This window comes from Thunnus albacares, chromosome 19 (genome assembly GCF_914725855.1).
Source record: "Thunnus albacares chromosome 19, fThuAlb1.1, whole genome shotgun sequence".
In the NCBI taxonomy this organism is placed as follows: domain Eukaryota; kingdom Metazoa; phylum Chordata; class Actinopteri; order Scombriformes; family Scombridae; genus Thunnus; species Thunnus albacares.
The window spans coordinates 2,599,748-2,659,005 of record NC_058124.1 but is presented as its reverse complement, the minus strand read 5'-3'; the positions used below and the strand labels follow the sequence as shown (position 1 = coordinate 2,659,005).

The following is a 59,258-nucleotide window of genomic DNA, read 5'->3' as shown; positions in this document are numbered from 1 at the left end:
ATAACCTGTAAAGGCAGCAAAAACTGTGTTTTTTCAGTTATTTAGTTAGTTACTGAAATTAATTCCTCCAAAAGAAAACTCAGAAACTGACCTTTAAATTTCAGAGTCAAATAAATGAATAAAGAACTAGTATTTACAAATGTAATAATAAACCTAACAGAAAACATTTTACGTGGGGCAAGTAAGAAGATATTTCAATCTACACAAATCCACCATTCTGATGTCAGTAGTAGAAAGTAACTAACTGTATTTACTTGTAATGTAAAATGTAATGTAATTGTAATGTAAAGAAAATATAAAACAGATTACACAGAAGAATACAAATGAAAGTGTGCTTGCAGTGCAGTGCGAGATGGGAATAAATATTCCCTAATTTGATTTAATTAAAAGGTAGCAGAAAACAAACATTTTCAGCCTTCATTTAGAAAAGACTAAGAGTTGCAGCAGATCTGCAGTTTTCTGGGAGTTTGTGGAGATATGTGGAGCATAAAAACTGAACGCTGCTTCTTCGTGTTTAGTTTTGACTCTGGGGACAGAAAGTAGACCTGTCCCAGACCACCTGAGAGGTCTGGATTGTTCAACACGTAGCAGCAGATCAGAAACATATTTTGCCTTTTTATAAAATGTATATAAATGTATATAACTGTATAATTATGGTAAGATATTTAGCTGTTTCTCACAATCTGAGCTAGTGGGAGCATGTAGATGTTGAACGTGAGAGGCCCGAGAATGGAGCCTGGGGGCACTCCTCATGTCATTTTGTACACTCAGATGTGTCATATACTGATCGACACACGGTAGTCTATTATTCAAATAGGATTCCAACAAGTTTAACACTGTGTCAATCTGACAGCACTTTTTCAACTTGACTACACTTCTAACACAAATATTGTACTATGTCCTCCACTACATTTGTCTGACAACAGTAGTTACTCTGCTTTGTTATACTGTATGTAATTGTACTTTACCAATGCCATGATGGAAGAAGTACTCAGATCAGTTACTTAAGTAAAAGTAGCAATACCACAATGTAAAATAACCCATTACAAGTAAACGTCCTGCATTTATAATTCTACTTAAGTAAAAGTGCAGAGGTATTATCAGCTAAATTTACTTAAAAGTAGTAAGTTAAGTTTAACAAAGTAAATAGTTAATACTGATGAATCATTGTGTAAGCAGCATACTGTTGTAGCTGGTTGAGGTTGAGGTAGTTTGAACTATTTTGATCACCAGATAAATCTGAGGGGTCATGAGATGAAATTTCAGGTGTTGGAAAGAAGAAAACAACACAGTATTGCTACATAAATTTTGATTTAATTTCAGACTTTTCTCTAATCTTTGCTTTCTTGTGAAATATTGGAGTGTTTCACTTTGGTTATTTATTTGAAATCATCTAAGAAGTTTAGAGGGGAAATGTCTCTTTGGTGGAACTGCTAACAAATCATTGGCATCTGAAATGTGACAAGGAGCCACAACCACATGCTGATATTTTTTGTAAGGAGTCACAAGCCAAAAAGTTTGGGGAACACTGCTTTAAAAAGTGTAATCTAGAAGCTTATCATGTGTTCTTTCATGTAAATTTTGAATTGTTGAAAAGTAACTGAAGCTGTCAAATAAATGTAGTGGAGTAAAATGTACGGTATTTCCTTCTGATTTGTAGTGGAGTATCAAGAAGGATAAAATGGAAATACTCTAGTAAAGTACATGTACACTTAAGTACAGTGCTTGAGTAAATGTGCTTAGTTACTTCCCACCGCTGTACAAATGACACTTAAAGTACATGTTGCTGATAATACTTCTGTAATTGTACTTCAGTTAAATTGTGAATGCAAGACTTGTATTTGTAACTGAGTATTTTTACGGATTTGCTATTTCTAGTGAATAATTCTTCCACTACTTTGTTCTTACTACAGTGGAAACATGTTGGGAGCCCATTATTCTATGATTTCAAATTACTATCTAATGCAGTGGTTTTCGGCTTGTAGACCATCAAAGCAATGCCCTTATTGAGATAAATATCCAGTCTTTCACAATAAAGAACAGACAAGATAAGAGAAAAGTCATTTTAAAAAATGTAATTTGTGTAGCAGATACATTATTTTCTCATCTTTTTTTTTTTTTTTTGGAATCTCATGACACCTCAGATTTATTTTGTGCCCCCTTGTGGGTTCCTGACCCATGAACCACTGTTCTAAAGGATTTACATTATGAAGGGCACAGTAGATGATAGTATAGTTGACAAATATTTGTTGCATTATGGGAAATGTAGGAGCCAGCTGTTTGCTTGCCACATACAAGGGACTAAAAGTCAGGATAGCTCTTACTTAGCCAAAAAGTGTGTGTCCATTTTTTCTCTCTTTTTAAAAAAATATTATTATAAATTTTAATAATAATTTTGGGGGCATTTTACAACTTCATTTAATAGCAACAGTGGTAAGATGATAAAAAAATGGAGAATGATGTACAACAAAGGTCCCAGTCAGACATCAGCCAGCGTTGTTAACTCACTGGTGTGTCTTTTTAATGGCTGATTTTAAAGACCTCCAGAGGCTGCAGGTCCAGTTTGTTTAGATCATTTAAAACCAGCAGAGTGTGCTATAACCAAAGTGATGATGCTGTGATGCTGAGATCCTGCAGCTCATTCAGCTTGGCAGAGCATCATTAGTGAGGAGCTGCACACTGGGGAAAACATAGATACTCTTTACAATAAAACATGCTCTCTAATGGTACAAATAACACATGTCTATCTGAAGACATGTGATCTGTTGGGTTGTCAGTAGATATTAACTACATCTGTAGAGACACAGTGCCAGGTCTGTTTATACTGTTATGTATTGATCAAAGAGAATTCTACAGTTTTTTCATTAAAATTAAAAATAAAAACTTGCATTAGTTTACTGTATTCAATATTAATACTTTTAGATTCACATTTAGAAAATGTAAGACTGTTTCAAGCTGAATGTTGTTAGTAGTATTGATGCTTGCAATGACAACAGCTTTCCAGAGCAAATATTTGCAACAAACTGAGCAGCATTAGGACTTTTCATCTTAACTCTTATTACTATTTTTTATGTTGTGTGCTCTATGTTATTAATACTTTAGCATTTTAAGTTTCACTATGAATGAAAAGTGCAGTACAAATTATATGTATTATTTTATTATTGCTTCCCTAAAAACTGTGTAGTTTCTACTTTATATATAAGTGTGATCTTGTGTTCTTTTGAGATTAGACACCATCAGGTTGTGGGTTGATGCTCAATATGGAAACTAAGGTTTATTGAGTATGAATGAGCCCTGTAGGTTTTCTGGCTCAAGCGTGGCTTGTCGAGTCATACTGCCCCCTGCTGCCCATTATGCTTCATGTTCACAGAAGGAACCATTAATGTCTGCTGCTTGTATGTTTTAGAATTGTCCAGCTTTCCACACTAATATAAACCATTCAGCTGTGGTACCTCTTAACACATGTGCATATGTATTCAGCATGGAGTGTTTTCATTATGTACTGCTAATATAAAGCACACTATGCATATTTGGCAAAATTACCGATATCTTTGCACTCTATGTGCGTATGACTCATCACACAGAACCTCAGCTGTAAACTTACCACCTGCAGTCCTTGTACAAAATGAATAATGTCTGGCTCTGATTAAAAAGACTCATAATATTTAACAGACAGCTAATGTTTACTAGCTACTGTATGACACAGCTAGTAAAATTACACCTGGAATTATCAATATTTATCACATTATAGTACTGAACAATGTAAACATGTCATTACATCATTAGTCAATATTACATAAAAGTAGAGTAATATTTAATTAATGTAAAGCGGAGGGAGACAAAATAACTAACTTACAATATAATGAAGGTTTGACCTAATTCAACACTAATTGAGATGTTTAAGATTCACAAATGTAGCATTTATTAATCAAAATACTATGTGTAATTTGTAGTAAAGTTAATTCCTCACAGACTTTTTTGCAACTCAAAGCTGCACTTGAAGAGATGCAGTTAAAAGCCCTGATAAAGCTTGTAAATGAACCTTTATATTGAGATTATTTTGTCACAGACACTGAATTCAAGGTCAACAATGACCCTTAATGCTCAACTGAAAAGGCTGTTTTGAGCGAAAAGTGTTTTAGTTACAAAGAAAAATCAAGAAAATAAATCATTTTATTAATTAATTTTATTGCCAAAACCTTCTTGATATTACAGATTTACTTTGTACAAAACTTTTACTCACAACAAAAACTGGGCACAGGAAGAAAAAAAAAACCCACAATGGACTGAAAACGTCTTTACACAGTGAGCACTCATCCACTTGCAGCCACTTCAAAAGGGTAATACTGGGGGAAATCATGGATGACCTTCAGGGCTTCGTTATACAGCTCTAAATCTGTGGGACACATGGACACAACATACTGTGAGTCACCGTCGATCAGTGTTGCTGTATGGCAACCACATTATCTGTTAATACAAGAGGACCTACCAAAAGGAATGCCCTTGTCCTCTCGCAGCATGTTGTATGTGGTGGCCATTATTGCTCCTTTGTTGGACACCATACCAATGATCTCCACAATGCCGCTCAGCTCTTCCTCAAGCTGGAGGAAAAAAAAAAAACCTCATTTTACCATCATTACCTGCTTGTTTGGTCTGTTAATACCTCTCCTCCAACAACAAAGAGAGCGCAGGTCTGGCTAATAGTGAAGTAGTAGCACTACCTTTTCCAATGATATAGATGATAAATTAATATTATTGATTATTATTACAAGACCCTGTTTCCTGATTATTTGGACTAAGGCTGCAACTAACAATTATTTTCACTATCTATTAATCTGTCAATTATTTTCCTGATTTATCAATTAGTTGTTTGGTCCATAAAATGTCAGAAAGTGGTGAAAAATGTTCAACATTTCCCAAAGACCAAGCTGATGTCCTCAAATGTCTAATTTTGTCCAAACCAACAGTCCACAACTCAAAGATATTCAGTTTACTACCATAGAAGACTAAAGAAACTAAAGAAGGTGGAATCTGAGAATTTGGACTTTTTTTCTTTAAAAAATGACTCCAGTCAGAGGATATTTTTCCCTACAGCATATATGAATCTGAATTTTAAAAACCACACCAGTGGGAAGTGGTATATGGCAGAGGACTGATATACTGTTTTCATGTTCCCTTTTCTCTGTCACAAAGCAGGGACATGCCACTAGTCAAAGTGGTGTGCCACTAAGAATCGCTGTATGACATTAAAACAAGAGAAGCATCACCGGTATGCCGGTGAAAAGTGGCATCTGCCAGTGAAATGAAAGTGATAGGCCGTTTATAAGTCTCACACAGCATCGGCATATTATAATACGCAGTGGCATATGTCAATAAGAGTCGGTATGCCACTGAGAAGTGGCACAAGACAGTGGAGCAAAAGCGCCACCAGCTGACAGAACGACAGCAGTAACTTGTACGATAAAGTATAGGTTCAGTGGTTAAGGTTGGTATTTTAAGTGGAACATTGTAACTGTTTAAGTCATTTATACCCCTTTCCCAGTAAAGGAGGTGAGGAGTTGCAATGTCACAAGTACCAAAGGTTCAAAACATTTTCAAACCCATATTACATTAATCCTAACAGGACAGTCCACGAACTGTTCTATACCAAGCCTGCCCAGTCTATAAACGCGACGTTTTCACTGAATTGTAATTAAACATCACTGAAGAACTAGCGAAAGACAAACTGCTCTATTTCAGTTGAGTTATTATTTAAGTTGCAGACTCAAGAAGCGTCAGGTCTGGACTGTCTCAATATGTACTCACAGGTTCATTAAGTTCAACCGTTGCTGTCTTTCCTTCTCCATCTGTGACGGTGAAGGTTTTCCCAGTTGGGTGTACCTGACATGACAGAAAAGAAACACTGCATGTTAATGGCATTCACTTCACGCAAGTTTACCACGTCTCCAACTGCTAAAGCAAACATTTAAATTCAAACCACACGGACCTTTTCAACACGCCCAACGAAGCACACCGGTCTGCTAATGTGCTGCGACAGCAGGGAGCAGTTTATTCTTGGTTTCGGGACATCCAGTATGCCTGACATTTTCGCGGTTTGCTGTAATGGCGTTACTGAACTCAGGACAAAGCAGTACAGCGCGGGAAATATTTAGTTGTATACTTTTGTTTTACACGGCAGCCCACGCGGGCGGAGTGCCTAAATTTACGTGCAAACCCGGCTGGTTTGCAATAACGGTGAATCCCGTGATTGCAATCGAACACCCCCAACCTTTTCAACGACATATCCGCTGTGCTCTAGTATTTTCTTCCCCGTAAACACCAGCGAACAGTTCCGCTACATGTTGCTGAAAGAATCATCTGCAGCAGAACTGTTGAGGGTAGTTCATAGTTTCTACACGAACACGGACGATATTGAGGTTAGTGACGTCAATATCTGATCATAACATAATAACACGGATGATATTGCACGGGGACAGTAATGACGGAAGATTAATTAGGTTATATCCTTTGTCTCACAATAGCGTAACGTTACAGGAACTAGAAACTAACACATTGGCGGAGTTATACTTATCTGAAACTAATGTCATGAAACAATATTAACCCAAACTAAACGCTTTTGGAGCCATTAAGTGAGTTTATGGCCGCATTCTGAACTTCACGACAAGACACAACGACAGTAAGAGTCATTTTCACTTTGCAGAGACAAAAACTTCTGACTTTGAAGCCATGAGTCAAGTTTTCTTTAAAATTTGGTTGTAGCCATCTTCCTTCTATACTTTTATATCTGACATTATTTTTTATAAAGTCATAATAATTCTCATTCCCAGCTAACGACATGTAGCAGCTGAAGGACATGCAACTGCCTGTTCTGAGAATAAAGCTATTAATAAAGTCATATTTCAGCTAGAGAAGTAATTCTTTCTTCAAATAATTTTACTTTGAGTCTAATTAATTTTTTTGTACAGCTGTAATGGCACTTTAACTTGAGTACTGAGATACTTTGGTATCTGATAGATTGTAATAACTGTCAGTCTAACTTTATTTATTTTGTTGACACAGGATAATCATGTTCAGTTTCCTCGGACTCCGTAAAGACTCAAAGAAGTCAACAGCTGAGAAGGAAGCTGATGGAGGCTTTGTTATCGTTGGTGAGAAACATAAGCTCATATTAAAATGAAAGTGACATATTTGCATTTGTATGTTTAATTCTTGGAACACCCTGTTAGCTAGTAGAGTCCTGTAGCTGAGGAACCAACTATTTACAAGGATAGAAACTGAATATCAGGCCAAACTCCATATAAACATCTGGTAAGTTATTATTGCCTTTTTCACAGCAAAGACGAGTCATATTTCATGTGCTACAGTCAGTCAGGTAGTCAATAGAATATGACTGATAATGACCCACTGTTCAATTTAGCACACATATAAAGTACTGAGTTGAAATTAGTAAATAAGCAGAATGCACAACAGTGGTGGAAGAGAGTGATGTGAACCTTTTTTTTATTGAAATGAGGTGTTTTTTTAGTGTTTATTTTGCTTAAAAGGTCAGAAATGGTCTATAGATGTAATATTTTCTATTTACCATTGTCTATAAATAGGGCATTGTTAAACTGACAGAATTTTGAATGGAGTTTGGTGTGAAGTTCCCTTCATTCTTGCTCATATAGCATGAATGAGGAACTGCTCACTAACATGGCAAAGTTACTGCACAGAATAGTAATGATGATTTTCAAAGCTAATTTATTTCATTATTATTAATCTTTATACTGAAGGAAAGTGAGTGGTGATCAGATTAATGAAATATTTAATAAAAATGTCCATTGAATAAAAAATCAATAGCCATTCTGATTGGTGTGTTGTGTAACACAGATGAGGCTGGACTTACTACTGCTTGTCTTGTGATCGCCCATCACTTAGCGACAGAATTTGACTTTGATTTCACAACATCCTGAGTGTGTGACTTTGTTTCATAATACTGTGAATCCACATTTTTTGTGCGTTTCATATTTCTGTGATGTCTAAATCAACTAACTGATAATGCATCTTTAAACAAGAGCAGGGACAGGAAACATTTAACATAAAAACCCCCTGTAAGAAATTTGAATGGCAAATATATGCTGTGGAACACCAAAAAGAAATAGTACATGGGGAGTTTTATTTCATGTTTGCCCATTAGTTCCTATCATTTGACATCACTTCAGGTCTCATGTTTCAGGAAGGTGCAGTATTATTTTGTATTTCCTTGTGTCTTTAACTTGAAGAGCTGGTAGAGCAGACACAGATGGTCAGGAGCTGCGTGTTTTTTTTTTTGGCAGAGGAGAGCAAGTGTCAGAGCCAGACTTTCTTTTTCAGACTGAGGCAACCAACTGAGCTCCCAGACGTTCACTGTAAACTCCCTGCTTACCATTTAGTCATGTTCTCTCATCAAAGATGGCTGTATAATAAGCACTGCGCTTGGTGAATGGTTCATATAAACCCAAAAATGTCAGTGATGACAAGGCATTCCAAATATGACCCAGTCCCCATCAGTTTTAAATAATTAAAACTGATGATCTTAACATTAACCTGTTGTATTGTTGAGTTATCAAGGAAATGTTACAGATATCATTAAAAGAAAACCTGAACACAGTGACGGTGAGGAAAATACTTCTAGACGGCTCCTCTGGTCCACCTACCGGAATGATAACATTAAAATAAAGAAATCAAAACAAGGATAATACAGCTTCTTTGCTCCCGAGTCCCAACTGGCAGAAAAAAACATGGTGCAGGCACGAAAAATATTCCGATTGCAATACATTAGTTTGAAAGTCGCACCGAGTGTCACAAAAAAATGGAAGATTTGCGTCCATGTACACAAATCTATAGATTAAATTTCGTGATTATTTCACGACCTGCTGTAAGACTGGGTTGGCTCATCTGAGGTGTCAGAGGACAAAAAAATGATAAGGGTTTATTTTTCCTGAAATATAAAGTTTCCTTTTCCCTCACGTAGCCACTCACTGGTAGATATCCACCTAATAGAACAAAGGTCCAAAGCTGAGCTGATGGTCCAGAGGTTAGAGGCCACGCTCGCAAAAGCTCTGTCCACTTTGGATTCGAGTATAGTTTGACAGATAAATAGAGGCCGATGACTGCAGAATCATGAAGGATATAGTTTTAAAAGTTTCACAATATATAGGCTAGTATCAAATTTAAAACAAGCCGGGAGCCAATTTAAAGAAGCTAAAAGCAGAACAATGTGATCTGGCAGTTTGTTGTTTGTCTGTCAGCAGAGTGAACAAGCTGGAGTTCATTAAGTTAGGACTCCAACTAATGATTATTTCATTATTTTATTTTCAGTAATCAATTAATCACTTGGTCTATAAAAAGTCAGAAAATAGTGAAAAAATGTTATAATTTCCCAGAGTCAAAGGTGATGTCTTGTTTTGTCCAAAACCCAAAGATGTTCAATGTAATATTTGTATGACAAAGAACATCCTTAAATTATCACATTAGAGAAGCTGAAAACAATTTTGGGTATTTTTGCTGAAAAATGGCTAAACAATTAATTGATTATCAAAATAATTGGCAATTAATTTTTTGCTGATAGACTTATCGATTAATGGACTAACTGTTGCAGTTCTAAATTAATTAAAGACTGAGATTAACCAACCTGCAAGTTACAAAGGTAAAACATCTCAAACCTCAAGGATTCAAAAGCAACCCAGCTGTCAGAGCTAATATGGGTGTTTTAATTTTGATGAAATTAATATTTAGTTTTGAGTATTCATGCTTCACTAATTCCAGGTAATAACACAATAATGGTGGTCTTTTCCAATACTTGGTAAAATGATGCCCCTGTCTTCAGTTTGAGTGTTTCTGGGTGTGAGGAGGAATCAAAATTAAAATGTACAAAACTCAATGTAAGAGAGAAGAGTCCCATCTCATGTTACTGTTTTCTGGTCACATAAAGAACAAATCCTAAGCAATTATAAGAATATTCACCGTACCAGCTGGCTAAGCTTGGATGCAATCATTTGGACTATTTGTTGCCAAACTGCCATGGCACCAGAAACCCTTTGTTTTCCAAAAAAAGAACATTTCAAACTTGTTTCCTGGTTTGCATCATATTAGCTACAGTAATTCTATTTGATCTTTTCATTGGGTTTTAAGACTTTAAGTTGTTAAGACTTACTATTTAGGCCTCCATTGTGGACTTAAACCAACACCAGTGTTGTAGAAACTCTTAATGGAGTCGAATATACATGAAAAATTACCACAGTCGGCCAGACAGTGGCGCTGTAGTAGTCTCAGCTATCCTTTAAAATTCAAACTGCATGAGGAAAGTTTTGTGTTGGCCGTGATTGGATTTGAAATACAACAACAACAAGATTAAAGTGTTGAGTTTTAGCTTGATTTTTTTTCTTTAACATCCACATGAGCCTTTTTATTCATAAACCCCAAAGTTAAAATAGATGAGTCTTTCACTGTTAACCAAATATAGATATAAACATCCCTGATCACCCTTACAGCTGGAAGACAGCACCTTAACCTCACAGTCATTGTTTCATGTTGTAAACATGGCAGACAAACGATGAGAAGTGATGATTGTAGATGATGATCTACACACACAAAGAGGGCCTCGTGTGGTCCCTGAGGAAAGCACTTCCTCTTCCATTGGGAAGCTGCTGTGGAGACACATGTAGCTGAGATCAGAGACGATGACATCAGCGTGCATGATTTCATTCTGTGGGCAAAGTGAGTCTGGCCCTGGAGAGGAAGAGAAGGATAACAGCATTACCTTCTCACTTTCTCCTCCCATCACCGCCTCCACTTACTCAGTGTTTCAGCCACTTGACAATGGAGATCTAATTAATTGGCTCAGTGACAGCTGCCAGGCCCCAAGCAGAACCTTAAAATAGGTAAGGACATGGACTAAGAACAAATGACAGTCCTGAAGATTTTATTTCTATGCTCTGACACATCTGTAGCATATATTCATTACATTGGTATCAATGCTCTATTGATCAGTAGCTTCAATGTGACTAGCAGTATCTCTTAATTGTAGTGGAAGAAAGAAGAATGGTGGCAATATACAACCACTTATATACATAGAGTTATTCAGAGGCGTAAACTTCAGCTTTGAATACTTAATACAGAGAAACTGTGTTTGCTCATTCCCAGCTGTCCTAATGCTTTCTAATCTATTAATGTGATCAGAAAAGCATTTGTACAGCACAGATCATCCCACCTCCCTGACATGGTTTGTGTCAGGGAGTTTATTTGTACAGCACATTTCAACAAGGCAGTTTATAGTGCTTTACATAAAATATAAAAGGCATCAAGACAAGAAACACAATACATTATGAAAGGACACATTTAAATACAATTAAAAAGAGTTACAATAACGACAAGATAAAACAGGAGAATAGAGTGCAAGATATGAATCAGAAGCCTCAAATTTAATTTAATAAAAGGCAGCAACAAACAGCACAACATTTTAAACAAATACAAAATGAGTTGTAGAAGATACATTGTTACATCGAGGCAGTGAAGTGTTTCTACCACTTCTGAATGGTCACATTCATAAGCAGGTTGATAAAGCTGCCAATATGCTTCTTCAGAGCTGCTCGTGGGATGGTCCAATAGCTTCAGAAGCCTCCTACCTCCACATCTCTCCAACGTCAGATTAGAGGGGTTGTGTAAGGTCATTTCTGTACATTTCTAGTGCTGCAACTAACAATTATTTTCATTATCTTATTATTAATCTGTTGGTTATATTCTCAATTAATCGATTAATTGTTTGTTCTATAAAATGGTGAAAATTATAGATCACTGTTTCTCAAAGCCCAAGATGATGTCCTCAGATGTTTTGTTTTGTCCCGACTTACAATCCACAACTCAAAGATATTCAGTTTACTGTCATAGAGGACTGAAGAAACCAGGAAATATTCACATTTGAGAAGCTGGAATCTGAAGAATTTGGACTTTTTTTTCCTTAAATAATTGATCCCAACAATTAATGGATTATCAAAATAGTTGATGGTTAATTTAATAGTTGATAACTAATTTATTATAACTAGATGTTGTAAGTGCAACAGTAAGATTGCCTTCCAAGATGAGGCTGTCCTGAAAATGATGTTTAAACAATATCACGTCGAGACGTGATGAATCGTACAAATGGGGATAAACATGCACACTGTCAGACTCTCTCCTCGTATTCACGGTGTTATTTTTGGCTGTGCACATGGAAAGTTGTGAGAAGATGCAAGAAAAATTCAGACACTGCGTACTTTTAACACCTCCTCACACCTGGCCAGTCATGGCAAAAAGTGATCATAAGTGACAGATGTCTGTTTTTGGAAAGTTAAAAAAATTTGTCAGATGCACTTCTCCTCTGATTCTACAGTTGGAAAGGTGGTTTCAGATGCTGTTGAATAATCAGGCAAGCCCCTGAGTTTGAAACCTTAAAAGTCAAGAGGATAAAAAAGACGAGTGTCAGGAAGAAGCTGGAATTAGACATTAGATCTGCTGCTTCTCTCATCTCTTTGGTATAGACTGGCCTTGAACTCTGAAAACACTGTAGAGTCATCCTAGAGTTACAACTAAGGTTTATTTTCATCATAGATTTTCACATGAACCGATTAATTATTTGTTCAAAAAAAAAGCTCAGAAAATAATGCAAACTGCCTTTCACAGTTTCCCAGAGAGTCACCTCTTCAAGGCAGCAAATCCTCATTTATGTGAAGCTGGATAGACTTAGTGTTTGACAAATAGGTGTAGATCACACTATTGTTTCTGCATGTTGTAGCTGTTACATCTTTCCCAAGCTTACTACAATGTTATTGATTTCTGGCAGCTTACAGACAGCGGCTGGTTTCCATGCATCTCAGCACAGCAGGAAAAACAACCTGCAGAGACTTGAGGCTGTGAATATGCAAATATTTGGTTTACAAGATGCAAAAACATTTTTATTGTGTACAGTTCAATTTAGCTTACATGAAGAAGGTGTAATAACTTGTTATTCATATTAAGATAATTTAAAACAGTCTTTCTCCTTTAATATTTTAACTAATAAGCTACTAAACTCTGTGTCATTTCCTGTGCAGGAGAAACTGTTGAGGAGCAGAGACGGAAGATGCAGTCCATGAACATCGCACAGCGTTCAACAAACGTCATTGTGCAACCGTCAAAGGTGAGCTCGTTGCACTTGAGATGAATTTCAGTTCATAATGTGAAGTTTATCTTGTGGAATTTGTAAAATTGCAGCGTGGAACTGGATAATCAAAGCATCAACGGGGGAAAGAACATGTTTTCATAACAGGAAGTTGCCTGGATGCCATGTTTTCCTTCATATTTCTGAGTGTTCCAGCTCTGAGAGCATCCCAGCTGGCCTTGTCCTGCATGGTTCATACACAACAATCAACACTGCTGTGATGTTGACAGGTGCTGGGGGCCCGGGCTGAACCAGTGTGCCAAATAGTGCCGCTGCCATTCACACACTCGGGACAGAAGAGCACCGCTGGCCTTCTGATTATTATTATTATTATTTGCTTCATAAGCCTTGATACTTAAGTGTTTATTACTTCGTACCTAAATAAGGAAGTTTTTGTGGACAGTGGTGTGTGTGTGCGTGTGTGTGTGTGTGTGTTCGGTCCATATGTCATCCTGGAGCGACCACATGTCACACAGTTAGAGAAAGGCTCAGTCGTCCCACTTCAGATCACATGATGCAAGAAGAAAACCTCACTCCAAAGCTTACATGTGGACCACACACACAGGCACACACACATGTACGACAGTGCTATTCCTGGTGTCTATGGTGGTAACTAATAGTGTGGGGTTGGTGGGGGTGAGGGGGGGGATATAGATATAGATTTAACCCCATTTCTATAACCTACTAACCTAGTATTAGTCTTTTAATTCATTTAACCATTCTATAAAATGTCACAAAATGGTGAAGAATGCTTGAAATTTTCTAAAGCCCAAAGTGACATCTTCAAATGGTTTGTTTTCTGCAACCAGCAGTCCCAATAATAATAATAATAATAACCCAAATATTAAACTGAACATATACTAATACATAAAGGCTGGAACATGCTTCTCATGCATGGGAGTGGATCACAGAGGTGTGTATGGATTATAGGTTTAACATTTCAATCTGCCTCCTGACAGGAGTTTGATCAACCAACGAGCTTGCTTGAAACACAAGAGCCCACTTCACAACAGAAATTTGCCAACACTGCTTACATGCAGATCGCAGATTTGCAGATACATTTATGAGTATGGCAGTCCTCTTGCTAATGCATGGCTTGCAAGGATGGTGTTTCTTTTGATTAGTTTAATTTGTCAAAATCAACTCAAGTAGAAATCATCTCATGTTGCAAGTTGCAGCTTGCTTGTTGCAGCCTTGGTGAAACAGGCCTCAGGTCTGCACATTATGTTGTTAAGATTTGGAAGGTGTGTGCGTTGGCTCTTGTGCCAGCCTCTGTGACCTACTGTTAACCATAACAAACACTTTTCTTTGTGTAGGTCTGCATATTGAAGCATAATGTCAGTATAAGACAAAAAAAGGAGCAAATCCTCACCGTTGAGAAGCTGGAACCAGGTACACTGGGTAGCACGCAGCTGCTCTGAATCACCAACCTGTCTCTGTATTCATAGAGGATTCATGAAGGGTTTCAGACACAGTTCAGTGACACAACAAGAACTTTGTTTGAGGAATACTGACACTTTTAGTGCTCAAGCCTGACTTCTGTTCTGCCTGCCTTTACCTGTGTTTCTGACCATCTAACCACCTTGACCCTTTGAATGTGCTCTGATCTGACTAAGACTTGCTTTTACTCCACATGTTCTCCTGAGTTTGCTTTTGTTTCTGTGAGAGATTGTTGTAGCTGCCCTGTGCAGTCAGCAGAAATGTGCTGCTGTATGCACATGCTAGTAGAGTACTTGCTAGTAAAAACTTGACTAGTACTGCAAACTTAAGGGCTGCAACTTGACTTTTACTCAACTGTCCAGCAAAGTACGCCATTTTATTTAAGTCAAGTCAATTTATTTATAGAGCACATCTAAAAATAACCAATGTTGACCAAAGTGCTTTGCAGAGAGATTAAAATTATGGGGTAATTTGACTGATAGTTACAATCAAAGAAAAACACAATCTCAAAAATAACAGCACGAATCAGATAAAATTACAACATAAACAGCATTGCACAAACAACAGATAAATATAAACAAATGAAAACCAGAGTGTGGTCAGGCATGACTTCATGAAGATAATTAAGAGGCCTAAGAGAAGAGATGGGTCTTTAGACGGGTTTTAAGGATATCAGTGGAGGGGGAAGATCTAATTGTCAGTGCAAACTATTGCACAATTTAGGGCCAACAACTGAGAATGCTTGATCACCTTTAGTTTTTAAGTATACATTTCACTGGTTGATTTTATGCCAGGATGTGAATGTGATTGTCTTTGCAGTGTCCTTACTTCCACCACAGAAATCTTTCCTAGGTGTAGGATCTTTGTTTTGCGCTTTGCCTTGCAGAAAGTCTGTGTTAGAGAGCATAAAAGAAAACTGGACCTGAGACCTGGTTGTTCCACCCTCCCTGTCCCAGTGTCCCAAAGGAAACCTCTGCCTCTTAATTGCAGAGGAATAACCATTTCCTGTAACAACATCTTTTCTGCATTTAGTCTTACATTTGCCTTTAATTCTCAAGCAAAACATGCAATGTTACATTTCGTGAAATGCAAGTTTAAACCTCATCCACAGCTCATCAAGCAACATCCGTCTCAATAAAAAGCATCACGTAGGAGTAAAGTTATGTTTTCCCGCTAGCCAAAGAGCTTAACCAAGGTTGTTCAAACTAGTGCCATGCCCATTCAAAACATGCCTGTTTGGAGCGGGCAGATTGCTTGGTCTCTGGTATTGCTGCTGGAACGCATAGAAAAATGAATACACTGGATGTAAGGAGGTGAATGAGTATATACACCAAAAACATGAAATAAACTGACATTTTATTATACACAGTTGTTATAAATAAAGTACTCTAATAGCAAATAAATGTTAATTTTTCATTTCAAGTAAAATAAGGGCTGCATTTAAAATAAAACACATATAACAGAGTTTTTGAAAAAGTGTGCATCTTAAAATAAAGTGGATCGATCATATTGGGCTCTTAGATCGTTTAATTCTGTGCCCACAGCTCGGATTTGAGTGGGTATGTTTGCTCAAAAGATTTGTGCTTTGTCTCGTAGTGGCGCTTCACAATGGCCATGGTCTCGGAACATATGACTCATACTGGTTTTGAACTGCCTGTGGGAAGAATGAACATGTAAGAGTCTGTCCATGCTCATTAAAAGCTCTGTTTTCACTGTCTATTTTTCTCCTTTTAGAGCACGCCATGTGAAATTACTTTTCTCTGACTTGCTTATTTCTCTGACTACAGTCTCTTGTTTCGTCTCTTCCCTGTGTGGGTGTATCTCACTCACAGGCTCGAGTCGCAATGCTTATCGGAATGCAACAGATTTGATTGGCTGTGTAGCATCATGTGAGATGATTCACAACACATGCAATTGGTCTGTGAGTTTATTCAGCCACTAAACTAAAGGCTAGAAAATCTGCGCCGGTTAAAATAACAACACTCAAAATTTCATAAAATTTCAAAATTTTATATTTCTCAATAATTTGACACAACAATTTGTACTTCCTTGGCTCCTCAGCAATACACTCGCCAAGTGTGAAGCCGATTGGATGAACAGTTGTGGAGAAAATTGAAGGACATACATACATACATACATACATGAACAGACAGACAGACAAAGACACCTTCCATTTTAGTTACATTTAGCTCTACTTCTGGAGGTTTTCTTGCATACACACCTTCCTATTCAAGCATTGCATTACCTTAAAGTCACTGCTGCTGTGTGCTTCAAGGCATGTTGCGTGTCTGTGTTCAGCTTATGGTTAACCGTTGTGGAAGCACAGCCGTCAAGTAGAATAGTGGGGACTATGCCTTCGCAACTTCCTTCCTTAGGATGTTACAGAAGTGCAAGGCTTGTGTCTGCACTCTTAAGATACACCAATTTTGATTTTAATATCAGTGCTAACTTAACTTCAGATACTACTCAAGCACATTGCTACAGCGAATAAGAAGACACACTAAGCAGTGTCATAGAATAAGCTTTGTATTTAAACAAAGATAATATTATGAATAAATTAGAGCTTAATAAATGTCCACGGTGAGAACAACAGAATAAATGTGTCTTTTATGTTTGATATCAAAATCAACAAGAATGTATTTGCGTGATCACAGTAACTTGGACAACTTTGATTATGGTCGGTTGTTTAATTCTGTCCACTCTGGAAATGAAACCATATTCTGTGTTTGACTTAAGTTTGTCAGCCACATTTTTGTGTCCAAGGAACTGCACTAATCTCTGGAAAACACTTACACAAAAATGTTCGGTGTACCATATGTGCTTGTTTGTGGATTATGTGTCCAACAAAGTGCACACAAAGTGTTGGATCATCTATCAGCGTCCAAAATCTCCTTTCAGATGGTGATATCGGGAATGCTGCATGCAACCATTTTTATAACTTTCCAAAACATGTTAAACAGTCAAGACCACTCCATGCAGTGAGGTTGTAACTTCATACTCACACTGTCTTTATTTTGATTTTCCAAAAACTACTTCCATAACTTTTTATTTGTACAACAGAACGCAACACCATGACTGTTTTTGTGGAGAGACTGTCTTAGAGTGTGCTTCATTATTCCCGTTGATACAGCTTGTCACATTGAGACTCCAAAGACACGCAAAAAAGATATAGAACTGTTGGAGAGAGATTGAAGAAGCAGCGGGGTGAACTAGTGTAAAAACGTTTTTCCTTTAGACGTGGCCAGATGTCTTGTAAGACCCAGTTTGTTTGAAGCAATGTGAATCCTTTAACTTACTTTGTGTATATGCAGCCCCATTACAACAGGAAGTGGTGCCGCAAAATTCATTAATGCATCACCTCTGTGACCATGTTGGCCGCACAGTGGCTATGATTCAACACGTTCTCATGACACTCACGGTTGGAAATGGGAAGCGAACAGTTGTCTCGTACAGCTAAGTTCACTTTTTGCTATCTACTGTAATTATCTAGCCATCCACCCAACGTCCCTCCAACTAATAAGGCAAATTGTCAAATTATTTTGACGTCATCTGAACTGCGTCACTTTCCCGGGTCATAATTACTACGGCTGCTAGATAGCATAAACGTAACTAGAGGTCATTTTTGCCGGCTGAATTTTAGAACCATACTGTTATTTTTCTTGTGAGGACAGGCTGCTATGATTGGTTGTGACAAGATTAATTAGTGGCATACAAAAAGGAATGCTCTATTGGCATCGGTGCTACAGTAATATGGTAACTCCCTCCCTTTTGGACTCTACAGTTCCTTTTATTCCCTCAAAGGTCAGCACTGTCAAACTGGTTTGTAAGTGGTGCAAGTTTGCATGTCAGCTCACCAAAGTTGAACACCATACAGACTAATGTCATCTCAAATCTCACATCCACTTATAGTAGCAGTTCCATTGAAATGAATTCACTTTGGGTCATTAGGTTCGTTTCCATCCACCCATTTTATGTGTATTTTCAATTTGTGCATTAAAAACAGAGAAAAATACCAGAAAATTTGAAGAAAATAATAATATCGCAAAAAAGTTTTTATGCTTGCAGAGTGTGAAAAGTTGGTCAGTACTTTAGCAAAGAAAATACACATCTCAGCTAATAAAAATGTATTTGACTCTTCCACATACACTAGAATGCCCATCAACTTCATAGACTCAATAGAGGAGTCAACAAAACTTCACATGCAGTCTGTAACCATGAGAAACCACTTCCAAGCGCGCCATTACAACAACAATAAATTGTGGTCTCTGTAATTCACCAACATGCTTTCAGTTGACAGCATTAAAGCTTTGTTTTTGGAAAACTACACTAATGAGAGACAGCATGTTGGAATGTACTGTGATGCACTGAGATGCATGTGCATGTCAGTGCATCACAGTAAAACACAAATCTAAAACGGTGACTTGGACAAGACTGAGTAAGTCTAAATATCACCATCCAGGAAACCTTGTGCAGTCAAAACTGGGTCGACAAGACTAAATATCTATAATATAGAAATATCTAAAAGCTGTCAACTCATATATGACAATGTCTGACAGAACAAAGGACATACTGACAATTTTGCTATTCTTAAAGTCTTATCACTAGTGGGGTTCAGCTGTGAAGATGGCCTCAGGATGACACTATGGATTAGGTTAAGGAGTCATCAAGTTAAAGAGGTTTCTCTCTCTGGTGACCATGAATGTATATATTCAGCAAATGCCATGGCTCTCAGGCTATTGCCCTGTGCAGTATGTATTGTGCAAATGGAAAATGTGTTGCGAGAGTGTTGCTAAGGCCATCATCTGGGAAACTGCAAGTATCCACAACAAATTTCATGGCAGTCTAAAACAAAGCTGATGAAAAACGACCAAATCATCAGCACATTTATCTTCATTGCCAACTTTATTGTTTAGACAATATGCCTAGTATACTTAAATCATTTTTGTGTACAAGTTGAAGTTTTGGCCTGATGGAGACTCTAGATGGGGATCACTGGGGTCACTGAGAACATGACACAATACACCTTACGCTAACCCCTAACCCTTTAGCGACACTTGTCGAGAATTCCGTACACTACCCCCAACCCTTTCAGTATGCATACTATATTTACTTAATTTTTGAATGTGCTTTTGATGTACACCATTATTCCACAATTCAATGCCCAAAAGATACACATGTAATGCAGGTGCTACTCTTTGCTGCACAAAATGAAAACAAATCATGGATGGTGGCGCATCAGCTCCAGAAAGATCTTCAAAAATAGTGTTAAAGGTAGAGTCAGTCAGTTCTGGAGAAAGACAGTTGAATACACCCCTCCCTTCATGCTCCTTCAGAAGCTCCGCCCCCCAAATTCATGGACACGCATTGCCATGGCAACGACCAAAAGAGAAATCTGGCGGAATTCAGAGCGATGCGTCAGCTGTAGAGTCACTCATGTTCCTCTCACACATCATCACGAGTGGAAAACAACTTTCATGTGAGCACAACAGTCCAACCACACTCTCCGCCTCTCTGCAGCCTCCCCACTTCTCACTCCACCTGCGTTCAGTGTCTCTAATTATAATAAGATAATTTGCATGTCGGCTCCACGGGAAGAAATCAAAAATGTTTATATTTATTGATTTATTGATACAGTTAATTAGTTGAAAACACATATAGAACAGGTTTTTTTGTGTGATTTAAACAACTGTCTGCTCAGATTACACTTCACCAAATGCAGCAGAAACAGACTCGGAGCATATCTGGGTGTGGATTGATACATGGAATAAAATGGAAGTGTATCTGTTCCGTGAGAACTCGTTCCGTGCTGGAAACAGGAGACTGTCATGTCCTCACACAGACAGCTGCTCCGATGACTTCACCCTGTCCTTTGCACGAGCACCAATGGCCCCTGCTGCTGATTGGCTGGAGTAGTGTTGTGTGGCTTGCTCCAAGCCACTGTGTTTTTTACATGCCCATTTACAGAGCCAGCGTTGTGTATTGACACCAGATTTTTACAGCGCACACACAGAACAGACAGCTAGCAGACCGTGAGGAGATATTAGCTGAATTTGACAAAAAGTGTATTAGATTAGAATTGCTGACTCTACCTTTAAATATTTAGACAAACTTTTTTCTCTTGACAAGTTTAAATGTCGGTGGCGTTCCAACGTTGCAGTTTAACATCTGTCAGCATCATTTTCTGTTAGTATAAAATGGTAAGGTACACTGGTAAATAGTACTTCTAGTACATAGTATATGATTGGGGAATAAGGTTTAATTAATGGGGAGATATCTTACTCTGTGTGTGAATGAAAGTGTTGAATGATTGGACAGTTCACAGCAAGATGGTCAACCATCCCCACTGCTTGTGGGGTATAAAACTAAAATAACAGTGACTGAAAGGAGTATCCAAACGGACTCAGTTTCAGGACTGTAGTGACATAAATTCTGTGTCTCTTTTTCACAGTCATCCTGTCCAACTCCAGCTCAACCCATGGACACAAATCTCCCTACAGCTTCACCTACCACAGCATTGATAGCTGGGCCCAGCTCAGCAGTGGAGGCTGCTTCCACTCTCCCAGACCTCCTTGGGGATGTCCCCTTCACTTTGGCACCTCATGTCCAGGCTATGCAGGCAGGGTTCCCCCTCATCCCTGATGTGCTGCTGTCCCGGGACATGAACTACAACCTGGCCAATTTTCAGTATGACTTCACTTTAGAGAACTCTGTGCTCCATAACGCATAGTCTGTTTAGAGTCTAATATCAGGACTGTCATCATGAGTTCACTCTGTGGGGAACTTGGCTGATAGATTGCTCTATTGGAACCTATTCTTGGGTTATGTCAGAGGTTCCAGCCTTACAACATACTGAGCAGGCACATCTGATTTTGTAGTTACTGTAAGAATAAATAAACAAATTAAAATGACATAAAACTTAAGATATGTTTTAAGAAAATGCAGAACCATTAAATTTCTGTAAATAACTCCTTGTTCATTTTCTAATTTCAAATTAGAGCTATTGAAAACAAATGAAATTACGTTGGAAAGCATGAAAATCTCATTGGACATACAACTGATGACCATGAGCAGTTCCAACTTTATAGTGTAATAGAAACTGAATAAACTTCTTTGTTACAATGCTCTCAATGTGTACACAGTCAGGGCACCTGCTGTTCACTTTCATTACAGAGCCTGTTTATGATTGGTTAAGACATCATGACTGTCAAGTCCTTAGGCACATTAGAAATACAGTACAGTTGTAATGATGTTGAACAGTCAACAGTTAAAAGACTAATTTTGGTTTATTACTGTTCATATCAGTAAAACTCCCTAATTTTACCCTTCTCTTTTGTTGCCTCTTCCAAATAAGTTTGACTGATTTAAATATTTGTTAACAACCTGTCTGATCACATGACCACTAGAGTTTTGCCACCTGACTGGAAGTCAATGGGCCCCGACAAAGAATCAGGTTTCAAATTTGAGCAAAGCCTCAAATGTGGGTCGGGTTTGGTTTTGGCTGTTTTCCAGTGTAATTTCTAAGAAATTTCTCTTTCTGACTGTGCCAATTGTCTGAGTCCATGCACGTCATGATTTGCTAAAAGATAAACAATATCCACTGAGAAGAGGGTAAAAGGAAACATAGCCTCAGGTCTCAGGCTGGGTCTGGGCCTCAAAATGGCAGTAGCTGTCTGGTTCAGACATGTTGGGTCTTAAAGACACGGGTACACGCCAGGTTCAGGTCTCAGTTTTGGGTCTGTGCAGAACTCTGCTGACTGCTCGTCAGATCACAGCAACTAACTTGGAGAGTACAATTCTATTATTAAAGATACAAATGACAGCCGAAACCACAAAAGTGAGACCCAAGTTGTAATAAACTGTAATCATCCTTTAAGTGAAGATTGATATATCATTGCTTAGGCTTCCATAGTCCCTGTGTGAACTCTCTACTGTTTAGAATAGGGTGTCATTTCAAATGTTACCAAAGACTTTTTCAGGTCATTTGAGGATGTGACACATAGATGATAAAGCAATAACTTCAAGTTTAGAACTTGGACAATAAAATGCCTACCTCCCAGTGAGTTAAACCCAAGTCTTCAATAGAATCATTGAATGGAAAGTACTAATTCATGTCTGGTCTGGTATGAACTGCAATAGTTAAAATGTACATTAAGGGCTACAGCTCTTATGAATTTAATATGATGCCATTCGTATATTTAACTTTATCTGTAGCAAAAACACTTTTTGTTGCAATTAATATTTCGTCTATTTTACAACTGTTATTCCCTACTAATCATCACCATGTTTAAATTTTACTCCCTGAATGTGGCCTTCCTTTTGATCCAGCATCAGCACATTTTTCTGCCAGCATCAGTTTATTTTTATTATTTAGTCTCTCCATTAGTCTTTGCTTTCTTGTGTTAATGTCATACATTTTCAATAGAGTCCTTGTTTTCTTGCTTGGTATGGTTTGTGCACTTTTTACCTCTATAGAAATTATTTTAAAGCATGACAGCATGTATTGCACACAATGTATACCTAAGAGTTTAAGCTGTATGGTTACTTTTTATGTTTAACATTACTGTAAAAGAGATAGAACAAGAGTCCTATCTCTTTTCACTAGTTGAAGAGTGATGCAGTATTCCACATAATGTGAAGTCGCTTCCCAAGTGTTTGGGATTCACCTTACACAAACTGCACAGCATTAACTTCATCAGTACAACAACAGAATAATGTAATACCACTCCAAATCTCTCTTCTATAACAGAAATACAGTTTTAATTTACTACTTATTTCCAGTTGCTTTTACTTTGCCATTTTTGCAATCGTTGTCAATGAAAATCAACACTTCCTGCACAGGTATTTCACATTTAAAGTCTTCCAGTCTTCTCTCTTCTGGTAGGCTTTAAATTTGGACAAATATTCAGGAAGTGTTGTGTCATTGACTGTAGCTTAGCTTATTTGGAAGCTATTGGAAATAATTACTGAATCAAACGAGTATCTCTGTTGGAAAGAGAAGCAGAAAGCAGCAGAGTGGTGAGTATGATATGACTGTTGTTGTACCGATGGATTTAGTGCTGTGGGATAATTATGCTGAATTTACTGCTATTATAGTACAGGTGCACCTCCACTATGTTATTTTACCTTGCTATTATTTGAGACATGGTCATTACATGAATACTGGCTTTTATATGAAAATTTACAGTAGTTACATTAACCAAGTTACAATCTCTTGTATTTTATCGCTGTAAAATATACAGGGGATTTCACTATTCATTCATCTGTAGGTCTTGTTTTAAGTGGTTTTCTTACAATGACATGCTTATCCTGGTTTGAAGTATATTCTCAACAGTTGGCTGGATTTGTCTTTCACCTTCAACAAGGGTGTTTTCTTTTGAGGTTCTTTGTAAGAATGATCTTTTTAATAAACATAGAAATTTTGCTGAAGAGAGGAAGTTAATTTGTCATGAATTTACCCAATAATTTACCAAATACTTCATTTGTACTGTATTTGTTTGTACATGATCAAAGTCGGTCTCCTTTTAACCTGTTGTGCCTTCAATATACAGTCAATATATCTTTCTTTGTTATTGTACTTTAGGGACAAACACTTATCCATCTTTTCACTCTCACTAAAATCTTTTTCCTGAACCGTCCTATTCCCTGAATTAAAGTGTCTGTTGATGCTGCGATGTGGTCTGTCTTGGTTGTGTTGTGGACAACAACTATACTTTACAAATAAATTTGAAGAGTTTTGATTAATTTGTGAATGTCTCTGTATATGACAGAGATATTGAATACAAATTTTTAAAACCATTCATTGGTTTTGCAAATTTAAATTTGGCAAAGGGCGCAAAATGCCTTGTTAAGAACTCAGAGTTTAGGACTTGGACTTGGTACTTGTCAGAGTGAGACTTGACGTAGGACTTGTTAGCCTTGACGTGGGGATTGTTGATGTGGGACCAGACGTGGGACTTACTGTCTTGACCTGGGACATGTTATCCTTAATGGTTCTTCTGTAAGACTTTGTTCTTGACTTGGGACTTGGCTTTCTTGACTTGAGACTTGACTTTAGACTTGTTAGCCTTGACTTATGACTTGTTAGTCTTGACTTGGAACTTATTGGTCTTGACTTGGGACATTAGCCTTGACTGAGAATTTGTTGGTCTTGACTGAGGATTCGTTAGCCTTGACTTGGGACTTGTTGGTCTTGACTTGGGACTTGTTGGTCTTGACTTGGGACTTCATAGTTAAGCCTTGAAACTTATTCATGATTTGTAAAACAGTGACTTTATCCCACCTCTGGAACATGACCTTCTATGTACGTTTCAACAAAGATGTATGTGTTTTTATTCTTTTTTCTTATTTTTTAGAATGAATCAGAAACAGAAAAGTATTTCCAGTAATGTTATAGGATTATGTTCAGTTACAGTTGTCATTTGTAACACACCACTGTCTCACACACTTTGACTTTGGTTCTTCAAGATGTTTAGTTAATTGTGTATAACTAACAATTTAAAAATACAAATATAAATCTTGAAAATATAAATATTCAAGATATGTTGAGTAACAAAAAGGGACTCATAGAAAGTTTTGTCTGTTCTTTTCTATAAAATTAGAAAAAAACGATCACTGACCTCACTTGATATGTTGCCTTTAAATATGATAGACATGTTACTGTAGTTATAATGTTATATCCTGTTTATATGCATAGTACAAATACTTACGGCCCATGCAGTGGTCACTAACCAATAGCACGCCCTGACATCCCTTCTGATTAACCTGCCGCCCATTTATATTGGGTAAAGGTTACATACAACCAATGAACACCACATTGACAGAACCAGGAAGTAGTCCAACACCAATCAGAAAGTAGTCGTATTGATTTGGTCCAACCTCTTGTCAGTAGTTGCTTCAACTGACAACTGCGGTGCGGTCTTGAGAACTGTGGTAGAGGAGTTCAGACTTGTAAGAAACAAGGACCAATTCAACTAAGTAATAAGGATTTTTAAACTAAATGTTAGTCAACAGTAGGTCTACATGTGTGCTGTTACTGTTTTTGTTTATCAGACACGGAATCCAAGTGCTAACTTTATAGTTTTCGTCGATAACATCGCAGAAATGTAACTGTTTCGGAAGCTGGACGTTGTGAATGAACTTCTGAAACTTTGACAGCTGGCAAAGTTTGTTAAATGGAAGGCGTATATATCGTATGCTGAAAAACAAACCCGTAAAGTTAGGTTGTCAGTTGGTCAACAGGACTTTGTACTTTTACCACTCACATTGTTACATAAACAACTTTTATCAACTGAAGTAGCAGATTATGTCAGCATCAACAGCAGCCGCCAGCTCATCCCAGCAGCGGGTTAAACACAGCGGCTCCCCGACAGCCTCCTGCTCTTCCTGCAGCAACAACAACACCTCGGTCCGGTTGCAGCCTATCCGCGCCACGGTGCCGTACCAGCTTTTGCGTGGAAATCAGCACAGCCCAACCCGCTCCGCTTCCTCCTCCTTCTCAGTAGCCGGGAGCAACATAGGACCGACGACGTCCCGTTGCTCCAGTCCCACCAACCCGGGTGGAAGCGGCTCGGACAGCAGGCTGGTCCCTAGGCAGACACTTTCACCTCCGGATAGCAGGAGCTCACCAGAACGCTCTCCATATTCTCCTGTTTCCAAAGGTAATATCATCATTTAAACTAGATGAAGTTGATGTTTAATGCACCCATCATCGTTCAGATAGCTTGGTGCTATGCTAAGTGTCGTTCTGTCTCGTATGGAGCGACCGTCACGCCAAACTAGCTTAGAAAATCTGACAATTGAAGGGTTCAGTGATGAATGAACATGATACGTTTATTTAAAAGGGATAATTAATGAACATTGGGATAATAACAAGGTGCTCTTATATTCGGCGTATGTATAGTCCACCATTCAACACTAAACTTCAATAAAATCTCAACTTTGACAATTGTTCCCACCGTTCGCCATCAGGCGCCACGTTGTGTTTTGGAGAGAAAAGCTAATGGAAATAAAAGACGAAGTAGCTTAAAGATGACATTTTTATTTAAATGGGCTTAGTTTTGTGAGTTTGATACATGCCGAATTGCAAAGAGGACTGTAATTATTTAGACTAAGGTCAAGGAGAATTTCTAACGCGTCTATACCTTCACCATTAAGCCAGACCACCTAAAATTGCCAAGTTTTCCTTAGATAGCTTCAATTTAGCGAACCGTTCTCTCTTTAGCTGCGATGGAACTACCCATATCGGGGCGAGCTGCTAGGCTAGTTGGCTAGCTATCTAATTGGGTCATAATAACTTACATTAGGGAACTGATGCTTCACGCAAAAACACCGAGAAAACACATATAATCTGTATATTTCCACAATAGGTGCGACAGACACTTTACAATGCCTATTATAATATTGATAATATTTTAGCACACCACAGCTTAAGCTATTTTGGTGTGTTATTCTAGTGTGTTACAATGAAGATTTAAAGAGAATAATTAGACATTAGGTAATGCAGTTGTTATTGCATTACGCTGATATTATCCGTGCTATAAGGTAAATATGTCAGGATATGGATGTCTGTGTAGTGATGATGCAGCTACTCTGTCGAAGATAAACAGGGTTTACTGATTATGATACATAATACGGATGATTAGCCAGATTTTCGAAATTGACGGTGAATACTGAAAGCTTACTATTAATTCGTGTCATTGTGGTTGTTTACCATCATTGAAACGGAAAAAAAATACGTCGTCAGCTGGTAGGTCTATGGCTCCTATGGCAACATTGGGGCCTAGCAGTCTCTGAGACATAAACAGAGCCCTCTGGGCAAGCAGGCCAGCCTCTGCAACTACATGCATACATATAAAATACAATTTTGTGTACCTGTATAAACGGGAATAATCTCTTAATGAAAAAGAACGCTTTGTCCTTGCAAATGCACCCAATTATCTGTGGTGTTTTCCCCCAAACCAGCCATCATACAGCATGTGTTGTGGTTACTACATAGTTACTACATAATATTACAATTTCAAGAGCTGTCAGCTCTGTTCTATTATTATATACACTTTGCATTTTTTCACTCTGAGACATTGCTGCTTTTAGCTGTGGTGTATTCAGGGCATTTTGATCGTGATGGCCAAGGTGGGGCATGCATGAAGCCAGGGTGGCACTGAGCATGGCATTGTAGAATCCTGCCAACAACCAATAAACACATAGAGAGAGAGATAGCTAACTTTCATTTTGATGACCTTTGCTAAACAATGACAGTGGAGACGTGACCCAGCTGAGCCGATAGACAGCTAGTGCCAACAATTTTTTTTTTACAGTCATCACTGTCTGCTATAAAAGATAGATAGATAGATAGATAGGTGTACTCACATTAACATTTTAAGGACATTTTCGTCTATTTCGATTTTACACAAATAACTAAAGGCATTTTAGTCCTATTTAGTGACCACTACAGTATATTTAAACATTTTAGTCTAACATGAGGTCATTACTTTCAGCCAAGCCACAAGCTACAGTCCTCCCATAAACACTTGTTAGATGTTATCACTTATTTTGATGAGTGAAAGTTCAGACTAAAGAAGACTGGTCATTTAAAATTGTATACAATTTTTCATTCCAACCGAAGATCATAGCAGGCGATTGTGATTTCACTAATTAGCAGCACTTAGCTAGAAGGGAGCTAATCAGTAAAGCTACCTGTCGTAGTGTGTGGATGGAGTAATGACTTGCATTCATTTGGATCTTTTTGGCGTATGGTTAGGGATGTAAACCCGTATATTATTCAGATATAAAGATATAATAAACACTGAACAGATACCAGCAGCATCTGAACTTTTTATTTTTCACTAAGTTGACCTGTCACCACTCACTTCTTTTCAGAGTAGTAACTCAATTTACAACACACATCATTCACACAGTGTATTGAAGTTCTAAAAAAAAAAAAAAAGTGCTCCTAACTACTCCAGACTTTTTCTTTCTTCGTAATCATCATTAGAGCTGCAATGATTAGTCAATTCATCGATTACTTGATTGACAGGGTTATAAATTTCATCATTTTTTTAAGCAAAATGCTAAGAATATGCTGGTTGTAGCTTCTCAAATGTGAGGATTTGAAGCTTTTCTGTGTCATACATGATAGTAAACTGAATGTTTTCAGATTTTGGACTGCTGATCAGACATTTAAAGACATCATCATGAGCTCTAAGAAATTACAACAGGCATTTTTCACTGTTTTCTGACATTTTATAGAAAATAACCAACAGATTCATCGATAATGAAAAGAATCGCCCTAATTATCATCAGGGTACAAAATTAACACCAGCCACCAGACAAATGCTGGGAAAATATGCAAGTGGCAGGTAGACTTGCTTCACTAATCAGCCAAAAAAAACAATGGTAATCTATTGTGAGGCTGGTAAAACATTCACTAGCCAAAAAGTGAATTTTGCACTCTGATCATCATGTTGAGATTTTTTCTTCTTCAGTCAAAAGCAGTAGTGAATGCTGTCTGTACATCCATGGTTACAGTGCAAACAGGAACTGATAGCTGCTAATTCTGCTTGACTTGTCACAGTGCAGATTTGCCAAACAAAAAATAATAGAGGCGCTCCTCTGAGGTTAATCCTCAGTAACATTTGAATAAGATCATCAGTAGTCACCAGATCTGTTATGCAGTACAGGATGAAGCTGGCACAGGTGATCTGATATTGAAGCATGGAATTTGAAATAATCTTGCATGACATGACAATAGACAATGAGTTGAAGTTAGGGACCTTCTTGTACATGCAAAATGGCCTGAAGAGCTTTAGAGATTACTTTTTTTTTCGTGGACATTTTAAACCAACTTTATTTACAACTGGACCTCCTCCAATTTAATGCATCAACTTCCTATTTATCTGTTACTATTATTTATTTTGCAGATAACCTAGTATGACACTTAAGACCAACTTTATTTTCATCTGGACTTCCTCACATGACCCCGGCATGATGATTTCCAACAGCCACCTACCACCTACACCCATGTAAATCTGAATACACATATCATACTTCCTGAAATCATGGCCGGAGCCTTTATTTATCTCAACTGCAGAGAGAACCAGGCCTTTATTGGAAGCAGGCTTATATTAGAGAGATGGCTTTATTTATAATTCCTTCTATTTGATAAGTTTATTTGCTCATATTTTAGTATGAAGATCTGGTTTCCCTGGTTATCCATGCTCATGTATTGCCGCTGCCATCATCATTATTAAAATATGCGCTGTTATCACTGTGTTTAAAAGATATCGCGTCTCCTCTGTCCCCCTCCCCTCTCTGTGACGGTCAGCTAGAGGGCTACACATAGACTCATAGAACAAGAGTTACATCCAGCTAACTATTATTTATGCTTAACTGGCATGCACATTATATAACAAGGCACCACGAGTTTATCCCATGGATGTATTAAGAGAACTGGATGCAGTGTTGGAGGCGGGGCACCGGTCATTCCTATGAAAGTTGATCAGTGGTGCATGAAGCCAAAAAAGTTTGACTTCTGAGTATAAAACTACCCGGATCCTCTGCAAACTCACTAGCATTCCTTTAACGCTGCCTCCCAACTACATGCACATCAGAGACTCCCGCTGGCTGACTAACTTCTGGTTTAGCCCTCCACTAACTTGAATGGGATGAAATAGAAAGTCTTCTAGACTTTCCAAATGTTATTGGACCCAATGGATTAAATTCTGATAGTGAAACGAGTCATTTCGTGGAGGTAAACAAGTCATTTTGTGGGGGCTCCTTTTCCCATGACTGTGTGTGGGAAAAAATGCTTTTGGGCCAGTGTGCATCAAGTGATGGACCTGGAAATTGTAATTACTCGTTTTGGCCATTATGTCAAATTGGCTTCAAAGCCCAGCACTGTTCCTGGGGTCTTGGTTTATTGAGTCTTGCTTTTTCCCCCGCCTATTTTTGGCGCCAGCTTATACTTGTTTATGTCGACCACACCCCCAGCCATTATCAGAGACCTGGCTTTGAATTGACTATCATCTTTTATTTGAGGAAACATAAAGCAACAGATACAGATTGTAGCTTTGCATTACACACCAAAGAAATAGACACAATGGCCTCCTATTTTGCTCCAATTTAAACGAATGCAGCCAATTAGCATGCCGCAAAAGTTGATGCTTTTAATTGTTACCCAACTTTGGTAGTTTGGCAGTTATGTAGCGCTGTTCACACCAGAAAGTGGAACAGAGAAGTTTATTCAGGCCACCTTGCAAAGGTGGTGATAGAAGCTTGGTGACATAGTGACTACTTGCATGGCTAGTTGGTGAGCTACGGTAGCTGTGGAGCTAACAGTTGGGAACATGCTAGCGCTAGTCAATCACAACAGCTGTCCCAGATAGCAAGCATGCTAGCTGTCAGTCGGTAGTTTGTCAGAGTTTAACTGGACACAAAACAGTCATGCAAGTTTAATGATTCCATTGAAATGAACTGATTTATTTGCATAATCTTGCTGTGTATCTCATCTTAGCTAATGCTAACGTGGTCTACTGTTATGAGATTGTGGACCTTATATCCACAACAACATTACCTGTTAGGAGGTGGATAAAAGAGAAGACAGGGATTTTTTTTTTTGTGCATAATGTAAATGTATGCTTCAGTGTAACTCAACCTACCTTATTATAAACCTTTCACAGTCATTGTTTAGAGGTGAGAAAGCAAGAGAGTAACTGTGTAAGATATATGACATACAATGACAAGTCCTGTACATAGAAATGAGGTGGAAAACGTGTGAAGTGGTCTTTAAATAGCACCTTCTGAATTATGTATGAGACCGTGGTGGGAGTGTTTCTCCTGCGGTTTGAGATGGTCATATGAGTGAAAGTCACGCTGGATGACCTTGTTATCCCACGAAAGCTTTCAGCATCAACCAAATGTCTTGTTTTATAGTTTGCATTGTCTGTGCACTACTGTCCTGTCTTATAGTCTGTATTGTTTTTGCGCCACCTCTTGCACTATTATGTTATGCACAGATTTGTTCAGTTTATGTCCTCATGTTTTATGTTGTGTATTTTATGTCTTGCACCTGTTTAACTGTTGCATCATAGGTTCCTAGGAAACGATAGTTCATCCCAAATATATACATGTATATGGATGGGTTGATAATAAAGAGAGTCTGAGTCTGAAGCATGAACTCTTAACACCCAGACAGACTTGGAGTAACTGTAACTAAAACAGCAACACTTCCACACTGTGGCCCGTGGCTGTATGGATTGACTGGATATACTGTAATATAGTTCATGAAATCTGGTCAACACTGACAGTATCTGCACACAACGATACACTCTGTTCTAACAGTAGTCATCTGAAAACAGATGATGTACTCTACATGTCATTATAGTCCGTACATATCCCCAGGCTTATATATATTTTTGAAAGTTTCTATCAGTAAAATATGATTGATGATTTTAATTTCAAACTAAAGCTGCCATTTGCTATGATAGCAGCAGCAACAGGTTTTAAGCAACTAAATGGTAAAAAAACTACAAGTCACAAACAACCTTCATCTGAGTAAAGACATCATCTGCAGAGAACACATTAACAGAACAGAGAAACTTTTCATTTTAGCTGTTAGCTGCTGATTCTGGTTCTGATTATATAGAATTAATGTTAATTTGCAACAACTGATTTAATCTGCTGCTGGTGATTTCTGTCATTTCAACCAGCAACAGTCGGCTAAAAATAAGAAGCTGCTAACAATATGTTTTCCATTGCTCTTTGATAATAAAAAGAATGAGGAGAGATGTGGAGCTGCAACGATTAGTCAGTTAATCGATTAGTTGCCAACTGTTACATTAATCATCAACTATTTTGATAATTGGTTAATCCTTTTGAGTCATCTTTAAGAAAAAAAAATCCATATTCTCTTATTCCAGCTTCTCAAATGTGAATATTCCCAGGTTTCTTTAGTCCTCTATGACAGTAAACTGAATATATTTGGGTTGTGGACAAAAGAAGACTTTTGGGAAACAGTGATCTACATGTTTCACCATTTTCTGACATTTTATAGACCAAACAACAAATCGATGAATCAATAATGAAAATAATTGCTAGTTGCAGCCCTAGAGAGATAAAAGCTTTGATAAAAGATGAGACTTGTACATGTGTCATGCACATTTAAGCAAACACTGATGTTTCCTCTGGAGATGTTCGTTCTGCAGCAGATGTCTTATACCATAGTTTCCTGTTTTTACTCGTGAGCGTGATGTCGATACTTTTTGGTGTAAACTGCTCGACTGAAACTGTGGTGGTCCTCCACGGCTGCAGACTGATGATGAAAAGTGCCATTATACTCAATAAGCTACTCTGTTATTAAGGTGGGATTGGTGGACTATGCCACACAGGTGGTAGGCTTTACCGTACATTTTCACCAAAAAAAAATAACCCAATTTAGTGAGCCTCAAATTAGTGAAAAGGGTAGTTTTTGAAGATTTCTTGGTTGTGCTTTGTTAATATTATAGACAGACGGTGCTGCCCTTTGTTGCTTATTGCAGAACTCAGCAACGTAGCCGCTGAGCTTCACCGTTTCATTATGATACTTGACCACAGTGATTACAAGATGCAAGACAAAGGCAGTGTTTTAGATGGATACACAGTACATATGATAGCTACTCCCACAGAAGAACTTGTTTTTGTCTAACTAAGTTTATCTGTGGTTTGGTCGAAGTGCTTCAGGATGTGTGTGAGGGCAGGGCTAGCCATGGATTTCTACTTTGACCATTGTTAAAGGTCAGGAGTTTGTCCTTCTGCTTTTTTAGTTGTGACCCCGGTATGACCTGTGATCACAGATGTATTGTAACCATGACCACATGTCTGAATGTTAGATTTCAAAACTAAACATGGCAACTAACTATGTTTTTCTTTATACTGTACATCAGTGTTTTCTACCTCACTGTATGGCATATTGCCCCAAGACCAGTATTTTGAAAAAGTGACAGGCACAAAAATTCAGTCACTGTCATTATTTGTGCTTTTTTATTAAACAAAAAGTTAAGGTTTGACATTAGGAACATATCTTATCTTTTTGTGAATTTGTGACCCAACACTATTTTTCCACTTAAAATACAACTATTTTCTTGAAATAAAGGCCTGTATTTGTGGTGTATGTTTTAAACAAGATAAGTTTGTTTCAGGCAAAAATCACAAATTTGCCTTGTTTTTACATGACATCAGATAAGGTACTATAGAAAAACTGACCTGCAGTTTTGAACTTATTAGATGAGAATTTATTTAATATTTGTTTGTAAAGGGACAAGTATATATAGCATGAACTTATACCACGTACGGCATTTATAGCCTAAGCTAATTTGTAATGATCATCACTACATGGGCTTTTAAAATACTCAATACTCAGTTATATTCAAATGTAATCATGACATTCAAAAGTGGTGTTTTATTTACTGATGATAGCTGTTAGCAGTTACATTGTTGGCCAGTTATAGTCTATCACTGCCCTAACATTTGAGTTTATACAGTATGTGAACAACCTGTTGACTCGACAGCTGCCAAGCCACCTGCGAGCTAACTGTTGAAATTGACGTGAGGCAATCAGTGAGATGACTAGCTAGAGCAAGAGCCCGCAAGCGTGGTGTTTCTTTTTCGATGAGTTGTTTGAGTTTCTTATTTGTCATTTAACCAACTCAGTAGATTTGCTGGCGACAGTTGTAGCTACAGTGGGTGAAATCAGTAGTCATTGACCTGCAGCTTGTTTAGACATGGTCCATAATGTAACGTTAGCTTGAAAATTTCAATTTCAAAATAAAATTCATTAATTGCATTTCTAGGAGAGGTGTCTAATTAGATTTTTATCACATACTTTTAAGTTACAACTGTCAAATAGTGCAAGTGTCCACAGCCTATACAGAGAATGAAAATAATTAGGATTATATTTGGGATGGTACCCAACATGACGTGTTATTTCCTCCATTGTTCACACAGTTGTTTTTGATGCAAAATCTCATTTCAATTCCTGATCAAATATCTTGCAGAGGATAATACCTCAAAGCTGGAGTGTCTGTTTTCCTTCAGCGGTGTGATGATAGCTGCATACTGTAGCTGTCACTGCACACTGGGGTCATGTAAGCACACATCAAATGACAGGAAGTAGTGGGCCTGTTTCAGTTTTATCTCTTTATCTGAACCAGCAGGGTCATAATTGTTCATGAAATCTTAAACAATTTGATCTGTAACGCAATACAGTATATTAGATGTCCATATTTGGTATGCGCTATAAACCCTATTCAACCAACAAAATGCAGACACATACTGCACAGCCAGTAGTAGTGGATTTGTATTAACAAACTATTACTTTTGGAGTTAAGCTGCATAAAGTGAATATTTTAACTACCATGTGAAGTCCACATTAAGCCACCACCTCAGGCATTGTTCATACACCCTTTTTGTCAGTCACTACAACTGCTTGCCCTCATTCTTGAGCTTAAAAATGAATGGGAGAGTACTGTATGCTCAGTTTAACCAGTCACATACCAGAAGAACACAAGTGAGGTTAGAATGTAAAAATGTGCACTTCAGATGTTGTGGTCTCCATCATGGCTCTATGTATTTGTAGTCTTGTATTATAGTCTTCATGCAGTCTTTGCCCATTTGCATGTGTAAGGAGCAGTAAACATGCATGTAGAGCTGCACAGTATTTAAGGCAATACTGTGTAACACATTGTTCACTCACACTACCACACATGACATACTGTGTGGAAGTATGGGGGGAAACAGATAAAACAAATCTAAATAAAGACTGAAACTAACCTACTAAAATCTCTACATTTCAGAGACTTGGAAGATTTTTAAACAGCACAAATCATGAAGCCTATAAGGTCAAAAACAAATTGCCTAAAAAGTATCCAAAAGTTGTTTAAAATGAGAGAAAGTCAATATGTGAGAGGAGTATGCAAGAAACAAAGGGTAAGGATTCTCAGGACTGACGTAAAAAATAGTTGTACTGTATTTCTGTTATGCAGTGGAATGGAGGTTCCTCCTTTACAAATGATCTTTGGCTTAGCGTAGACAGTGGTTTGTAGTGAGCATTTTGACCAGACAACAGTTTCATTTTAGCCTGCCATCAAGTTACTCTGTAAATTAACGTTATTTAGCAATAGCTGATGTTAGCATTGAAGCAAATCCGTGTATTTGGCCATAATCTGGCAATTACCTGTCCTCACTTACAAAACCTTGTGGAAAGTACATTTGGGCTTTTGGAGAGTCAAAAAATAATTTCACTGCCTCTTTCCTTTTTAGAATCTGTCATGAAATGTGTCAAGATATGTGCAAGAGTTTTCACTATCAGTTCATTTTTTATGGCCTAATCAACTTCTTTCTCAGCCCTGTAAGCCAGATAGAGGTTTACAGTAAACGCATGAACTAATGCATAAATTCTGGTAAGTCTGTGGTTTACATCTGTATATCCTCTTTTAATGTACTCGCTGCTCATTGCAGTACTACATGTAATATTTTTAACCTTACATCTACAACTGGCAACATTTCAACATAAAACTGTCCTGCTTACGAAAAATCTCAGAGACCACAGTGAACTCTGTGCTGTGGGCCTTTCTAGAGAGAAATCATATGTTACATCCACAGCAGCAGGTGTTTAGACTGTGTCATAACAGCAGTAGTGCTTGTAATGCCCTGGACAATCACGAGTACTGTGCTGCACATTGTTTAGACCTTTATGACTTATCAAAAGACATTATTGTTAATCATGAAAATGTATTGAAATATTACCCTCTGTAGTAAAGATTAATATGAATTTAATTACATTTATTACAAAGAACCAAAGCTGAGGTTGTTTCCAGTGATACCAAATCACATGCTTTTGAATTTAGTGATGGTGTCCCACAGGGGTCTATTTTGGGTCCTCTTTTGATCACAGTGTTGCCTGACTTTGCACCTTAAAATCATTGATTAGAAACATATTCTCTTGTACTCTGGTCTCTAATGAAAAAGAGATCCTGATCTCGGTGAGCTGTGAAAATAACCGATTAAGTAGCTAACGAATGTCTTAACCAACATGCCACCGTGGCCTGACCACAAATGTGTGTCTGTAAAGTCTGTGTAATCAGGGATGATTTACACCTGGGTTTCAAGGTGAAAGGAATCAACTGCCTACCAGCAGCCTGTCAGCGGTGACATGAAGCTTCACTGTGCTGATTGAGCCCAGATAAGTATTCATATAAATAAAAACTTTTATTAAACTGACTCAAGTCATAAAAAAGTCAACTCATTATTGTTTACCCTGTAAGATAAGATAAGATATATTATTTCTAGCCTTAGATACTCGGCCTGTTCTTTATGACATGCTGAGTTATTTAAGAAAGTATCATGTCTCTGGAGGTCTAGGTTCTCAGTAGCTTTAGTAAAGTCATTTAAGTTCTCGCGTGGGAAAAGTCCCGTAAAGAAAAGCTAACAGGAAAGACTGCGTGAGGAAGACAGAGATTCGTCCTGTGATACAACTCTCTGTTACCTTGTTGAGCTACTTAACATAGTTGGAAGATCACAGCCAAGGCTAAATTAGTCCCTTGAGTGTACCTGTAATCCTGTGGACTTATAGCAAGTGACCCTGCCCTCTACCTTGTTTAATAGGATTCTCTATTGTTGGACCAGAAGCCAAGACACCAGATTACAACAGGAGAACTGGCCAGATGAGGCGTCATGTAATCAACACACAAGGAAGGTTGATGTGGTTGTTGCTCTTTTGCCCTCTGAACACAGCTGTTATAAAACATGTTTACTATGGAGCATGCTGTCTATCACTGGCACTGCGAGTGTCAGAACTCAACTCACACCCAAAAAACATTTTCACATTCGTACACTAATTTTCACTCATGTGTTGAGCGAAATGCTCGCACCATAGCGGCCTTAAAGGAATTATGAGACTCTATGGTGGTTTTTAAAAATAGGTCCCGAGTACATCCTGTTTCTAAATTCTTTTTTAATCTCTTAGTTGAGTCAGTCCCCTGTATCTGTGTTCTTTATGTTTAATGTGAAAAAAACAATGCTGTTATTGGTTGCCCCTGAATTCCTAAGTTAGGGTCATAAGTGCTGTTAAAAAAAAAATGGAAGTATGAGGGTTAACTAAGTTTAGACCCAACAGCAGGACTCAAACACACAGCTTGCATCAGTTCAAATGGAGTTTTATTTAGAAGTTGTAGAGATAGAGGTTTGGAGAGCTGAGCCAGAATAACGGTGGAGCGGGGCAGGCAGATAGAACTGAGCTGACAGCTGAAAGCAGGCTGGCAAGACGCTGGGTGAGGCAGACAGAGACCTCAGATGGATATGAACCTGAGGCACAGGAAAACACAGGGTCAACAGCGTTCAGGCAAACACAAGAAATATACTGACTAGAACTTAAACTTGGCTGTGATGTTAGTACCACATTAGCAAACTGAACAATCTGGCAAAGACTGGAGTATAGAGCTGAAGTGTGTATATATATATACTGCAGGAGCTTGATGAGTAGATGGGTTGCAGGTGTGCATGTTGATTGGCAGCAGGAGGGAAACAGAGCGCCACGCCCAGACAGACACACAGACAGAGAGAGAGAGAGAGAGAGAGAACAAACAGGGAACCAACAAGAAACACAGAGGAGAGGTAAACAGTAGGAATGAGGGCACTAAGCTTATAGCGCTGATTCACTTTTTTTAATTTTATTTTGCACTATCGATTAAGGATGCACGGATTTGACTTGTTTTTCCTGATGCCATTTAATACCCAAACGAGTACCAATCCAATACCAGTGCTCTCTTTTTCCAAAATATAAAATCTTTTTGGTAGAATTCATAAAGATTCGTGTAAGCTAGCGTGAGACCACATCTAGAACGGAGATGTTTACACCAACAGGCTTTTTAGGTTTTGTAAAACAGAGCTGCTGTGATCAGATTCCATGCTACACTCACCATGTGTCCATACAGAAATGACTTCCATTAGAGCAATTAAATAAAATAATAATAACAATAATACATTTAATTTGTACCACACTTTTTTATCCATAGTGAAACTATGTGTCTAAGTGTTTACTACAGTATTAATTACATACTTCTACATCTCTTCATCAACCCACTTCACCTGTACGTCTTATCTCTGCGACCAAATCCGACCCGCTTAACATCGTAGCTCCTCCAGTTGTGTTTTTAACTCTAGTTGCTAAAGGTTTGTTGTTAATGAAATGTATTCTTACCCTGGCAAAAAAAATGCAGAAAATATCTAAATCTAGTGGTAGGAAAAACTATATAGGGTAGATTTTTGGTGACATTAGCTAACGACTAACACTTTTGGTTTCACTGTAAATGGCTCCCACTAAAATGCATTTGTTGTGAAACGCATGCAGGAAGTATCAGTATTAGCTTTACACACTATAGCTTACTGCTGTAAATGCAGTAAAAGCAGAACAGAACATTGATTTAGTGTTATTGTGGCCCATACTGGATCCACTTAATAAGGCCAGTATCCAGGTAGATACCAGGTCAACCTGTGCATCTCTGATTACTCTCTGAATACTCCTCTCAACACTCACTTCTATCAATTCATGTATAGATATTGTACAAATGTATGCACAAAAATCTCTTTCAAATTATGTAAAACTTTCTTTTCATAAAAACCATCCTAGAACATTCACAGTATCACTGACGGATCAGTTGATGTCATTTCGGAGTAGCTCAGCTTATCCTAACATATGTCTTCCAGTCTCTGTAACAACAGCTAATAAATGTGCATTTTTCTGAAGTAATGAACATTTCTCATAAATGGAAATGGTAAATGGACTGTACTTGTATAGTATTCCAGCCACTCAAAGCGCTTTTACACTACAAATCACATTCACACACTGGATGGGTACAGGGACTATCATGCAAGGTCCCAACCTGCCCATCAGAGGGAATCTAATCATTCACACAATTAGGGGTTAAATATCTTGCCCAAGGACACATCAACATGGGGAACGGAGGAGCCGGGAATCGAACCGCCGATCTTCCGATTAGTGGACAAATCGCTCTACCTCCTGAGCCACAGCCTTCCCATACTAACCCATACTAACGGATACAGAAACACTATTTCCTGTACTCTGTTTTAGGGCTGCAACTAACATTTATTTTCATTATCGATTAATCTGCTGCTTATTTTCTCGGTTAATCATTTGGTCTATAAAATGTCAGAAAATGATGTTATAATTTCCAGATGGAAAATGTCAAAGGTGACGTCTTCATCTGTTTTGTCCTTTCAGCAGTCTTAACCCCCAAAATATTGCATTTACTACCATATAAGACCAAGAAAAGAATTAAATTATTACACTTGAGAAGTAAAATCGATTATCAAAATAGTTACAGATGAATTTTCTGTTGATGAACTAATCTAATCTGTTAATCAAATAGCCTAATCATTGCAGCTCCACATTGTTTAGAATATCAAGACTTGAAAGAACCTCTTCTATGATAAAACTCAACTGTGAGTGTATGAAGGGGTTTTTTTTCTGCTTTGGCAGTTACAAACGGTAAACTGAAACGACAGCGTTGACTGTCTCATATCTGACTGGATGATTCAGAAATGCGGTTTTTACAGACCTGTCCTGTTGGGTCAGCTTTGCAGCAGCCTGTATGCCTTTCAGGTTTCTGCTTTTCATTTTCAGTCCTGAAGTGTACTCTTAACAGTTGACACAGATATGAGCCCATAAAGATGAACCTAGGCTTTGTAAGGCTGAAGGGCAAGAAGGGTGTAAATATTACTGCTGGTGGTGAAACACACGCACATACTGTACAGAAAGAGGCATTGTGGAAACACAAGCTTTGCTCCAGTTCCTGAGGTCTGCGTGGGGTTAGTTTGTTGGTGAGATATTTTTATCAGGTTCAGGGTCAACGACGGCCACCGCAGCGGGGTGTGGAAGCTGAAGGAGTCGGTTTGCTGTTTGGTGCTGGACAGGTAGAGTACAGCTGGTTTATCAGAGCCTTTCTTGATGAAAGTCACTGTTGGCTGATGGGAAATGAAGTTACCAAACAATGAGCTAAAAGAAGCAAAACACTCTGTAGAGCTGTGGCTTTAGGTGATCATTCTCTGTCGCTACGTTACATTGAACTGGTGTCACTCTGTCTCTCGTTATCTCCGCAGCTGAACGGATAAAATCACAGCAGGTGCGGAGCTCGGGGGCCATTCGGCGGACTTCCTCCCTTGGCACTATCACAGGGCCCTACCTCACTGGGCAGTGGCCTCGGGACCCCCATGTGCACTATCCATCTTGTATGAAAGATAAATCCACACAGGTAAGCACAACACAATAACAACAATGGCGGACGTCCTCTTTTACTGTCTACTTTGCTAGCTTGTTTAGAGTTAGACGTAACTATCTACAACCTCTCTCTTCATCAGACAGACTTTGGAATGTATTTGCACACAGTACGAGGGCCGTGGAGTTTGTCCCCCATCTCTTACAGTGTAGTGGTGCTATGAAGGAATCTCTTCACAGCCAGTAGAAGCAGGAGGGATTATTACAATGACTGATGTCTCTCTCAACTCTCTCTCTCTCTCTCTCTCCATATATTAAAGGATGTGCTCACATTTTTTCAAGTCTGTCTTAAAACATGACTTAATGTACATGCCCATATGTTCATTCACACACTTCGCTGTAATCATCCCTCCTGTTCATGCTGACTATTAAAGATCCCATCCTAACACGCTTCCAGTGTAGGTGATGAAGGACTAAACACTAACTTCATTTTATTAACAAGAGGTTCCAACCACAGTTCAGAGCTGCAGTTCTTGGAAAGCAACAGTGCAAAATTCACATTAACAATTAATAAACAATGAAGAGAAAACACTGATAACTCACATATCAACTCTTCTGCTAAAATCTGCTCCAGCACAACCTCGTCAGTGTTCATTATATAATCTCAGTACAGCTGTACTTGTACATGCAAACATCTCTTCATTTACCGCGCGGAGCCCAGAGAACTGCCACCGACGCATTCTACACTCAGCTATCGAGATAATTACTAGTATGGTTTTATTCTACCTTCCTTTTTTTAGTAACTTAAAGCATCATTAATGAGTAATCGCTTTTTTTTTTTTACTTACATAAGACCGTTCTACAGGCTAAGAGTGAAGAGCTGCACCCCAGGGGTGTGCCATAAGTGGATGATCTTCGTCATCATCCTCAGTTTCACCATCTGCAGCCTGAGTCTGACTAAGGACTGTATGAGTCACCACTATCAGCTTTTATACATCATCATGTATCTACCAGCAGCGGACTAGCAAAGCATTTAGTGGCTCTTCTATCTGTCTGAGTGGGGCTGCATTTTGGATTCGGTATCCACTTCATATCCACCTCTTGTGTTATCTCTGACTCTAAAATATTGTTATGGTTTTATTTCTAACATCATAGTAGCAACGCCGTGTGTCAGCCTTGACCTTAATTCGTGCCCACTCCTTCCTGCCCTCTGATCCTGTCACGCTGTTCGACCTCAGATGTCCCCCCCCCACACACACACACACACACACACACACACACACGCTCGGCTCTTTACATCCTGTTTCTTCCAGGTTATGTGACATTTCCCACCTACGCATCTGTGGAACATCAAAAGCCAGGTGACCTCTTTGCTCTTAGCTTACAGTTTATTATTAAGCGTTGAAGCCACACAAAGGCCTGACAGTGAGAGTCTGTGCTCCTGTTTGACACACGTTTGAATATGCAGGGAAGTCTTTCCCCTTCTTGCTCTTGCTTAGTTTTACACTAAACCCCCCCCCCCCCCCCACAACCAGCAGTAATCTGTTATGCGCCGTGTTAACAGAGTCGGTGATGTCATTCTTTTCTCAGGCTATTGTGATTAACGTCACCACATGAACACAAATCAAATGTTCATTTCTCATCGATCGATCGCTATGATGCTCTCGTGTAAAAATGGTGATGTCTTGATGTTAATACTTCAGAGGAAGTAGCCGTTTTATCACACTCACGCCCCGGGTCGACACATGAAACCACTTTGACTCGCTCTTCTGTCTGTATGGGTGCATCAGGTGTGATCAGATGATGCAATGCTCTGAGATGCAGTCAGTGTGTCTTAAGTGAATATATTATTCAGTTACAGACATGTTACAAGACAAGTGTCCAACGTGGTATTTTTCTCTAGATCAGAGTTTTACTGGCCTCTTGTATATTTTCACTGACCTGGCAGCCAAGACATGAAAATAACTTTTGGTGATTCATTCATTTTATACATAATATGTACGGCAGTGAAGCTAATGTTGATATATTACACAAATATGTAGAATATAAAAGAATGAATGGTGTATAAATATAGGTTTCTCCATATTCCCAGTAAATCCAGACAGTATTGAATACATGAGGAGAAGAGAACAGACTTGTATAGATGACCTTGAGACAATGCTGAGAGATGTGCAGAAATGTACTTGTTAAGATAGAAGAGTGAGAGAAATAACATAATGGTATTTGTGTGTGTGTGTGTGTGTGTGTGTGTGTGTGTGTGTGTGTGTGTTCACTCTAGACTCCTTCTGTCTGCAGTAAATCATCTGTTGAGTCTTTTATGCTTTATTTGTGCTTTAGAACGTAACCGCTGTGAAACAATCAGAAAATAAGGTTTTTATTCCTCTCATTCACCGCTTTGTTCTCACTACTGCCAATCCTTCTCCTCGCTCGACCACCGCTGCTCTCTCTCTCTCTCTCTCTCTCTCTCTCTCTCTCTCTCTCTCTCTCTCTCTCGCATTTTCTCTCGTCTTTTTTAAAATGAGTCAGGAAGCTGACAGCAAAACCTAACTTTACTTTAAACGTTATCAAAGGAAGAGAGGAGTCCTCCCCTCGGTCTAAACTGTACACCCATGATTCAACTTGCAACCACCTTGCCCTGCATAAACTGGGGCCAGCAGTTACTGTCACACCCTTTCAAATATATAAAAAATACCCAACTGAAAAATAATTTGTCTGTATCTACTCCCTCTCCCTCATTGGAAAATGTAGAATCTATGATTATGTAAATATTGTTCTTATTAAAAGTTGAACTGCTACAAAGCGTCAAGTTTCACACCACACATATGTGAGTTACATGACTCGTGATGTCACAAATCATTCTCGTAGGTCCATGTGTTAAACCGAGATTAAAGGTGAGAACAGAGAAACTTTCCCCCCCGCAGCAGACGAGTGTGAAAACAAACTCTGCACAGTGAAGAGAACAACATCCAAGTCAAGCAAGAAAGAAGAAAAAAACATGTTTTTAATGGAGGGAGACTTTAAAATGATGATGTTAGAATCAACGTAGAACAGAGTCAGCAGCAGAAAATGTCTCAAGCTACAAGAAATGTGACGTTTGTAGTGTTTGATCACACTCCGCCCGAGATGTTTTCTTCAATGTATTAAGAGTTCAGCTCTAAGTTTCAGTTTGAACTAACAGGTGACGGTTTGTCTTTAACTCCTGCTTCCTTGCTGGTATCATTTTCCATCCCTACATTTCAGTTAAGTCTTTGTAATCAGAGATAATGGGTTCTATGGTAGCGTTTAATCCTGTTATACTTCTTTAGTTTGGCAACCACTGCTGTTGTTTATGATAATATTACGCTCACCAACTTTACTGATGATTTTGTAGATGAACTGATTCATTTTTCGGCCCCTAAAATGTCTTAAAATAGTAAAAACTGTGCATCACAGTTTACCAAAACCCAAGGTGACATGTTCACATTGCTTGTTTTGACCAACAGTCCAAAACCCAATAATTCACTGTTGATCAACTAAGAGATGAATTGAATACTTCCATCAGCTCTAATTGGCTGATAACATTACTAGATACAACTTCCAACAGTTGCTACAGTTATTACCAAAATGCATCAGTTATATGAACATTCATATCATTAAACGTTTACCCGTCATCCTTGCACAAGGGTAAGTTTATAATGCAGTGGATGAGTAAAATGTGCATTTCACGTGTGTTTACCTTTCAAATACAAGGGTTTAGATCATTTGTTTACAACCTGTGTGATCATGTGACAGCTTACATGCTTTGACCTACTGGACGTTGTTAAGCGTGTTTAGCAATGACGCTGCGTCTCTCCAGATCTCAGCAAGTAAATCAGTGAGTAAAGAGTTATCATACCTGATAGGAATGATGGCCAAAACTAAATAAAACAAAACTGATGTCGTACAAAGACAAAAAAAAAGTTAGTTGTGCGATTGATGATTGATCATGAGATGTGGTAATAACACATCTAGTAAAAATGTTGTATCTGCTGACTGAGACAGAGTGAAAGAACTTCTTGAGGAGGACTCGCCACTAACTTACTGGCTGCTGAAAATTAAAAAAATAGGTCTTTGAGTTGGACCCATTAAGATGAGCAAGGAAGAAATTCAGTTTCCTCTGGCTTTTGGGGATGATGTGTGTGTGTGTGTGTGTGTGTGTGTGTGTGTGTGTGTGTGTGTGTGTGTGTGTGTGTGTGTGTGTGTGTGTGTGTGTGTGTGTGTGTGAACTGTCTGAGAGATCACTGTGTTGCTAATCTATTGCTGGAATAGTCAAAGGCTGATAATGACTTTAACAGACTTTTGGTGAGTTCTGTGTAATCATAACTGATAGAAATGAAACCCAAAACTACTAAAGTAAAATCCAAGCTGGAATAATCTTTTAATAGTAATAGTGGGAACATTGTTCAACATGTTTGGATAGTAATGTGTAGCTGTGATGTTCTTTTCAGACTCCCGGATGTTGGAGTGACGAAACAGGAGAGAAGAGGAGCACCCACCAGCGCTCTGCGTCCTGGGGCAGCGCCGATCAGCTCAAAGAGGCATGACACTAATACATCGACATCAAATGAAAATATCAGTCAGCTTCTGTTTGACGCACATGAAATAAAAGCTGAGATTAAAAGTTCTTTCTTGACCTTGGAAACAGTAGTTACTGAAGGACGAGATCAAAATCAGTGCAGCAGAACAACACATATCGTCTTTTTTTTTATTCCATGCATTCTTCTTCCTTGTCAAAACCTGGCACCTACATTACCCAGAATGCAACTCCAACACTGACAGTTTGGTCAGAGATTCAGGTGTGTCTAACGTAGCCTGGAGCTGCTAACCTCACTTCTTTAACTTCGCTAACCCCACACCCCCAGATTTTAGTCATTTTCAAACTTGTAGTCTTCAGCCTCAACCAACACTGACTCAAGTGACATCACTTGAGGCAATTTATCAGATTTCACACAGCTCCCTCCGGAGACACAGAAGACTTTATACTACTTTTTACACACACATAGCAGAGCTCCCCAACATCTGGAAACACACTCTGATGTGTAAAATCAGTGGAGCTCCCCTATAAGAACCGTTATGAAGTGTATAGCAGAGGTGTTGAAACAATCACGCACCATTGCTGCTGTATTTCTGACATAATGTTGAGGCTGTATAACCTGTGTGAACTCATAGGCATAGTATATGTGGCTTTCTGGTGCTGATGGTGTATGGCAGTCTCACATCCTCTGAAGCCTGCACTCGGCATATAGCACTATCAGACCCTCTCAGCTCTACCCGGCTGATACTCAGCGGCAGCAGCAGGGAGGTGGCAGATAACGCTATCTCACTTTTAACTACCCACTTCCCCTCTTTGCAATGGCCATAACCCACTGCAATTTATGGTCAGCCAAGCCCCAGCTGGCTCCTCTCTGCCTCCTGCAGCAAAGGGAACAATAAGGGCCAGCCTGATGACAGCTCAGCCCTCACTAATGTGTGCACAGGCACATTACTGAGTTACAGGGCTGCAGAGGAGGAGCAGAGCTGACACACATTCCACACATGTCAACGGAGCAGCTATACAAGGAGGAAGAGGAGAAGGGACAGAGCTGAGCAGTGCAGCTGCTTTGAAGAACATGAGAGATGTTATTAGAGTGTATAACAAGACTCTCCTGCCTGTCTGTCTGAGTGACAAACTAGCAGGTCTGCATGACAGAGTAGGTGTGTTGTCATTTTTAGCTGACAAAAAAGTCTGGACGAAGTCTTGTCTCAGTCTAAGACAATGTTTTATATTTGACTCTAGTTGGCAGCTAGTACAAATGTGGAGAAGGTCTGAGAGTAGGTGTACCAGCATGCATCATTAAATACATATGTATCGTGAATTTAGAGCTGCAGTGATTAGTCGATTAATCGATTAGTTGCCAACTATTAAACTAATTATCAAATATTTTGAGTAATTTTTTTAAGAAAAAAAAAGTAGAAATTCTTTGGTTCCAGCTTCTCAAGTGTGAATATTTTTTGGTTTCTTTAGTCCTCTATGACAGTAAACTGAATATCTTTGGTTGTGGTTGTGAACTGTTTGGTTGAGGACGTCACCTTGGGCTTTGAGAAAGAGTGAGCGACATTTTTCACCATTTCTGACATTTTATGGACCAAACAACAAATTTATTAATAGATAAAATAATTGATAATGAAAATAATCATTAGTTGCAGCCATAATTGTATTATCAAAGCCAAAGTATGCTAGCACAACCTGAAACTACCTGTTGCTCATACCTAAAACAGATGTTTGGTTTGTGCTCCATCAGTTTGATGTACATTTTGAAAATGTAATTAAAGCTTTTCATCTTTGACATTTTCATCATATATAAATCCAATTTTTAGTCATGCTAGCAGTATGGCTCTAGGGATTGCTATGTGGGTTGGTCCACCACTTTGGTCTAGACCGAAATATCTTGGCAACTATTTGATGGATTGCTGTGAAATGTACAGATATTCATGGTCCTCAGAGGATGAACCCTACTGACTTTGGTGATCTTCTGACTTCTACTCTAGCGCCACCATAAGGTTGACGTTTGTCATTCAGAGTGAAATATCCTGACAACTATTGGATGGATTGCTATGAAATTTAGACATTCTGACATCCAGAGTCCCTAGAGGACCGTCTGACTTTAGAAGAAAAGTTAATTTCAATAAAAGTCTTTATTGAAATATCTTGATCTCTATTGGATGGCTTGCTGTGAAATTTGATACACACATTCATATTCCCCAGAGGGTGAATTATAATAACTTTGATCTTCTCTATTTTCATCTAGTGCCATCATGGTCAGAATTTCATTTTGTCCAATACTTTGGTTTATGAGCAAATACCTTCAAAACTAATGGCAGTCCTATCAGCCTCAGCTGTACTCTGTGTTTAGTGCTAACTAGCAAGTGCTGTGCATGCTAACATGCTAGGCCAACTCGATGAACATGGTAAACATTATACCTACTAAACCTCATAATGTTAGCATTGCCATTGTGAGGATGTTAGCATGCTGATGTTGTATAGCCTCACAGAGCTGCTAGCATGGCTGTAGACTCTTACTCCTGTTAGAGTTTGAATGCCTTTACATGTGTTTGATTAATGACAGCACTGGTATGAAAGGAAGTATATTCAGCTGACACTAACTGGACACGCTGTCGCTAGCTCCCTGCAGTCTAATGTCACAGCCCTAACAGTCAAAGACTGGTTTGGCTGTTCAGGCAGAAAACCTGAGAAGTGCATGGCCTAAGTGAAGGCCCAGGGAAGGCTGAGAAGGAAACAAAAACTTGCAGGACTGCACTGTGTAACTGATTCAGTGGCCCAAATATTGGGATCATATAACAGCTGTTGGACACAGAGCCTGCATTGATAAGTCCTGCATGTGTGTTGTCTTTCTTCAGTAAAGAGGGGCCAGTGTCAGGACTGTGTGAGGGGAACATGTACGGACATGTTCTGATGTACTGGTGTATAGTTAGTGGAGGACTGGGAATTCCAGTATCTCTCTGTCTCTCCATCTCGGTGTGTGTATGTGTGTGTGTGTGTCTCTCTCTCTCTCTCTCTCTCTCTCTCTCTCTCTCTCTCTCTCTCTCTCTCTCTCTCTCTCTCTCTCTCTCTCTCTCTCTCTCTCTCTCTCTCTCTCTCTCTCTCTCTCACACACACACACACACACACACACAGTTACAGAAATGAACAGCTCAGCTACAACAGTAACTAGGTCTAACAGAGGTTTTATCCATACATTCAACATATATACTCACCTCACTTAGTCTTTCTCTTTCATTTGATTTCAGCTTGCACATTAACACAGCATTGTCTGTAACTTCTATAAGTGAAAAATGCTAAATGAAATGGTCCCTGTGTGAAATGACTTGATGACTTCCTCAGACGTACTAGATAACTCCACAACAGTTTGGGTGATGCCTTGGTCATTTCTGCCAGCTGCACTGGAAACACTGACATCTGGTGGCTTTGTAGTGGACCAATAACACGTCTCCATGTTGTATGTTTATTATCCATTCTGTTTTTGTTGCATACATGATAAGACATAACTATACTAATGTACATATATAAAGGATAATTCCAGTTTATTACAACTTATTTTTATAGTGTTGGCCATAATTTCCATCAGTAATGTAGTGCTCATTTTATTTTTGTTCTGTATCCGTCAAAGAAACTTGACTTGACTAGACCAAGTATGAGCAAGTAAACTGCTTCCAGGTTAGAATTTAGTCTGAAAGAACTTCTACTGAATTGGCCACAAAATGACAGGTTGTGTGATTAGAAATGCTGCTTTTTTAAAAATGCAGAGAGTACCTGATCTTAAGTCAAGGGATCAAAGTAAAACACTGGTAACGTGTTGATTCATAATGGATGCAGCTAGCTCCAGGCTTTAACACTTGACATTTTGCTTTTCAAATTCCACTTCACTCTTTTTTTGTATTATATGAAGTCTTAGTCAGGTTTTTTTTTTTCATTACAGATTCAGATCAACATCTAATCTTCATCATGGAGAAAAAAATATTGTTTATGAGTATATATTCCACCAGTTTTTGTTAATTAAATGAACATTGTAGTTCTTCTCACCAAAATAATTGCCGGGATCTGGGAGAACAGTGACATTTCTAATCTGATGAGTCAAGAAACATGAGCAGTCAGATGGTCAGAGCAGTTGTAAATAAGACAATAGTTTATCCAGATAATTTGCAAGAAAAACTGTATGTAAGCGCACCTGAAATGTCACTAATAATCCTTCATGGCACAGGAAAACTATGTCTGTGATGGATGTCAACAACAGACAATTTGGGTCCTAAATTCACCATTCACCTCCATCTTCTATTCCAAATACATTTAGCTAACATGGTGGTTTCTTTTTAACCTTTCTATCATCTGACAGATATTATCCTACATAGTAGAACAGGATTATAATACCTCCCTGCTCCGCTTACCTGCTTCATGTTGATATGGTCCTTTCCTGTTCCACTCCAGCAGATTGCAAAGCTCCGGCAGCAGCTCCAGCGCAGCAAACAAGGAGGACGCCACAGTAAAGAGAAGGAGCGACTCTCCCCGCTCCAGTACACCATCACCTACACCTCCCACACCAGCACTACCAACAACACCTCCATCACAGCCAGCCACGTCCAGGTACTTCACTTTTTTTTTAGACGTTCTCAAGGGTGAAGGGGCATCATGACACTCCATAGTGACTGTAAATAAGGCAGGTTAGAGCATGAGATGAGGTCATTGATAATATATTTAGAGTTTTGGGTTAACTGTTCAGTTGTGGACCAGTGCACTCACTGACCTTGTTTGTTCAGGGGGATCTGAATCCACTGAGAGCTGTAGGTTTGAGGACAGATTTCCGCTGCTGCACACTGGACGCTTGCCTAGACTTTATAAAGACTTGATTATTCTCAAAGTTCCGTTAGACAAGTGAAGTCACTGTCACTAAAGAAGACACAAAAATAAACAAATTCATACATATATATGTATATCTATCTTGAGTTAAGAATACTCATCCCGGAAACTTGTTTTTATTTCATTTCTTAATTGATATCAGTGTGTATGTGGAATATATTAATGCTGTTATGAAGCTTGAGCCAGATGGAAAGGAAAAGACATATTTTCTTCATCAAACTTTCTGTGTGTGTGTGTGTGTGTGTGTGTGTGTGTTTTACAGCAGTTTTCCATGTCGAAGTCGGCCCAGATGCCGCTGTCCAACATCACAGTGCCAAAGCCCTCCATCTCCAGGGTGCCCAGCAGCATGGAGGGCATCAACCATGAGCTGGAGAAGGTCTTCATCAAAGACAATGGAGAGAAGGAGGAGCTGAAGGTGGGGCTCAGTTTATTTCTGAATTCATACTGAGATGGACTTAACATTATTACCAACCCATTGTATCTGTCTAAGTCTTGTATTGACGCGCTTTGTCTCAGTTCTGATTAGTTTCGTGTTCCTTCTCTCTGCCTCCTCTCACACACACTGTAGTCGCTGGAGGTTCCTGACGGCCGGCGGGCACCCTTCCCTCCCCAGCAGCGCAGCAGCAGCACCCGCAGCGTGGACACCCAGACTCCCTCAGCCCCCGGCCGCTCCAGCAGCTGCTCCAGCCTGTCGCCCTGCCCCTCGCCTGCCCACCCACCAGGATCACACGACGGCAGTCCCTACTCCACAGAGGATCTACTCTACGACCGTGATAAAGGTAAAACAATCACTCTAGTTGAAGCGTTGATATAAAGGGCAAATGAACCGGCCAGAAGGGTCACTGGGTTCATGTTAGACCAGTCCAGTCTTGACCACATCTTTCTGGCAGAACCTCGAAACATCTTGGTTATTTATTTAAAAACATCTCTTAGTGTCTGCAGTTTTAGAAAGGAATGCATTGAACTAAATCTCAGATAGACTGAACTGGTATGTAAATATCTGCAATTTTTCCATTTTATATCCAACAACAGCAATGTCCACTACTTAATTTAGTTATTTTTACTTTATATCCTACATTCTATAAGTATGCATTGTTATCTACATTTCAACCTTGAAGATTGTGTGCTTCCTACCACAACTAACTTGCATGCTTATTTTTATGAGAGGCAATGTGGCACCAAACATTGAGATTTGGGTCGATGCACTTTAAACCTGCAGTGTGGAACTTTTACATAGAAATGAATGTCCATTACATTTGTTACATTTGCCAAACAAGTTCACACAATGCTGATTAAGTCTATCACCACCGATGACTCTCTCTGTATTTGAGTTTTTAAATCTCATGTCGGGGGCGACGTTCCCACGCTGGCTATTTGGCCGTTGATCGCGCTGCTCTTCTAGACTTTCCAAATGTTATCAAACTGGATGCTTCAGATTTTTGATAGTGAAATGAGTCATTTTGCAAGGGTTGTGTGATGCTCAAAACAATTTATCCACCATTTTACAGCAGAATCAGTAGATTACAGCCAGCACTGGCCATTGGACATACTGGGACAAATCCCTGTGGGCAGGTGGACAGGTGGGCTGTCAAAAAATACATTTTCGGGAGGACATATCCGTTCTGACTGGCCCTTTTATGTGCCTGTCATTGGTGCACATGAGAGCCTGCTGCATGCTGATGTCAGACAATCACAACTGAGCGCCCCCCCTTTACTCTCACTGCCAGAAGGGGGAGACAAAAGTCCTGCACTCCAGCTTTAAGGTTCTGGATTCTAATTGAAATCAAGTGCACACACTGTGATGACACTTGAAAATTCATTTGCTTAACTTTGAGGTAATTTTGGAGACTGTACTTAGAGCTGTCCACTTGTGATCAGATCAGCCGAGACACATGTTAATGCCAGGTGTAAACAGGGCCTGAGTTGTGCTGCTGATTAATCCATGAGGATCAGCGTGACTGTTTCAGTTTTTTTTCACATGAATAAGAGAGTTATATTATTAACTCTCACTTAGAAATGCCCCGCTCTTTGTTTTTAGCCATGCTAGCAGCATGGCTCTAGGGATAACAATGTCAGTTGGTCACTTTAGTCCAGACTGAAATATCTCAACAACTGTTGGATAGATGTGTGCTGTGAAATTTGGTTTATATATTACACAGATTTTTATCTAGCACCATCATCTGGTCAAAGTTTCCAGTACTTTGGTTTATGACCAAATACCTGTCGAACTAATGACATTCCCATGAGCCTCAGCTGTACTTTGTGTTTAGGGATAATTAACAAATATTAGCATGCTAACACGTTAAACCAACATTGTGAACATGGTAAGCATTATACGTGCTAAACCTCGACATGCTAGCATTGTTATTGTGAGCATGTTAGCATGCTGTTTTTAGCATTTAGCACAAGTACAGCCTCACATAGCTTCTAGCATGGCTGTAGACTCTTAGTAGACTCTTACAGAACACACTTAGATTACAGTAGGTCTACATTAAAAATAATATAGCATTTAGATATGTTCAACAGCTGGACCTACTGGCGACTGAGTGAATGTTGAGTTATCTGCTTCCGGTTTGGCTGTTCTTGCTAAAGCCATTTTATGAGCTGTACCACATTATATATTAGCTTATATTTTGCCCCTCATATATCCCTCAAAAGGGACTTTTGAGGTATTAAATGTATCATAAAAGTACTGAGAACTTGTGCAGATAGTCTTTATAAACCCTGTGTCTCTGTGTTGACAGACAGTGGAAGCAGCTCACCACTGCCCAAGTTTGCCTCCTCGCCGAAACCCAACAACAGCTACATGTTCAAGCGAGAGCCCCCAGAGGGCTGTGAGAAGATTAAAGCCTTTGAGGAGATGAGGTAAAGACTGCGTGATACTCTACTGTTGAATCTGAACACTTCTCGTCATCCTCTCATGATCCTCCCTGACATCGCATATGTCTCTGTGCTTTGCAGCTCCAGGCAGTCGGCATCGGCATCAGTCCCCCTCTTCTCCTGCCCCGACAAAAACAAGGTCAACTTCATCCCAACCGGCTCGGCGTTCTGCCCCGTCAAACTCCCAGGCTCCCTGCACCTCACCCCGGCCTCGGAGCCCGAGGAGGACGAGGACAGCGCGGAGGCGGGCGCCAGCTCTGAGCCCCAGGGGGCCACGTCGTTCTACGGCGCCCCCACTCAGGTCTCCACGAGCACCAGCACAGACGACCCCCCGGAGGAGCCCGGCTCGCCCTCAGAGACTGCAGACCCCCAGACAGACAGCCCGGCCATCAGCTAGACCTGAGCAGAGCTGGCCTCTGGCTCCGGGATTCACGCTAGCAACCACCGACCATCACCACTGACTGTCCCACCAACACCTCCCTCTGCTCTGCCAGGGGAGCCTCCGTCTCTCTGTGCTGACCCCCTCCACCCCCCCTTCTATCTCTGCATGACGTAGCAACAATGTCCCGAATAACCACCACCGCCACCACAAAGACTCGCCACTTAATGTTCTGTCCTGCATAATGTCTGAGCTGTTGCTGGCAGGAGAGGACCTGGTTAAAGGTTATCATATGCAGGCATCGGAGGGAAGAATGGAGCACTATGGATGGGGGAGGGGCATGCATTTTAAACTGGTAGTATATTTCTGATTAAGTTATGTGTTGTGTTCTGTTTCAACATTCACAGTATGAATAAGCTCTCTAAACATATATATACACATATATCTCTATGAAAAGAAAGAAAAATGCTTGTTTTAAAAAAAAAAAAAATCCAAAACTGTGTATTGCTGTGTTATGTACCGAACAGGAGAAACAGCTGTACTCTTCAGGATTATGTTTACACTATCCAGGTTACATTGTTAAACCCTGTTGAAAAAAAACGAAGGAGAGTTAAAAAAAAAAAGAGAAAATAATTTGGGCAAAGAAAAAAAGACAAAATGGCCACAATTGGTTGCACAGTGTCTGCATCTGGCCTCGCTTCAGGTATTTCAATCAGAGTCTATACTCAGGTAATTTGGAATGTATGTCCATACAAATATCTGTAGCTTGACAAAGCAGAACAGATTCACTGTCATTTTCTCATTCCCAGACAAATCATTCCTTTCTGTTCCAGAGTCTAGTCTGAGACTAGACCTGTGATAGCGAGCTGCAGAGGGAAAAGAGTTGAAGTGGTGGGCATCCCTGGGATGCCTTTGTTGACCGGTGGTGGGATTTCTGTACGGACCACACACACTGTGACCGATGGCATTTGTGGCTGTGTGTGTACTGATGGAAGCATGCTGGAGAGAGACTTGGACGACGTCTGTTATTTAAGCCTGACGACAATGTGTGATTGGCTTTCCTGAGCCGTTTACAGTGGACCACGAGTGGACGAGTCTGCAGCACCGTCACATTAAGATACAATCAAACTGAAGCATTTGGTTCTTTACAGGTGCAGATTGGAGGTGGAGTTGTACAAACATTTTTCTGAGGTAGAAATAATTTTATTTATTAAGTTAAACCTCAGTTTGCATAGCCAAAGAAACTTAGCCATCTGGCAAACCTGACTTAATCAAGATGAGAGCATGACTGATACTGGATTTCTGTGGCCCATATTGATATTTAAGAGGGTTTTGTTTTTTTTAAGTCCGATATTCATTTTTCAACACAATCAACCTAAAAAAAATGTTTTTGATGAAAATCACTTGAATTTGGTTGTTAATGAATAATGACCAATATATAGTATGTTACAAACAGGACATTTTACAGTGTAAAAACAAACTTGTTAGTGCTCTCTGGTGGACAAACTATGTAATGGAAACACTTTCTAAATTACCTAAACTACCACCTAATCTCCGCCGATACGGTATAGCCGTGATAAGCTAACGTTAGTATTTTTTAAATTTAGAAGCAGTCCAGTTATTAAGACTTAAAAACATCAGACCTTATGAGATATCCTGTTGCAGGTTAAAGGACAATGTGTCCTTGTATTTAATAAGTTAAATGTTGAAACATAGTGTAACAGTAGCACAAGCTAAACGTTAGCCACCATAAGCTACTGGTCATTCAAGCTGTTTTTAAAAAAGTTGTACTTTTACTTAAAACAACCAAGTTTGAATTAACGAGAATGAATACATTATTCATTGGAATGAATCTGAGCACAACGCACAAAACCTAATCATGACGTGTTTATTGTTTTCTGTTTATTCGTGGTGCCTCTGCTGCCTGACTTGAGTTAAGCTAACGTGACTTGAGATTTGTTGTTGATGTGTGTTGTTTTAGAAAGTCAGCAAACAGCCTCACCTTCATCCACATTTTTTCCATCTATGGCATTGATTCTAAAATCTTTCCACACATTACTTATCACATGAATTGGTGTCATGACTATCCGTTCAGTACGGCTCATTAGCGCATAGCCAGTTAACTGAGGGCAACAGAGCATACAACAGATCAGTGCATTATAAAAAATACCCCTCGCTTGGCCTGCAGCACTTATACACTGAATTTGTCATTTTCGCTCGGTCCAGATTGAATATTACAGTTTTCCTGTGTTCTAAACAGTAATTTTGATGTATCAGTCACGGCTCTAATGACGAGAATTCTGGTAAAAACATTAACAAAATATACATGGGAGTGTCATTTTTTTCCAACCAAAATGTGTGACTCAAGTGTTAAGAGTAGGGCTGGGTACTGTTTAATATTTTTGATACTAGTGTTGATATGATATCTGAGTTTCACTACCACAACCAAAACTTTACTTTTTTCCATATTCAATACTTTGAGGAATATAAATGTGATTTTCTTCAGATTCCTTTTTTCCATTTAACAAAAGAAGCCAAAGTTCACAAATGTTAAACTTCTCCAAACACGAGACATATACAACAACACAGTAGTCCAAAATTGGCAAAATTATGTTTAAAGCTGCACTAAACTATATTTTTATATTAACTATGGATCAAATGACTAGTGTATTGTGAAAGGAGTTGCTTATAGTAACAAACCCACACAGAATTATCACCAACTCTGCAGTTCTCTCTCTTTTAGCTCATTGTTTTGGTTTTACACACAAAAAGGTTTGATAAACCGACTGTACACTACTAGCTAAGCTAACAAATGGCTAACAGACAAAGTTAGTAGCTAGCTGGTGGAGAAACTTGAGCATCGAGCTTAAACAATAGATATTTGTAGTTAAGTTTGTGGAGACCAAAACAGAGCTAAAAGAAGAGTTAATATTGGACTTACATTCATCAGGTGGACACAAACACAACTCCAAATCAATGCTAATTATGCTCTGTGCCTGCTGGATGTATCAATTGGCACCTGTTTGCTTACCTCTTAGCCTTAACAACTTCATACGGTCATAGTTTTGGCCAAAAAAAAATATTGTTGCAGCTTTAAATTAGAAACTGGCTGAAGAAAGAACAAGTTAATCAGATTACAAATCTGACCGGACAGTTTTGGATAATCAGTGCCACAGACACATTTTGGTTGGTACTAAAAAAGTATACTGTTTCTATACTCGGCCCAAGGCAACAGTTTGCTACGAGCTCAGATTGCAGTGAAGCCATAGAAGATGAATGTTTGTACAACTTTGGACAATCTCCAATCTGCATTCAGGTGATATCCAAACTTAGACTGTTCTGATAATCCAGATAATTGCTATTCCATTAAATGCATTCCATGAGATTTTAGCATCCAAGACATAAATAGACTCGTGATGATTCATTCCTAAAATATCTCTCAGCCTTTTGATTTGATCGCTGTAAGAGACTAGCTACAGTACTGAGAGATGGTTGGTTGCAGATACAGGAGCGCCTTCATCTGTTTGATGCACAGATAAAAGGATAAAACTGGCCTGCCTCCCTCTCACTGTCTGTCTGTTATTGCTGAGTGTTGTAGGCACCCTGATGCTACCACCAAGCAGGAAAACCTTCTTAACATTGCATATATTCTGTGAAAAACACTATCCTCTAGTCTCGGCTGCACAGCGCTGTCAAATGAACATCGCCATGCCCAAGTGTAAATGATCCGCAACTTTCATTTTCAAACGTCAAGAGTGAAACATAACCAACATTTATTTTGATATCTCGTGTGCTTGTGGAATCCCTGCATTGACGCTCCATTCATATTTTGTATATATGTGGCTTTTAAAGAGGCTCAATGCAATGTTGTGGTTTCTTAAGACATTTCAGCACCTTACCAAGAGCTATAGCTTTCCCAATGTCCCACATATACTCGGCATTGGTAAACTAGATGTGTGCAATAATAGGGAAAAAAAAAAGGTGTTGTCCTCCCGGATGTTGTCCGTTCTTTGACATGAGCGTCTCATCTTGCATTCCTTTGGTTTTGAGCATGGGGGCTGGATCAGCAAGTAGTTTGTTGCTAAAGCCATCAATCAATACAAAACCAGCACTGAGAGTGACCAGAGCACATCACTGGCAGGTCAGAGTGTTCATCAACTCCTACATGATACTCCTTGTGTAACCTGCAGTGTCAAAGTTCATGCACAATGGCAATAAAAAAACTATTGGTTGTTTTGTCCACTTTTTTGTACATCAGTGAAGGGACAGTCTGTGAGCATCACTGCTACTGATAAAGGTCACTTTCCATGTTGACCATTAAACATCCCTTTTCATCTATTTATGTTTAAAGCTCTTAAAAACGTGATGTTTAATTATTTCTTTACAACTTTTAAAGTTAGAGTTGGAAGCAAAACCTACAGTGGCCCTGAGAGCTCTGCAACTTAGAAAGCACATGCAAATAGAAAACAAACAAAAGAAAGTTAAGGAAAAATCTTCATCAATTTGACAACACAATTGCAACAAAGTGATAAAACCAAATATAGAAACTGCAAATACAGAAAACACAACCAAATACAGAATGCTCCTGTGGGTTGAATCAGGAGTTGGAGGCTATTAGCCTAGTTTAGAATAAAGACTGGAAACGGGGAAACAGCCTGGCTTTATTTGGCTTTATCCAAAGTAAAAAAATACGCTTACTAACTCCTCTAAAATTCACTAATTAACATGTTTTATCTTGTTTATTTAGTCCTTACATAAACAGAAATGTAAAACTGAGACTTTGTGGTTGTGCTGGAACTATCGGGTGCAGTGACCGTGTGCAGCATCCCAGAGTCTTGTCATCATGGTGAGGTTGCCAGATTTGGTGTCTATACATGTGTACATATGACCACTGACCATATCTGGCAGCCTACAGTAGAGTCTGAGACGCTGCACAGAAATGCTCTTAGTGTTTGTCGCCAAGCTATGTAGCTTGAAATTAAATTTCTGTAATGCAGTCTAGACTGGTGGGGCAATTCACAAGAAACAATGGAACATACTATTAACGGGCAAATCAAGATGCTTGATTGACAGTACAACCAACTACCAATCAATGAAATATAGTACATAGCTAAAAGAAAAGTGCAGTGCAGCAACTTCTTATTGTGTTCAGTTGTGTATTCAAGAAATACCTGGAATGAAAGCTGTACAGGAACAAAACGTTTTTTGAATGCTGGGAAGATGGATAAACTGCGGATGAAATGAAGAGATACAACATGGTAACTCTAGTGAGCTGTAGAGTTGACCTTTTTTCACTCTGGACAGAGTCAGGCTAGCTGTTTCCCCCCGCTTCTAGTCTTTGTGCTAAGCTAGGCTAACCATGTCCTGACCCCATCTCCAGATATCAGTCTTATGTAACTCTCAGAGAGAAAGCAGATCAGTGTACTTCCCAAAATGTTGAACTACTCCTTTTCATTTGTAGGAGGAAGATTTTGTCAACATTACATATTCTCACTTTAAACTGTACAGCCAAGATGTCTAATATTCAAACATGACATTTCCTGATCTACTTCTGCACAGACCTATGTTGATACATGTCACACATAAACTCATTAATATATCATGTAGAGTCTTCAATCAGTATGAGTGAAATCACTTCCACACTTTGTGTTTTGAATGTCTGTGCAAGCAAAAT

At 38.9% G+C, this 59,258-nt stretch overlaps 3 protein-coding genes across 7 annotated transcripts; 2 read left to right on the top strand and 1 right to left on the bottom strand.

The window, feature by feature from the left end:
* Positions 1–4,168: 4,168 nt before the first annotated feature.
* On the bottom strand, positions 4,169–6,140 carry rpa3 (replication protein A3). Its single transcript, XM_044335581.1, has 4 exons — positions 5,987–6,140; positions 5,806–5,880; positions 4,490–4,601; positions 4,169–4,396 (listed from the first exon to the last, which is right to left on the bottom strand). Exons 1-4 carry the CDS (start codon positions 6,083–6,085, stop codon positions 4,314–4,316), a joined length of 369 nt encoding a protein of 122 aa, XP_044191516.1. The 5' UTR covers positions 6,086–6,140; the 3' UTR covers positions 4,169–4,313.
* A 188-nt stretch (positions 6,141–6,328) lies between these two features.
* umad1 (UBAP1-MVB12-associated (UMA) domain containing 1) lies at positions 6,329–24,303 on the top strand. Of its 2 annotated transcripts, none has more exons than XM_044335580.1 (4): positions 6,329–6,416; positions 7,060–7,148; positions 13,089–13,174; positions 21,084–24,303. In XM_044335580.1, exons 2-4 carry the CDS (start codon positions 7,067–7,069, stop codon positions 21,360–21,362), a joined length of 447 nt encoding a protein of 148 aa, XP_044191515.1. In that variant the 5' UTR covers positions 6,329–6,416; positions 7,060–7,066; the 3' UTR covers positions 21,363–24,303. The 2 variants fall into 2 exon arrangements, with proteins under 2 accessions (XP_044191515.1, XP_044191514.1); XM_044335579.1 differs by lacking the exon at positions 6,329–6,416 and adding an exon at positions 6,423–6,676.
* Positions 24,304–25,532: 1,229 nt separating this feature from the next.
* glcci1a (glucocorticoid induced 1a) lies at positions 25,533–57,817 on the top strand. 4 transcript variants are annotated; one of them, XM_044335564.1, is made up of 8 exons: positions 25,533–26,292; positions 40,781–40,932; positions 45,362–45,451; positions 49,900–50,052; positions 50,591–50,740; positions 50,894–51,104; positions 53,070–53,190; positions 53,287–57,817. In XM_044335564.1, exons 1-8 carry the CDS (start codon positions 25,938–25,940, stop codon positions 53,600–53,602), a joined length of 1,548 nt encoding a protein of 515 aa, XP_044191499.1. In that variant the 5' UTR covers positions 25,533–25,937; the 3' UTR covers positions 53,603–57,817. The 4 variants fall into 4 exon arrangements, with proteins under 4 accessions (XP_044191499.1, XP_044191497.1, XP_044191498.1 ...); XM_044335562.1 differs by having other exon boundaries at positions 50,588–50,740; XM_044335563.1 differs by having other exon boundaries at positions 49,897–50,052.
* The last annotated feature ends 1,441 nt before the right edge of the window (positions 57,818–59,258 follow it).

What these genes read in the sequence shown, in the direction of transcription:
- glcci1a (XM_044335561.1), top strand. Translation starts at nt 25,938, where the DNA reads ATGTCAGCATCAACAGCAGCCGCCAGCTCATCCCAGCAGCGGGTTAAA. An exon ending in TGAAAGATAAATCCACACAG is followed by an intron (nt 40,933 to 45,361) that starts GTAAGCACAACA and finishes TGTTCTTTTCAG; the next exon opens with ACTCCCGGATGTTGGAGTGA. An exon ending in TCACAGCCAGCCACGTCCAG is followed by an intron (nt 50,053 to 50,587) that starts GTACTTCACTTT and finishes TGTGTTTTACAG; the next exon opens with CAGTTTTCCATGTCGAAGTC.
- umad1 (XM_044335580.1), top strand. Translation starts at nt 7,067, where the DNA reads ATGTTCAGTTTCCTCGGACTCCGTAAAGACTCAAAGAAGTCAACAGCT. An exon ending in TGGAGGCTTTGTTATCGTTG is followed by an intron (nt 7,149 to 13,088) that starts GTGAGAAACATA and finishes TTTCCTGTGCAG; the next exon opens with GAGAAACTGTTGAGGAGCAG. An exon ending in TCATTGTGCAACCGTCAAAG is followed by an intron (nt 13,175 to 21,083) that starts GTGAGCTCGTTG and finishes TCTTTTTCACAG; the next exon opens with TCATCCTGTCCAACTCCAGC.
- rpa3 (XM_044335581.1), bottom strand. Translation starts at nt 6,085, where the DNA reads ATGTCAGGCATACTGGATGTCCCGAAACCAAGAATAAACTGCTCCCTG. An exon ending in TCGTTGGGCGTGTTGAAAAG is followed by an intron (nt 5,881 to 5,986) that starts GTCCGTGTGGTT and finishes CTGTCATGTCAG; the next exon opens with GTACACCCAACTGGGAAAAC. An exon ending in GGACAAGGGCATTCCTTTTG is followed by an intron (nt 4,397 to 4,489) that starts GTAGGTCCTCTT and finishes TGTGTCCCACAG; the next exon opens with ATTTAGAGCTGTATAACGAA.